Source organism: Dromaius novaehollandiae, chromosome 1 (genome assembly GCF_036370855.1).
Source record: "Dromaius novaehollandiae isolate bDroNov1 chromosome 1, bDroNov1.hap1, whole genome shotgun sequence".
Lineage (NCBI taxonomy): Eukaryota > Metazoa > Chordata > Aves > Casuariiformes > Dromaiidae > Dromaius > Dromaius novaehollandiae.
In genome coordinates, this window is record NC_088098.1 from 43,472,606 (window position 1) to 43,533,553 (window position 60,948).

Below are 60,948 nucleotides of genomic sequence, written 5' to 3' on the forward strand. Positions count from 1 at the left end.
ATTTGTATATGGAATAGGTAGGTTGTGTTAAGTGACTGAAGGCTAATGTCCATAAAAACTGAAGAGAAGAGGAACAAGGGCAGGTAGCAGAACCCCGGTAACTTCAGAGCACATGGAGCAGCCTGACCAGCTGCTCCCAGGGCCATCCCAGGAGGGTGACCAGACCCGCTGTCCAGGGGTGACACCTGTCATGCTGAATCAATGGGGGAGGCTCTCCCCGGATCCTCTTACAGACAGAGGGAGATTGCTGCCTACCGGGGTATGGGACTCATTATGGAAGAGCATTTTCGGATTTTGCAAGACTTATTTTGGGATATTTAGGAGAAAGGACAAAGTCAGGGGAAGTGAGGCATAAGGTGGACTGAGGAGGAACAAGCTTAGGAAAATGGATAAAGGAATAAAAGGGGCCAGACACCTGCAAATGGGTTGCTAGTCAGTATGCTGAGCTGGCCATGCGCTGATAACTGCAGTCTGTCCTGTCTTCTCATTAAACTCTACTTCTATTTTCTTGCGTAAGCTTTCTATTCTGTGTCCAAGTGTATATATGTAGGTCTAAGTTTCAGTAATTGGAGTCAGACCACAGGTCCTGTAGGCCTGAGCATCTGGGGTGCCAGCAACTGGAGAGACTAGAGTATGTGCATGTTGTGAGGGCATATTTGTCAGTGTGTAAGCACTAGGAAACATCAAGCTGGACTAGCTAGTGAGTAGGATAAGAAGCTTGAGAGCCAGGTATTAGTGGAGCCCTAAGTCTGGGTCAGATATTAGAAAGAGTAGAGTGATCTGAGAGTCGGCTACTGGAGGTGCTAGGGGGTCCAAACCTGCTACCGGAGAGACTGTGGGGTCTGAGGTCTGGCAACTGGGAAAGTGGGTCTGGACCAGCTACTGGAAAGACTGGTGTGTGTGTGTGTGTGTGTGTTTGTGTCTCTGTGTCTGTGTATGAGTCAAGTGAGAGACCAGGGCCAACCATTGTTTAGATACTTAATCAGCTACTGGACAGACGCATGTTGTATATAGTCATATATATGTATATATTTTCCACTAATGGGCTTGATTACCCTGGCTCAATCAGCCAGAAATGGGAACAGGATCAAGCTATTGTGGTGTTTGTGTTTGCATGAGGGCTCTCAATTTTTTGTATGCATTGCTCTGTGTGACCGGTTGTGTATGTATGTGTATATTTATTGTGTGTATATGTGCCTATTGGGAATACAGCAGCCTTGCTGCTGGCCAGACATGGGAGTGTGGAGCTGTGGCAGCCTTGTCTCTGGTAGGCAACTCCTAGAGGTTGTTAGAATCCAGATGACCTTCAGCAACAAGCTCTGAAGCATGGTGGGACATAAAGCCTAGATCCACGGTACAGTCATCAGGGATTCTCCTTTCAAAAAATGACTGAAAAAGACTAAGTTTGTGATGATCTTCTAAGAGATGGATATCCCAGAATGCTGCCAGCTGGTTAATTAGTTAGAAAACAACTGCCTAGCCTGCACTGGAGATTCATTAAGCGATGTCAAATGTGGTTTACAAACAGCAGATGGGAGTAACCACTTCATCTGGAAGAGAAGGCAGCTCTTGGAGAATGGGTTTTCCAGCCTTAATGAAGATCATCAGCAGCACTACAACTATGACAGCCTGCTGCTTGCCTACCCAAAACCAGCAAGTGAATGTTGATTTCAAAGGATATTTTGAAATCTTTTTGCACCAAGGATCAGTTTCCAAACATGAGTGAAGGTTGTAGGGGTTGAACAAAACCAGTTTGGCAAAGAGAACCTGTTTGTAACTGTTTGGCAAGAGAATATTATAACTTAATTATCAATTCGGTTTGAGAGACACAACCAATCTCCCTCCTGCCTCAGTGGATGGAACTAAACTTTGATCTGAAAACCTCTGGCACACTACAGTTGGACTAACAGTTACAAGACAGTGTTGATGTGTGCTTTTCACATGTGAAAGGAAGATACCCATACCTACAAAAGCACCTAGATGCCTTGAACCAAAGCAAGGTGTATAACTCTGACTGTGTATGCTCTGCATAGCATCTTCAAAGCTAATTATGATCATTTTATACAAGAGGATATCAAAAAATTGCTGACTTCAAGCCTACTCCATGCAGTCAGAAACTGCTAGAGTAAGAGCAGATGAAGCATGAAGAGGAGAGTTATTTTCTGGGTCCATACTTACCTTGCAAGGAGCAATGAGAAAATTTGTAATGGAAAAATAAAACTTTGTGCATAATTGCTGTATAATTCTTTCTGAAGCACTTTTATACTATCTCTTATGCAGTTATACCATTTTATTAATAAAAATTAAAATATGAAAGGCTAAAGACATATTATCGAAACCATTGAGGGCTGATAATTATATAATGCTTTTATATATGATGCAATTAAGGTATGTATTTTATCCATTAAAAAAGAAAAAAAAGACTATAATTCATTTCGTGTCTGCTACAAGATTAAGGCCGCAGTTTAATACAATGATTAATCTTGTATAGTACTAGCCTATATAACCTTTTCTATTGAAATATTCTAATAATTAATATCCAGATCAAAGAGAAGTATTTTTTAAAAGGTACATTTTTTTAATAAAAATCTGAACAGAAGAAATATCATTGCAATAAAAAACCTACAAGTGTTGTTAAATTGTCTATTTCAGCATCCTTTTAGCTGAGGCAAGTCTTGAAGAATTATTCTACTTGTAGTGGAAGAAAAGGAAATTTTCACTGACCAGGGCATGAACATAATGTATCAGGCAGTGTGATAAACTGGTTAGATGACTAAAGGAAGATGAGTCATGACAAGAGATGATGTCTTCTGTGTTTATGTTCTTGCCTTGCAGTGACTTGGCTGAGGAAGAAGGGCATGTCAGGCTGAGAAAGGGAAGCATAACATGTTCAGCTGTGGTGTACATATCTTTTGGTGGCAGCAAGCACTGCAAGTTCCCTCCGCTGAGGAAGCCCAGCAGCTGCACTGGGTCTCTCCTGCATCAGACACCTCCTGCCAGGAACAGCGGGTGGCCAGACCACGTTGATTTTGGATCTGTGGAAATGACACTCATGAACTACCTAAGAACAAGCGTAGGTACCCACACTTTTGCTGCCTCTACAGGGCACTGTGGATGGTTAAGGCTGGAGGTCACAATTTAGGAATGTTGTTTGCACCATTAAATTTCAAAATGAGAAGGTCATGTTAGGTACAAGCTATGCCTACATGCTATGCCTGTCTATCCGGGGATTGAGGTATAGATAAGGATGGGGTTTAATTAACACCTGCAACAAATCTCCAGGAACAAGATCCAACAGTGTCCTTTTTGATACTCTTTCCTAGTCCCAAGGATGACGTTATAACTGCTGTGTCCTTATAGCCCAGGAGTTTCCAAATTAGACTGTTTCTAAATTCAGGGCTAGCTCATTAGTCTTCTGCTTTACTTTCTCTGTGAGACAGTTTCTGGTTCTTACTTGGTTCTGGAGGGCATTAACAGCCTTTCTAATCTTTCACTGGTGATAGGAATTGCCGACAAAGCTAGACCTTCTTCCGTAAGGATTAAAAGTAAAATTTTTGTCCTAAAATCACTGTTGCAAGGTGGAAAGACTAGTTTGGCTTGCAAACAAATAGCATGTCCTGGGAGTTTCAATATGTATTTTTAGAAGAAACATATGCTAATCAAGATATGCCCTAGATAGTTGAAACAGCATGATTCACAAGGGAACTTCATTAGCCCCACTGCTGAGTAGTGTTACAGCTCTTGGGAAATCCAGTAAGATAGGTGATGACTTAAAAAAAAAGAAATAGCTTTCTCCTAGTTAACTCCTGTGGGCTTCTAGGCATTTTTTTTGGCTCCAGACTTTTCCTTAATTACTTTACTGTCACACAGAGGATCAGATTGCCATCTAGGAAAAGAGAAGCAGTACTCCTCACTCCACCTAGAATGGACCAGCAGATCATTAGTATTATGTATAGCAGCAAACTGAATGTGCCCTGTCTTCAGCAAAACAGCTTGTCATACAAAATGGGCTAAAGGGGTACAGTGATAAAATGCAGCTAAAACATAAACCCAAAGAACTTACTGGAATAAAATTAGTTGTAAGTTTGTAGGTAATATGAAATATCATGCTTAAAACTTGATAAAATAATGCCTGTCATCTCTGAACAATCATAAATAACTAATAAATCAGTGACAATGTAGAATATTAAGATTCATTTGGTTCCTTCCCCATTTTTAAAAGATGGATGACTGACAATGTATGCAATGCAACAGCTATTTATTCCTGCTTGCCCATGATGACAGTTATGACTGATATTTATAAATATAACTTTTCACATAGTTTTTTTTGTTGTTTTTTTTTTCTATTAAGAGGGTATTTTTGAAAATGAAAAAAAAAAAAAAGAAGGGAACAACATCCAGGAAAATGTTAGCATTGTGGCAGACTCTGTGAGTTTGGTCTTGAACTGAGGAGCCAAGGGGCCGGAGAGACAGCTGACATCTTACAGGACTCATTTAAACTCTAAATCAGCCTCGGTGACTGGAAAACTTCTAAGATACAGAACAAATTCACTCTTGGCAAAGTTTCAGAGAATAGCCTCAGGGCATTGGTGATGATTCATTCCTCTACCTGAACCGTGAATAAGGACATGTGAAAGCTATTTAGGAAAAGCTGGGAGCAGGACAAAGTCACCGTGTCTTCACTGTCAGGTTTGAAGCCAAACTGACTGACTATCCAGACTCCCTCCAGAGCTCACTAAGAACAGACTGAATAATATTTACAGCTCATTACATTTTCAAGCATATCCTGGGCCACAGCAGATAGGATTGGAGTTGAACGTGCAGACCAGGGTGAGAGGCAGGTGGAGCTGGGTCCCAGATGCTTGCTGGGTTTCAGGCCAGGCTCAGCTAGCTCAGGAATGCAAAAAATTATCATGTATCCATGGGCCATTAGTCTCATTAATCCAATTCTCTTTAGCACAGACTGAACAAATTCCTCTATTCTTAGGCAGTAAGGTAGCTTTTCTGTGCATGTATTAGGGAATTAGAAAGGCCTTTTCCTTTAAAATAATTAGTAAGACCTACCCAAAGTAATTTAAAAGTTTCCACATGACTGCCTCTTTCAATATATGTGGGCATTTTTCCATGAAAATAGTTCATGACTGGAACCCAAACCGAAATCAGTTTTCTAATGCTAGGCACTTTTTTTCTGTGGTCATTCTCCCAACGTTCTGTGCTCTGTATCTTTCAGCCTGAATCCAGCTTACATTATACTGCTATTTATTTTTGAAGAAACACACAACCAGGCTATTTCTTTTTTTGCAGTGATCAAAAGAGTGCAGAATAAAAGCTCTCTTGTTCCTTTTGCTTATTGAGTGTAGAATGTGATAGCCTATGCTTTCAATTGTTGTTCACCTGAGAATTATGTTACAGTTACACGTGTTTTCTTGTTCAACAACTCCAAACAAGTTCTCACCAACATTTATTTTGATCAGTATCCCAATTCATCAAGCTTTGACAAGTTGAGTTCTTATTAGATTTCATATTCGTCTGTGTTGTCAGCTCCTCTGTGCCATTTCTTAGTGGTGTGGACTTTGAAAGGGGTGTTTCAGTAACAACTATAAAGAATAAATATTACATGTTAGACACAATATTAGATGGATTTTGCAATAGTAAAATGTTATGAATACACTAAGCATGTTATCTACTTTTTATTCTACTTATTTATTTAATTTGGAGAACTTTTTATTCATTGCACTGTTGATAAAATGTCTTTTGAAAATATTTTTCACTAAATTATATTTCCCCATTCAAAATCATTTTAGGATATATTGAGAATGAAGGAGAAAGAATGACAAAATCATTCCACTTACCACTTACTAAAAGTGCAGGAGCAAGAAAGGATGCTTTCTAGTTCATATTGCACAGAAACTTGAAAAGGAATTTGGAAAGAAAACAATGCAACATGCAGGTAAAATGCAGCCTCATTACGCAGCATTAGAGCTCTATGGTTTGGTGAACCTTACCTAAGAATTTTGATGTGTAGAAGAGCTGTAGCTTGTACTGATAAGATACCTTAAATATCAAATACTTTTCCAAATGAAATTAATAAACACCAGCTAATTCACTGAGTATAATTTCTAACCATTCATGCTTGGTAGAGGTCAAAATAGTTATGAAACAGGGCAGAAATCATCATCTTTGTTAATTTCTTTCTGTTCAACATTGTACTTTTCTAGCAGTACCATTTTCCCTCTTTTGCTGCGTATTTATGTTTTAAAGATTTTGGTTTATGACAGTATTGAGAAGGAGTGAGCCTCACGCAGTGTAAATAGCAGCAAGCAGTGCCGTGTCTACGTGCGCCCTGAAATAAAGGATCGAGTTTCCTGCTGCAGATTATGTAAACTCCAGCCATTGTTAACCAAAGGAAACTCCTTTCCCTCCTATCTCAGCTTAGATCTGATCAAAATGTTTCAGGGAGCCATTAGGGCTTGACAGAGTTTTACTGACGGTCATTCCTTGGCAGATTTCCTTGGGGGCTTCTGGGAATGCTACTCCCCGATGCCTTGTGCCTGCAAGACGGCGCGGGGCTCAGGGCTGGGCACCCGTCCGCCTCCGGCTCCGGACCAGGCGGTTTGGCAGGTTCCCGGGGCCCCATCGGGCCCCTCATGCAGCCAGAAAGCCTCCGAGCACCCAGAGCCATGCTGCTGCCGCCCTTCCTCTGGTGAAAGCAGCCCAGTATGCCAACCGCGCCTCAACGAAATAATTGAATACAATAAACACAGCAGCATATAACTGCCTTTAGCTCTATTTACACTACCAGTTCTGGATGATGGCATATGGGCCACTGTTCTCCCATTTGCATCTCGCGACCCGGGATTAGGAAGCTGCATGTCCTGCTTCTCCCGCGGTTATATTAAAATGTTGCAGGAAAGATGAAGCACTGTCAGGGTGGTCTGAATATAGTCTGCTGACTTTCCAGGAATTCTTCCATTTAACACAGCCGAAAACATTTCCAAAGAATGTTTTTCTCTTTTTTTCCTTTCTCTTTTAGTTACTATAATCAGAAATAAAATTTGTAACACTGATAATTAAAAAAAAAAAAAAAAAAGACCAGACAACATGGCACTGGTTTTAAGTTGACTTTGCGTACTTTAGGGAAATACAAAACTTACTAATCTCAAAAAGGAAATATTATATACAAATAGCATAATTATTCACATCAGCTCCTACTGTTAAGCAAGAAATAATGAACTGTGAGGGTAATTTTAAGATATACATTAGGAAAAATAACAGTTAGTGTGAATTGCTTTGTGTAATGAAGTAGTTATTGAACCACTTAAAAGCATATTCCCATTTTCAGTTTTATTTTAAGTAATTTATCCAGAATTCATTTCATTTGGAACTTTTTTGTCCCAGTATACATTATTTTTACTATTATAAATTATTTCTACTTCAGTTGTTTTTCTTCTTTTTTGCAGCTCTCTTTTCTCTGTTAGTATACTTAAATTAATGACATTTCCATTTAATATATTCCTCTCCTTTTTAACTTCAGACACTGCATTATAACAACGGCATATAACACACAGGACTAGTGAAATATTATATATATTGATATACGAAGATGACTTAATCCTAACTGGCAGAATTTGATTACTGGCCAACATTTTATTTCATTAAACAAAAGGATTAGAGAATTTTTTTTTAATCTGACACCCCAATGTCTTGTTGAACATTAAAAAAAAACAGATTAAAAGAGCTGAAGAAAAGCTACAAGGGTAATATAAAGCATTACAAGGGATCAGCAGGAAGAAAAGAACTGAATTTCTGAGGGCAGCATATAACTGCAAACTCTTCACCTTTTCTTACTGAAGTATTTTCAACTAGCTTCTTTTTATCTTTGCCTTAGTTTTCTGCCCATAATGCCTCTTTAACTCTTACAATGTTTCTGGCTTTGTTATACATTTCTTTCTCAGTTTCTATCCCTTTTTATCCCTGACAGGTAATCGAGATGAACCAAACTGCCAAAAAGAATTTTGGGTCCTTTATGCATTGTGCAACACTTTCAGAGTTATGTCATTGCGACATTAGAAATTCACCTTTAGTATTTAAGCAGCTTCCCAATTTATTTATTTAAATTTAAACATTTGTTTTAAAGCTCAGATAACCGATGGAAATAGGGTTTGGGGTTTTTGTTTTGTTTTCTTTTCCTGTTTGTTTTTCACTACAAGTATCTCTAATTAGGAAAATGCCCAAGCAGGTATTAAATTTTAAGTGTATAGGAACTTCCCATAGAGGTCAAAGTGAAATAGTCACTAGAACAACAATTACATTAATGTTTTCAGTGCACCACCACCATCCTTCTAAAACTGGGAGCTTCCAAAGGAAGTAATCACTCTCAGCCTGCTCCTTATAGGGCTGCCTGTCTGACCAGCCTGCTTGTGCCTTATTATACATAGATGCTTATCAATTAGAAAACTGCTTGGAAATGGAGGATTTTTGTCTATAGGCCTCAATTCTTAAATGCACTTGCACATCTGTTGAATCTGAAGGTAGTTAGGCATATAAATACCTAGTAGTTAGCCTGAGATTTAGAATAGTACTTAGGGATCTAACTTCCGTTGTTTTAGGTTCCTATATATCTTTCAGAATCTTTGCCATAAATGCTTGGAAATTTTTTACACATTTAGCTTAAATTTTATTTTTCACTACAGCCTTGTATTTCCTGTTGCATGCCTTTCGCATGAGATATAAAATTCCCTCAATTTTCCTGTCCTCGCAAGCAATAACTTCTGTGTATTTTTAATAGGCTTTACCATGCGTAGCAATTTACTTGAAGATTTATATGGCATTAGTTGCTATCTTTTAAAAATTCTAATATTAAATATACTCTTTAACCTGTCTTTACCTGCCATGCTGGGCCTGCTTTTGCTTCTAGTGGGGCGAATTTCAGAACTCCCCTTGACTTCACTAGATGCTAGTACAGCCCAGTGGTGATGTTTATGTATATTAGGCCAAAGGAAAGATGTCTCTGCAGTATCTGTGACGGACCATGTACTATCTGCCTAAAGGCACTGCAACAAATGTCTTGCAAATTAGAAAAGCTAGCATGAGTGATAGATTCAGTTATGTTTGCGTGTACTAATGTTACTGTGTTTCAGTATTTCTGATGCTTCCTCATCACTATGTGATCAGCATATCATATAAATAAATATAATCCACAGGCCATTTCCATGAGAATGAATTGTTCAGCTTTATTTGTTACTTGGATAGGCTTTCCATAAAAAAGTGGAAGAAGCATTTATATTTCCTTTGTATTCTACCCTGCAGTGAAGCGCACTATCCGTTTCCACTATGAATCACTTAATCAGAAGGCAGTGCTAGCCCTGCAACATAAAAGCATAAGAAAGGCAGGCCTCTCGCTATGCAGAAAAGACACATTCATGATCCTGGCAATGTGAGAAGATCATGATGGCTGGGAAAAAGCTTCGGGGCAAGAGAATTAAGTGGAGAGAGGAGGCAGGAAACCGCGTGTGGATCAGCTTTTAGCAGCTAACTGGCATGGCTCTAGGTTTCTTTGAACCATTCCATTTAATTCTAGCACAGAAGCAAGTAATGACCGCAAAAAAACTTCCCCCAGAAAGATACTGCTATCTATCTCAACAGTGGCAGCACTGTTGAGAGGAATTTCAAAAGTAAGCACTTTTGAATTTCAATAGGGCCTTTCCACAGAGGAGAATTACAGTCCTGTACAGTCCTCTGTAATTTTGCACTAGATACCTTATGAGAGGAGCTGCTGCATAGCTAGGAAAATAATCTGAAGCCTATTATAGAACAAGAGAGCAACTGTTCGTGGGAACTTTGAAAGTGCTGGCAATGAAAAACAGAACAGAGAGGACAGTCCTTTAAGAAAACAACAAGGAAATTTGTGTATCCTAAAAATAAATATGTGAAAGCATTGGAAATCAACTGGTCAATCTACAGAAAGTAGGCAGTAATTCAATCTGTATTCTGATGGCTGAAAAACTGGAGCAAGAAAATTAATTTGCAATTTGTCTAACATAATTAGGTCAACATAACCTGGAAACAATTTTATTTGGCAGAATTCAACAAATATTGTATTGAGGAGAGCTCTGGAAGGGATTGTGTTATGATTCATGAGGAACTGAAATACTACAGCAAACAACAAAGGCTTTGGACCCCATTCTGAGATTAATTACACCACTATTAATAAGACTAACTTTGCTAATGGGTTTTCCAGTGCAAAAGTGAGACCAGAACCAAGTTATTCAAACTATGAGACCTACTTGGAAGAGGTCAAGAGTGAGTAGTAAAGAAAATGGCTTATTCTTCTTGTAAGTTATGATACCCAGAAGGGCCATTGAGAAATTTGGAATAAAAAATAAAGACAGTCTGTTATTCTGAAAGGGCATGAAAGAAACTGAGTTCAGTTATTTCCTATCAGAAAAAAAAGTTGTCAGATACTATTTTCACGCTTTCCGTGCCCACATAATTGATTTCACATAATGACCTTGAGTATGACGTGTTAAGTAACATATGTTAAAAATGATAGCACAGATAAATGTGACAGAAGCAAAATGATAACTTTTTTATTATTATTATTATTTAGTGGAAATTTCCAAAACAGCCTCAAGAGGTATATGGCTCACTGGATGATTTTCTAAGTGAATACAACACAAACTCCATAGATAGTACATCTGGAGATTTCATCACTGTATTAAAAAGGAGGGGGGGATTTTGCCTGTTATTTTCTATGGCTTCTGAGTTGCAGCTTGGGCAATAGGATGTGTACAGAGGATTGTAAGGCTTGGACGGCTTCGTCGTGCAATCCTCAAAAGGACACTCTCCCTCTACACAACTCTATCTGTGGTTTTTTGAACTCTAAACAGCCTCTGTGTGTTTAGCCCCTTACAGAATGTTGCCATACTATATTTTTTTCCAGCCTCATCAATTATTTTCTTCACATTTGTTATTTCTGTGAGGTCTTGCATCCTCGTCATATTGCTAAAGACTCCTAGACTATAACCTGCCCTCTGTGAGACTTTCAAAAGCATCACACTCCATAGAAAAAGCATGAAAGAGTCCTTTTTGTACTTTGGAATCACAAATGAAAACAAAGGTAAAAGATCATGTTCCTCTCTCCCATGCTACTTTGAACACACACTTAAAATGCTTACAGACTGGATGCTGCCACCCAGTACAGCCACAACAAAGAATAGTGCTTTTTAAGGTCTGGTGGAAAGCCATGTAGAGTGTTATATGCAGATATGACCCTTTAATAATTTTCTTCACTTTCCATTGTTCTAAGACCAGCACATGTGACCACTTTATTCAAAGAGAGATTTCAAAGAGAGATTTCTCAGATTTCATTGGATAAATTCATAAAATGGAAGTCAAAGTAGTAAATGCAAATATTCCACATTTATACTAACTAGAGATATATTCTCATTTTTAATTGCTGTCCAATTCACAAAAGCACTTTAAGCATGTGCTTACTTGCTTATTATATTACAAAGTTTTAGCATTAATGGCCTCACTGGGATTATTACTATTGACTTCAAAGGGAACCAGATTAGGATTTATACAGATTTGGCTGGTAGTACTGCTTATTATTAAAGACCTTCTTTTAAGTTGCATAAAACTTTGCCAGACTTCAACCATTTAGGCTGAAATTCCATATGCTTCATAGCTGCCTCAGGCTGAATTCTTCTGGAAAACTCCAAACAAAACAATTCAGTTCTTTTCAAGAGCTAGGACTGATTGGAGAAGAAGAGTGGGACAGAGAAACCAGGGAATGGAAGTGGGATTGGGAATGTCTGGAAAAGGAAACTTGGCCCGGGAGTGGCAGAAGCAATTTGGGACTACAGGGAAAAGCTAAGAGAGGGAATGAAGAGATATGTGGTAGAAATGACAAAGTAGTAGAGGGGACTAGCTGGGACTAAGATATTATGGATAGGAAAATATGGCTGGAACAAGAAATCATGAGAGGGAAAAAGGTAGAACTGGGAAATATGCATGAGTTAGAGAAGCTGGAACAGACAAGTGGGCTACAATGCTAGAACAGCTTGTGCTGTTGTGTCTTCTCTGAAGCTTGGAGCAGAGTCCTGAGCTCCATAATCTCAAATCTCACTGTTTTTCCCTCCTTTTGGCAAATATCCATAAATGCCAATGGCAAAATTTCTTCTGTTCCTCTATGGCTTGTCCATGCAGAGGATAAAAATCTGGTAATCCTTCTTTTCACTACGTTAATTTAGATAAGCTTAAATCCTCTCTTTTATTCCATTGGCTTAAATGAGGATTAAAAGTATTCCAACTCCAATGACCCATGCAGGCGTCAATATGAAACCACATTGCAGAACTTCATTTTTTTCCCTTTGTTCTTCAAAAAAAAAAAAAAAAAAAAAAAAAATCCTCACCTGCCTCTTTACTCCTCTGATAAAAGAGCATTATTTTATGTGGGAAATGTCAGATTTAGCGTCAGATCTAGGCAATTGTCCCCTTGCGCCCTTGAGGAATAGGAATTATGTAGTAAAGAGAGATATTTTGAATGAAATAGGAGACTTTAGTAAAAGACTGAAGCACTGAAATTTTGGATTATAACTCATCTTCTGCCTAAAATTTCCTACATGACCATGAAGAGAAATGCGTGTCTGACTCACTTGTTTCCAGCTTGCATTATGTTCCTTCAAACTGAGTGGAAGGGTCAGGTCAACTCTTCAGGAAGGTAAGAAACTGCTCCTTCCCTTGGGAAGGAGATCATAGACAAAGAAAAAAGTTTCCCAGAGACTGCAGAGCAGGGCAGAAGAATAAAGAAGGGGAATAACAGCAAGAAACTGGGAGTATGGATCACCACAGAGACCAGCGAATGCATGGGTATGCCTTTAAGGCAATGCAAAGAGAAAATTCCTAGGGACCAGTGGGGACTGTGTCATCTCTTGAAACACAGAAGCACTGAGCTGACTGAGACCAAGCCAGAATCTGACTGCAGGGACAAAGGGACAAAGAAAGGGTAGCTTTCAAGTCCTTTTTATGTCTATTCTGTTTTTTATTTCTATTCTCTATTTCTATTTCTATTTCTAATCTCTATTAAAAGAGATTTAAAAAGGCAAAAAGAAAGAACAAAAGCATTCTAATTTCTGATTCAACAATACCTAGAGATTTGGTGGGGGTGCTTTGGGTTGGTTGTTTTTGTTTGTTTGTTTGTTTGTTTTTACTTTAAAAGCCCTGGGTAGCTCACAATAAGCAAAAGGTCTAAGCAGAGTCACCCCAAACTCCTCTGATACGGGATGCTGACATCATGATGAACCAAACTTTTGAAGGACAATGACTGATTTGCATTCCTTGACTCCTAAACAGACACTGATTCCACAGGAAGAAGACAGATAAGGCTGTCCTCTCCCTGACAGATAGTATTGTCCCATCTAGTCCTTGTGCTATGCATCACATGCTGCAGCTGCATTGCTCTTCTCCCCCCTCCAGCAGCCCCTCTTCTTGCTCTGCAAACCCGAATCCTGATTTATAGGTGTTTTGAGGACTACAAAGCTGCAAATGAAACTGATGGAAGCCAGTACTTTGAACCTGTACCTCTTATTGAATGCTATATGCTAATGCTATAAGTCAAGTTCTAAACAACTCTCATTAAACACACAGTATTAATGGATATGCTTGACCATAAGCTCTTCGTGCTTCAGCCTTCCTTCTTCTGTGAGTGGTTTGTAACAATGAATTTGTGAGTCTTTGTGACTCTCTGGTGAATCTTTGATTCCAGTGGTGCTTCCCACGGAGAAATCCAGGAGGGATTTATTAAGCCTTCTTGATGTCTGAATAGAGTGCAATGCATAGAGCAGAAGGCCACACAGGGAACAAGAAGAAAATAATATACTGAACAGTGGCCCATTATGTGATAAGTACTTTTCCTGCACTGAACAAAGGAGGGTCCTGCTGAAAAAACAGCATATGCTAATGTGATTGATGCCTGCGTACTATAATATATGAAGCCAAAGGAAGTGCACTCATTCTGTGAAAGGAAGCTAACCCTGACATTTCTTGATACTGCAGTTAAATAATATGTTTTTAATGTAGTTTTTGTGGATGGTATACTTAAAAAACCCTCCGATTCTGCAATATCCATGCAGGCAAATGCCCTTTGCATGACTAACACAAATATGAAAAAATAGTAAGCTATTTATATACTCAAGATGTTAACGATTAAATAATGAATTCTGTTCTCCTAATGGAAATAACATTTAAAAAATTACAAATGTTTCCATATACAGTACCTGCACATCTACAGCAGAGAAAGGAAACACTCTGTATTTACTTTGTTTTTCATATAAATGTTATAAATTATCATTTAACATGTTTGTTGCTAAAAGAATGCACAAAACAATTTTACCATTAAAAATGAAACTTCTATATTAGAAATCTTGTTTTGTTTTGCTTTCCAAATGGCTCTATTTAATTTACATAATCCTGGAAATCCCAGAAAAGCTATTGTTATCCTGGTTGCTATTACCTGTGTTTCTGTGAGAAAATGGATTAACCGGAAAAAGTCTTCTGGAAAGAAGGCAGATTTTAAAAACCTCTAGTCCCAGCAATAACTATACTGTGGATTTTTTCATCCTTCTAAATGGGAATTGATGCAAAATAATGGACAGAGCACTATTCCAGGACTCCGTGATCTCATTAAAAAAAATCCCACCTCTGTCACTGACTGTCGGATCCTGGCCAACTCTGTTCTCTTCCTCTGCCTTGCTTTACCTTGGAAAGGGTGATACTAACACTGTTTCATAAGGTATTGTGAAATCTCACAATGAAAAGCATTAGAAGAGCAATCCTTTCCTAAAAGCTATTACTGAGACAGTTGGATACAATTAAATTGTTACTACGTGTTATATTAAAATGCAGACAATCTGTTTTTGACCATGTCTTCCTGTCCTTCCTTCCCAACAGGCACTTGCACATCTAAAAATGTGAATCCTATTTGCACATCAAGAGTCAAATGTCTTCCCCCTATGTATCTACAGAAGAACCCCTCTCTCTTAGTAGGTGCTCATACAACATAGCTTTTCAGTTCAGATGCCATATGAGAAGGAAAACTTTCAAAACATACCCCCTAGAGTCACTATTTAACAGAGTCAAGTCACTGAAAGCAGTGGCAATGATGCTAACAGTAGTAGATTTGGCTCTTGCTTTTGCTTTGAAACTGTTTCAAGACATGATCCTATGGTAATAACAAAAGCTGTAACATCTTATTATATTTTCTAGCAGACCCTATGTCATTCATTACCACAGCAGGAGACTCCTGAGTATGTCCCGTATGGTGTATCATAAACCAGAAAATTCAAAGTGAATCCTACACACTATTCTTAACTGATATGCACAGCATGTCTTTCTCAGTGTGAAACCAAGCAGTTCCACAAATGTAATAAAGAAGTTGTTGTACAACTTCCACAAACTTGGCAAAAATCCAGCTATTGTTTTTGGAAAATGACTGTTGGTAAACACTGAAGAACTTTGGGCAATGACTCCTTCGGCACAGGGAAACAATGATCTACTATAAAACCGACTGTTGTTTTATTGCATACTCAATGCAAATAGACTTATTCAAAACAGGCCATGATGCCTATCATACCACCAGCCAGTGATAAAGTTATGGAGAGTGCATGCAGCACAGCCTTCCTGGGGCCTGTGGTCAGCAGTGGCTGCAGATACCAGATTACAAGCATGGAGAAAGGCCAGCTTGAGGCCTGGAGGAGAAATTGGATAAGAGCAGGTCTTTTCTTCCTTTGAAGTAGGGACCAGCCGCATTATACAGTAGCTTCAAATCACTGAGTCCCAGGCTCTTGTAAGCTGAGTGAGCCCACTTCTGAGGAAATAAATCCATGTGCGGTATATTCATTCCCGCTTCCTCTTCCACACCCTCTTGATAGCAGCAAAGTGTGGAGGAAAATTTTATTATTGATGCCCTTTCCCTTGCCCCTCCTTCCCATTTCTTCCTCGCTCTTCAGAATTCACTTGCAACCGAAGAGCCCAACAGAGGCCTGCTCTGTTGGATGTCTGGATTATAACTGAACCAGATTTTGTCAATCGGTCCCAGTCAACTTTTACTTCTGTAAGGAGTAGTTCCATCCTTGCAAATCCCAAGGTATCTTAATTGGGAAATATTCCCAAAGAGGGTTTGAAGGTTTTTAGACATATGTGAGATGTAGATAAAGCAATACGCATTGCATTACATATACTCAACCAAGCAATCACTTTATTATTTTATTGTGTCATTCAGCCCTGGCTACAAGTCTAGTTGGCAATTTTGGCAATTTTGTTTATTTTATCACTCAAAATCACTACCAAGAATTGCAAAACTCTTAATATCAATATTGTATTATGATCTGAGCAAACAGTCTGTGGATAGTATGGACCAATCATTTGCCTACAGATGCTGGATTGCAAAATCTTAATTTACTAGAGAAATCAATAATTTGGCTAATATGAAATAATGAAACGAGCATAAATCTTTCTCTTCTGTAGTTTCACAGCCACAATAAGACTGTGAACATTCTGCTAGTGCAGCTTGTCATGTGTGAAGCAGGTATTAAGCAATAATTTGCTTTTTACAAGATCAGATGAGTATGTCTAAAGTCAGCAGCAACTGAAGAATTAAGACAAACTTTAAACAATGAGTGAATATTTTTCAATATCTTACTTACCATTTTTATTCCTTTCCCTTGTGAAACACCTTTTTTCTTAGAAATCTGCACTGCCATAACCAGTTTTGAGCCGTTATTCCTGAATCTGTTTTCTCTCTAGCACTTCCTCCCTTTGATGTATTTATAAAATACCTTATGTTCCTTAATTCTTTTGCCTACCAGTGTATAGCTGGTTTATGAATGACTTCAATGTCAATGTTCCTGCAAAATTTTACACTTCTAAGTCACATGCAAATTTTTGACATTTATTTTAAAAAGTCTATGCAAACACAGACAGCTCATTATTAAAAAAAAAAAAAAAAAAAAAGTTACTGAAGTTTTCCATTTGTAACATGAGATCCATAGCATAGACCTGCCAATAACACAACACTTTCATGTTCTGGACTACTAGCATCCTAAACTGAGACATCTTTGTGTTGAACACTGCACAAAGACATGATGCTTCCAAACAGCATAACTGAAAAACTGCTTGTGATGCTTGTAGCATCATATTGTATTCATCATCATGGTATTTGCTGTATCAGCCCGGAAATTGTTTTGGGATGTAGCATAAGCTTTCCTCAAGACGCAGCCCTGAACTGTGTGCACCAAATTCCCTGCCAATTAGGTAAAGTCAGACCACTGTTTCCACCTTCCCAACTCTTGAGAAACTCTTCTTATTTTTTAACGCTTCATGGCTTCATAGGCCTCGTGGTGAGATTGGATTTCCAAGTAGATCTAGGCTTCGAAAGACTATCAGAGCAGCAGTTGGAGCTCTTGTTTGTTAACTACTCATCTGTTCCCAAGAATATTGTATCATTTGCCAAGTTAGATAAGGCAAAATGTATTTAACTTGCTAGAGAGGAAAGTCACGCAACTCTGTGTGAAAGAGGCGTTCCTTTAAGGGATAAATTGAACCTAAATTGCAGATGTTCTTATGCTTTCACATGTAATTTGCTGCTCAGCATGGGTGTATATATTCAGAGATCAACACAATTTTTCAGGGAAGCGGGTTGTTTTCAAATAACTTTATTTAATAAAAGGCTATTTGAAACATTACTTTCCAGAGGTTGCTGTCAGAAAAGCATGACATTTACACCAATAGTCTCTCAACTTTGATGTATAGTAAATTATCCAGTTCCCATTTCAACAGATGGAGTGCAGCAATTAGGTGATGTCTCAGATAGGACCATCTGAATTTTATTAGCTGATGCCTTTGCTGAAACTTAAGCTGAAGAATGCACTGGAGCATTCCTATTTAGTTTGATCACATCTTAAATAAGATCTTTCATCTTATTTTTTCATTCAGGGTAAATATAATGTGATTATATTGAAAATTTCTTATAATGAACTGCCATTGTATTGAACTCTTCATGTGTTGGAACTTCAACAATACAGGACGAATTGTGGTTCAATGCACAGGCATAACAAAAGATGTACATCAGGAAGTATTTACTAAAACCTGACGTCCCAGTGAAGTTCAGCTGATAATTTAAAAGTGAGTAGAATTTGTTTAAGCCTGTTTCTTAATATTTTGCTGGAAAAGCTTTTGTTTTGTTTTGCTTTACTTTTACTGTTTTATCTAAAGGCTTTCTGCTTTCCATATGGGTATTACAAGCATTAGTAGAGAAAAATGAGAAAGTAAAAACAGGTATTGATAGTAAATGAGTTTCAGTTAAATACACTGGTGTTGAACTAAGTAGTTTTCATAAAGTTTTTTACAAAGCATGAATGAGAAATACCATGTAGGACAGATTATTTTTGTTTAAAATATTGAGATAGAGATTGATCCTTCTCAGTCTGTTCATTTAATTGACTAACTTGCATCAGCTGTAGCCCCACCAGGTCTTTTAAAGAAAGACTTTGAGGTGTTAAATTTCCATATTTCTGCGAAGGGAAATAATTACACACCACAGACCTCTCCTTCTCTACCACTTCTTCAAGTTTTTGACCAGCCTCTACCACCAGGTCGGATATTTTATTTATTAAGTGTTCTGATCTGCCACTTAACTTTTCTTACGAGGGATCAGTTTTCAGGCTTTATTCTTCTGACATTTACCTTAGATTCCTCTCCAGCCATGACCAGCTTGTGATGTACAGATAGCTACAGGGAAGGTAAGTTTAGATCAACAGAGCAAGAAATGAAGAGGGGATAGAGTAACTTTTTTCCTGTAGTGGGGTCATCTGAAGAGCCCCTTGTATGTAAACTTGTGGAAACACTCTGATTGAAAAAGATGAAAACACCCTTTTTCCTTGCTGACACAAGTTTTGTGTGTGCGTGTGTGTGCGTGTGCGTGTGTGTGTGTGTGTGTGTGCAAGCACCAGAGAATAAATCAATGGCTTGTGATTTAAAAGGGTGTATGTCAATATTCAGCCCTATGACATTGTGTTCTGATGTTTTTGACATCTGTTCTGAGTACATTTAATGTACCTCTTATTCTTCAACCTTTCGAACAACTTCTGAGACTTTACTAAGCTGTGTAACCAGCAGTGTAAGCCTCACATGATTGCAGGACTTCTGTTTGTATGCTTGATGATTTACAGTGAAGATATAAAGAAAAAAATGCAGAAGTCATCTTTGCAGCTATAGTTTTATAGCAATAGGTTAAAGAGACTTGAGTATGACTGCAGGACAGAAAGTTAAAAAAGCTTAAACCCACTCAAATTTTAACCCTAATAAAATAAGACCAAGACTGTCTTTTAAAATGCTACTTCATACGCTCACATACAGCAGGCCCAAGCCCAAAGTGAAATAGTGAATGGAACGTTTAACTTTAAGAACTAAAACTGAACATTAAGAATTAAAGTTGAAATAGTTTGTAAATTTATAATGCATTCTAAAAAAATGATGTGGCATGCAGCTAAAAGCTAAAACAGAAGACTGTCTCTGGTTTACGGTATTTCCTTTTTTCTTTTGCACAGGTAAAGAAAAATTAGGAGCTTACCTCATCTCTTTTATTTTATAAGGCAATTTATTTTCCCTTTCATTCATTCCGCCCATCTTCTTTCTTAACTCCCTTTGTCAGGTGTGGCACATGAAGTACTCCTACTCTTTTTAGCCCTGTAATAGTATCCTAATTTCAGCAGGAGGAAGTAGGAAAGATATACTGCAGGGCCAGGGCTTTGTCAGTCTAGTTCCTCAGTACCCTACCTTCCACTTCTCTTCTTGGGATAAAGTACTCCATTGTCTGAGGAGGAATGGCAGACTCTAGATGGGAAGGAAAGTCTTAGATTAGCAGCTTATTGTAGGTCCAAACCTAACTCTGCTTGTTCTCTGGCTCTGGAAAACATCACAATTTTGAATGACCCAGCCACTCCGTGCCTAGTTTCTCACTTGTAAAAAGATGATGTTTCCTACAGGCAGACGAACCTTTACGTGGTTTGACATCATGGTTGATGTACATTGTGGAGCAGTCAATACTTCTTTCAACTGCTAGAAAGGAAAGTAGGAAAAACATCCAATTTGACTTTTGTGTGTAAGAAGTTCTTGGTTAGGCTATGACTACAACCAAGCCTGTGAACATAACAATTCCAGAACAAGTAAATGTTCCAGTTCTGAAAAAATGGTTTGTTATAGCGAAAACATTTTATGCCAGTATTTCAGCCCTCCTCTTCCCTTTCATCATTTTTTGATAAGATTTTGTTTCTGAGCAGATGTAAATTTTAAGGGCAGATTTTAAGACCTAGGGATCATCTGGTTTGATCTTTGCCTAACACAGGCCATAAAATTTCACCAGCAATTTTTGTAGTGGAACATATCATCTTCCCTTACTATGTAAGTGAATACTGTCAAGACCAATAATTTGCAGTTTCCTAGAGCAAAAAAACATCCTGTCTCAATTTAAGGAATCCTGGTGATGATGAATTTCCTTCTTCCTTGGCAATGGATGATTATTATCACTGCAAAACAGTTGTTTCTAATTTTCATTTTGAACCAGAAACAAATATGGGGCTGCCATGGGATACTGGTGGTTATGGCCTGAAAGTATGCCACACCCCCAACAAGAGATAAAATATTCTGCTTTAGATCTATGCATACGTCCTTGCTCTGCTGGCTTTTTCTAACCACGAAAATTTGGGTCTTCTGTTTTGGTTGGGTCCCCCTCAACCCTTACTCTATTTTTCACCTATTTTATGTTAAAACACAGTTGAATTAATTACTCTCTCAGACCTCTCAAAACCCATCCCATACCACCGAAAAGAGAAGACAGGCATTATCTGATGTGTCGTGGGATGTAACAGACAGTGGATCATGTGATGACGGTGCTTCCAACTTATATAAGATTATGCATTAGACTATGGTACCACAGTTCAAATGTGAGACTCACGAGGATCTGCCAGACAGCATAAATTTGCCAATTTCTGCATAACTTTGCAGCCTCTCTCGCTCCAAGACCTCAACTACTAGATGCAACTGGTCGTATCTCAGCCTGGCTGACTGCATCAGGCACATGGGAACAGGGAGTGGGAGAGTGTCAGCATAGTGAATGCCTGGAATACTAGCGCTGTGGCAGGGAAAATTGAAAAGGGAGGAAGACAAATACAAATGCATGAGTCATAACAAGTCCATTCACAGTGTATTTCCATACCCTGTTAACTTAAAAAAGAAAAAAAACAAAATAAAACAAAAAACCCCACTCTTTTCCACAATGAAATCATGTAGATGGAGTTTCTTTATGCTCTTTATAACTTAGTGATTTTCCACTCTCACTGCCAATCTCTTCTGTAATCTGCAAAATCATGTATTTGTCTTATAACTGTATTTTTAAAGTATGGATAAAAAGTCTATCTCAATACTGTAGTGGCTACACTAACAAACCAGGGTAACCAAGGTACTGAGTCGAAACACTTCTTGGGGAGAGTCATGGTCTAAAAAGAAGGGAAAACAAGTCTTAATCCACAGAGTGTAGATACAGATGAGAAAAACATAAGAATATTACATAGCAACATAAAAGATAAGGCAATCCAATATTGTGTAAAGAAATAACCATCATTTTCCCAAAAAGATTTTTTAGGGAACTCACATAGAGAATGCTAAAAACCAGTGGAGGATTAACTGGGAAACAGCAGACTGCTGTGCTTCTATGTAAAAACAACAAGGATAATGATTTACTTTTAGAAAACAAATGCATATATTCATTCCTTCTGTTATTCCACTAAATTTACCTTAAGTGTAAATTTGAACAAGTATATTACTCACTTGAAATACAGAGGAATGTAAAATATTTCTGAAGAAAATCCAATACTTTTTGTATACTATTTAGGAGAGAGTCCAGTGATGGCATCAAAGCAATTTCTCTGATGCCAGATGTCAGGAAGCTATTCTGATGGACACATTTTTTACATACAGCTCTGTGGCTCTCTTGTGGTTCAGTAAATTTAGCTGGGAAGAATTTTTTGAGGACGCTCCATGACTTAAAAGTACAGCATTACCAATACAAGAATTAAAAGACATTAGCGAGATCTCCAGATCATGAATTTAGCTTAAAGATCATTTAAAAAATTGTTGTTTTTGAACTAGCTTCTTATGTTTGAGTAAAAACGATATGTGGATCGTTTTTCATGCAGTCTTCTGAAATGCTAGATCTGCAAGTTCACTTTCTCTCCACCAGTAAAAGCACAGAGTCCCATGTAGTCACAAAATTCAAGAAGTCAGCTTATCAGGAAATTGCAAGAGTTCATAACAGATTCTCTTGCCATCTTCACCAACATTCAGTTGTAGAAAAAACCCTAATGTTAACAGCAGATGCTGTGAAATGGCTTTGTTTTCCACTCTGTAGCCATATGTAAATGATCCATCTTTCCCGAGTCTCATGGAATTTTACAGCAATGAAACAGTTACTCAAGCACAGGACTTGGCCTTTCTCTAAATGCCTATGATTGCATAGTTCAAATATTGACTTAACTACAAACACTCTCAGTCTGTAATTTTAGACATCAAAACCAAATATAAGAAATATGTCTTGGAAAGCAATACAAAAAGCAGCAATATTATTGAAGTGACTAATCTTTATAGAAAGGAGTTGTATGCTTTGTCTTCAAAATGTTTGAGCTAAAATTTGTTTGTGTCATCTCAGCTTTGCTAAGAAGAGAAATGAAAAGCAACTAAAGACCTGCTTATTAATGCAAAGTCTTTCCCAAAGAAAGGAAAGGTTTAAAACTACAGAATAAAATTGTTTTCACAGGAAAACAATCATCCAGGTGGCAAAAAGTAAGCAACCCCTGAAGCGATCAAACTTTAGAAGGAAGCCTATGCCTCTTGGTGTCCTCACCAGTAACAGTTTCCTAACAACCATTTCAAGCGCTCACCTTTAAACATACCAGAACAGGTCAGTGAACATTAGCTAATCCATGTATTGCCAATCAGCTATTCTAAAAATGTGTGGCTGTGCAGTACAGCTCTAGGCTGATGATTGACCTGGCCCCTTTTGACACAAAATGGACAGAAGAGGAACAATACCAGTTCAGTATTTTGTTGTAGAACTCCTCGGCTGTCAGAATTCACTGCAACTATAAATAATGTTGGAAATACTTCAATCAACACATTCCTATGTTACATAAAAACATCTTCTGATGCACTCATATTTTTTCTTACATAAAGCAGAGTGAAGGTAAAAGCAATCTACCATAATCAAACTATTAAGAGGCAAATAGACTTGATCAGCTGAGATTTAAGCAGTAGACTCCTTCCCCAAGGCAGTACATACATCTATTTTACAAATATTCGAGTAAAATAAAATATAAAGCAGCAGCAATGCAGGTACTTAATTCGCATTTTAAAACAAATGCATACATTCAGAAATAAGAACCTGAAATACAGCAGATCTGAAGTAAAAGAGGAATGAACATAAAATAGAAGAGCAAGATATCTGATGATGGAAAGAATTCTAAAGAAAACCTGATCTAACTCCCGAAGAAGTCAAAAAAGTACAAGTAAGGACATGATGAATATTGTGTGGAGCTGCAAATGGATAAGATTGGTAGATATTTAAGTAAAGCACGACATAATATAAAGACACTGAAAATCTCATCATACTTGTTCTGAAATATGTTTATGCTGTCAGATGGAGCACTGAGAAAGATACTGAGCAGCAATTTATTTTCGGAAGTTATAAAATGCCAAATAATCTGGTCGTCCTTTAAATGATGCTGTAGTAACATATCCAGAAGGATAGACACCACCACCCTACAAAAAAAAAAAAAATATTATATGTGTAATCACTACATGTATGCTACTGCTGGAAGAAAATAGTCATTTGTTTTCAAGATAACTAAACTGGCAAGGCAGGAAGAGATGGTCTAATGCAAGCTAAGAAAAAAGTCCTTGGAATTAGAGACTTCTGTTTTTATGTGTGTGTTCCACTTACACTATTAATGCAAAATATTTATCATTTGGAAAGATATTTCATTACAAAAATAGTGTTTGATGAGATGTTTCATTTTAAAATGGAAAACAGTTTTTTAACAGAATGAACAGCACATTAAAAATTTAGCAAGGAATGCTCACATATCATTAAAGAAAATGAGATATGCATCACACATGAAATCATTCAAGTTACTATTTAGTTAAGGTTAGGGGCATCAGCACTTTGCTGAATTAGGTTCATAGATCTGGGCTTTTGTCCCTCCAATACCGTGAACACAATTAGGTAATGAGAAGTAGAAATAACATGATTTTGTTACAGTGATTCGTTACATTCCATCTGTTTATGTCTTTATATATCTGGAAATATGCAAAAGTTAACAAATGATGATTCTGGAAATGTAGTGAACGGTAAAGCCTATTTATCTTAGCAGCCTAAAGCTGCAAGTTAAAGCTCTCTTTTCTTTGAAGTTCAGTCTCTCAGTATCATATAATTAGATACAGAGTGCTAACACAAAGTATGTATGTATGGGGCAAAAGACAGCCATTAGAACAATCCCTGAATGCTGAATCTGAAGACAAAAATGTAAGTTTGAAGTGATAAAATTTCTTGAGGATTGCTTAATTTTGCAGAATAAAAAACCAGTAATTTTTAATTACACCGTAATTTTTAAGCACATAAATGGGTGGTAAATACTGTAAATTTCTATATAAGCAAAAGGTAATTATGTTCTTATATTTACCTTCCAAAGGAAAGAGTCATCAAGGACTGAAGCTGGTAATTAAATTGACTCATTTGCTTTCATCAAATTTGTAAAAACACATCATAAATCATGTAGAAACATGAAATTTGAGTATGCAGTATATTCCATGGAAATTGTCCGAGTTATATTGGTTGCAGATATGCCTGTAATGCTCTTTTGGTATGTGGGATCCAAGTCATCAAGCACTACATATTAGGCAAGTCCATCCATTTCAGTGACAGTCACCGAAGCTTTCTGCCTAGATTCATACCAGGAACTAAATTATCCCATCCCAAAACAGTCGTGACACCTACTCACTTTGTTATTCCTCTCACTCTGAAGAAATAACTGTCTTTCTGTCAAAACTCCCTTGTACAGATCAATACAATGGGCTGAATTTCCTTTTATTTCACGTTGACATATACATTTCCACTCCCTGTGTTGATTTTTTCTGTCCTCTTATGCAGGACTTTTCTGATCTTCCTCCTTGCCAGTAAGCATAACACATTCAGTGGAAATTTTTACAACATAAAACAAGAATGTGGAGATGGAAAGGAAAGGAGCTGAAGTGTTTGATTTTGTATTTTCTTATGGGAATAAAAAAATTCTAGAAAGTCAAGGCATGAGAAGAATGGTTAAGTAGAGAGCAGAAAGGTCTATAAATTATACTTTTAGCATCCTAAAACAAGGGTTAACAAGTATATGTAAAGTGTGGAGGCAGCTAAACAGCAAAGAGCACACAGTATTTAATCATCTTGCACATTCATCTAAATTCTCAAAGAACCAAGTTCGCTTGATATATAAGCTTCAAACCACTGTGGATTTTTTAATTTTTATTTTTTTTTAAGAAATACTGTCTCCCAGCCTATTCTTCCCATTTGCTTATTAAAACACAATAATACCCTTAAAGTCTACACATTGCAGGGAATGTACAGTCAAGCACATAGTATGGATGAAAATCACTTTGGAGAACAGTACAAATTCCTGTGGGTGAAAAACAACTGGTAGATGGTGAGTGGAAATTACTTCCCCCATAGGTTTTGTACTGGCCTGCACAGCAGTGAATATTATTCTCTTTGAATTCTATACTCCCAAGTTACTTCTATATGTATATATAAAAAAAAGACTCTTTAGAAATAACTGTTAACTAAATTCACAAGAACTCATAGAATACATTAGCCTACTCTCAACATTCAGAAATCTGTGCTTTCGACTTGTCAGAGTGATACCACAGAGTTCAAAAGATGCTGAGTTGCGTTAATAAATTATTACAAAGTTAAGATAGTATATTTGATACATGAGTTTCCATCAGGAACCAATGAGTCTAAATATGACATTATTATTGAAGTGTTCAAATAACATTGTACGATAAAAACATAACATAAAATATATTAAGGCAGCTAGCACACATTCCTGGAACAGAAACTCTCTTTAAAATATCCAGGATTCAAAAATCTTAAAAATACACAAAAATTGGCTTTTTAGAAAAGATTTTCTCCACGTCGAATATGTGCTAGTCAGCAGTCCTAGCAGTTTGGTCATTTTAGAAAACAGATAGTTGTCAGACATGTAAGGGAAGAAATACAGACATTACCAAAGTCCAAAATAGTCCAAAATATAGGAAATAAAAACAGTGTATCTGAAATTATTTTACATTTATACCATCTAGGTACTGTCTTTTCATTTACTCTGTGGGCTTTTAATTCCAGGACCTGTTTGAACTTTGCTGGAGCTAAACTTTGTTTAGGAGACATTGTTTCTTCATCTAATTAATTTAATCAGATTTTAGAATAAGTTTTCAAAAGTTAAAAAGATTGATCTGCAAAATATGAACATGGTAACCTTCAGTGCACAACCCAGAAATTATTCACATTCCCCTGTTAGCAGTCTCTAGTTCAGAGTTAGAAATCTCATTCAGTAACCGAGGAAACTTATACAGCTCAACTTGGGACTTTCAGAAACTAACTGGAGAAGGATTTGAGTTTAACTGCAACATCCTAGGTGACATCATTTGACTTAACCACATAGTCGTAAAATTCTCACCTTTTGTACATCATTTTCCATGCCCCAGTATTTAATTAGCTATATAAAGTGGATCAGTTTTAGCAGGAAAGATGAGATTTGCTGCATATCCTGAAGCCCTCACCGAGGAAGCAGGAAACACAGGTTCATGTCCGTATTCCAAATCAGTATGAAACAGGATTTGACAGTCTACCTCTTATTTGAAAACCTTAACAACCTGGACATTGGGAAACAGCATCCAGCCAGAGCCAAAACTGTCTCCTTCCTGCCCGTCTCTTGTGTTGTGCTTGATTTGGTAGTCGTGGTCGGAGGAGGTCTAAGAGACTGGATCTTGCCGGTGGGACAGGCAGAAGAACTCCTTGGTGAAAATGCCCCTGGGGCTTAGGTGTGAGCTAGGGATCTGAGTAGCTTGCAGAAACAGGCCATAGGTGGTTCTGACATGCTCACTGGCAGAAACTAGGTGGACTTAACCATCACTGGGGCAACTACAGGGTGACAGCAGATGAGTAGGGCTGTTAGGGATCTTAGTAGTGGCTGGATGCTTCTGAAAGAGAAGGGAAATTAAAAACCTATGTGTGTAAAGTCATTTTTTAAATGGGACTTAGGCGTTTTTGAACATGTCATCCTGATAACTCAAAACTAAGTTTAAAAATACAGCATAAAAGCAATTGCCTTTTTTTGTCCTAGTATCATAAAAACTAATTTTAAATAGATTATATGCTTGATTATACACACCTTTACAGCAGCTTTGTGCCAGGAAAACTCCAGCTGAATAAAGCTAATGTAACAGAGCAGAAAATCAAGCTGTCTAGTTAGAGCTATTCTCTAATTCACATTCCTAAAAAGTTACAGAGATGTAGAGGCGGACCCAAAGATTAGGGGATATCAAACCCAGACTTTTGGTCCAAGCCAATCAGAATGCTCCTGTTTCACGGAATATCAATTTTACAAGGTCTAAACACTGTTCTGATTCAGCAAAGTTAACAATCTTGCACCTACTAGCAGTTAACCCATGAGACTGCCCATGCATTTAAGCACAAGTATAATTTTAAGCACATAAATAGACACTGTTTGCGTTGCTAGTTTGGTGCCACAGTTCTAACACCTTAAAGGACTGAACTCTGAAGACAATAAGGTTACTAAGGCTTATAAATATCCTCCAAAAGATGACTTTTTTATAAATGTGTGACTGTTTTCAACTATGTCGATAACAGGACCATGTCCCCTGAAGTTATTTCAGAGTCCTGACTGTGGGTAGAGCTGATTCCGGTGTCAGAGTCTGTATCATTTATGTCCAAATTAGTCACTCTGTGAACAAAGTCAGGAACTGCAATGCTGGAGATGCCAGTGCCCTTGGATGGCTCTTCATTTGACGGAAGCTTGGCTTCCACGTTGTCTTTAACATGTAGTAAATTAAATTCTTCTGCAAGAAGTTCATATTCTTTTTCCTTCTTTTGAAGCAGTGAGTCCCTGTACGTAAGCTCTTTCTGAACGCAGCTCAAGTACGAACTGATTCTCAGACCATCTTTCATACTTTTTTCCAGCTCACATTTTACACTTTCCAAATCTGAGTTTTCCAGTTCAGCATTAGCAGCTCCTTCTGTGTGCACATCATCTCCATTTCTTTCTGTGCATATACCACGTACCTCTTCTTCAATTTCAGCACAAAGCTTTTCTATTAATTGTTTGTGATGTTTCAATCGCTCTTCAACCTGCAATATTCCCTCACTTTTATTCAAATACTCATGCATCTCTTTTTGATCATCTGGTCTATTCCCTTGCTGCTCAGCATCATTTGGATTGGCCATTAAATAAGAGTCCTGCACATAATTTTCTCCATCGTTGGCTACACGATCTAGATGGAATTTAGCTTCACATTTTTCAATTTCCATATCTAGTTCCTTCATTCTAAGGACTTGCTGATGAATCGTATGATCTTGAGAAATGATCAGATGAATCAATGTCTCCATATTATCTCTCTCTTGCTGAACGCTGTCCTGTTTAAGTTTGGCCAGTTTCCGGAAAGTCTTCCTGACAATTTTCTTTTGCTTGTCTATTGGCAACATCTTCATGTAATTTGCTGGACTGAGCTCCCACTGTTTTTCTACATTTTGTACTACCTTAGCTTCAGCTGTCTTCCACAGCGGAAATGAGAGGAAAGCATCGGACTTTACCAACACAAAGTGCAAATTAGGCTGCTCTTCTCCCCAGGCCTTCCAAAGTCTCAGGATCTTTGTCAGAGGAGGAAGGACTCGCTCGGAACCTCTCCATTTTTCTATAATACAGTAATCACTAGGTTTCCCAAAAAGGACCTTTTTCTCTCCAAATGTTGCTTGATGTTCCTCTAGTAGAGCTTGAATCACTTCGGCACAAGTTGTGCGCTTTGTCAGGCCACATACAATCTTCTCCTCCTGGCAAACCCAAACCACAATTTCTCTTTCATTTGAAGCCATATCCTTGCTGGGAGATCTGGAAAAAAAGAAGACACAAAATATAAATTACACTTCAATGACACAGACTATGTGAATAAAAATTATAATTCTGATATGACTACCACACTGAGAATTTTCCATATTCCTGTACATTTTTTTTTATAACATGAAGAAATTAAGTAACAGAAAAGCACACCCTTTTCAACTGCTGCTCTAATATTATTACTAGTCCAGATGAATGCAAATTTAACACAAGATGTCTTTACTCCCTTTTTTTGGCATACTTAACAAGTTTGTGTCAGCAATAAATGACAGAAGTCTGGCATTCTACATCACATGTCCAGACTCCACTGGAGTCACATAACTTTCAGGTCTGCATATCAGTTCTCATTACACAAACATCGCACAAACATTGATAGGCTGTTAATATCACCCAGGCTTTTGAAGGGAAAAATCATGTTTCCAAATGCACACTGAACATATGTGGACTTTGAAATACCACTGAAAATAAGAAAAGATGATAGAACAGCTTCTGAGTTAAAAAAAACATGATGGTAAGACAAAACTACAGCTTTTCTGCCACACATGCACACTCAAAAGCATAAACACCATTGCTTACCACTGTGATTTTCATTAACAAGTCTTGTGAAATTTGGTACTATTACTAAAGTACCAAACAGCCTGAATCCCAATGACTTATGAGAGAATACCTGCTTTGAGGATATATATATATATTTTCTAACCTTTGGAATGATATAGAAATGCTTCAGAATCTAACTTATATGAATTCCATAAAGTTTTAAAAGTTAAAATAACATATATTTTTTAATTTATGAATTCCAGTGAATATGGCATTAACCTAACATCACCAGCTGGTACCAGCTTACAGATTAAGATACTTAAATTCAGGTATCGAGGATCCCATTCTAGTTACTACAACTCTTTAATCAACACCTAATCACTGGAACCTAGAGAGTCATCCAGCTGACCAAATGTAGATGTTCACATTACAGTAAACTCTAAAGTTTGTCCCCGTCTGTCTAACCCTGGACTGCAAAGGATTACATCCAGTGATGTAAGACCACTCTGCCATTGCAGGAGATGTGGCTGAAAGTAATGGGATGTGTACTGAATATTCCAATCCTCTAGCCTCCACAGGCAGAATTTGCTGCTTGCCCAGACCCGGGGATTTGGCATCTTGCCTAGAATGATAAAACAATTAATTCTTGAGAAAGTTACATTATTTTGCATCTTCCGATATCACTTTCAGTTCATTTGAATGGATGAGACAGTCTCACAGGGAAAGGCTGAAAATGATAATGACAATTTGGACAATATCCTAAGGGCTTAATACCACGGTTGTACCTAACTACTTAGTCACAGTAGTTTTCTAGTCATTTGAGATGCAGCAGGAATGGAGTCTTATTTGACTTAATTAGGGTTATATCCTGTGATTATTGAAGCAACCCAACTTGCTTCTTTTTCTTAATTGTTATACAACTTGAAAGACAAGCGCAACCCAATAAATTGAACGAGGATTGACTCTGACTGGGAGGCAAGAATCCTCAAAAGACAGGAGACTGCAACTAAATAGTCACAAAATCTAGAACAGTGAGTTTTATTTGTATCATTGCACAGAAGAGCTCTGTCCAACAGCATTGTTTCATCTCTTGGAATGTTCCTCTTTAAAAATTTGTGTTTTGTTAGATTACTCTGATTTATGACATCATCTTCTCATTTCAATAGTTCCTTCTTACAGGCCAGCATTTTACAGTTATTATAATTTTAATTGGTATTCAGAAGACTAAGAAATATTTCCTAGACTATTAATACTATTTATGTATATAAAATATACATCAAAGGGATAGCAAATGGCAGAACAGCACAAAGAAGCAGAAATATGCAAGTTAAAAATGGGAGGGAGAGAGGAATGAAAGACAATACCAGACTAAACGACACTACTGTTAAATATGTCATACACTAAAAATTCAGTATTTATCATTTTTTGTAGGTTTACAGAATACAGAGTGCTACAGAAACATTTTTGTCCACTGATAGATTGGTAGTTAAATGAAATTTGCATAAATAGATAATTGTAACATAGGTCACCTGTGACTGTCAAATACCTCTCTTCATTTTACACTGTGGATATAAAAGGAAAAAAAAATCCAGCTGAATTACAGAGTTATATTAGATGTTAAGGACAAAACGATGCAAAATGAATTATCAAAAATACAGTGTCTTAATGTCAAGCATAACTGATCTAGAAGTATATTACCACTCAATGAATTTCAACTCAGAAATGTGCTGACAGAAAAATAAAAATAAAATAGGTGCATAAATATAAGAAATACTAGATTGGGACTCTGAGGCACTAAGTTCAGAAAGGCTCCTTCCTGTTGCTTTTTATAATCAGTAAACACATGTTAGAGAACGCATGTTATCTCAGCCTGTTAGCATTCTTTGGAGATTCTTATGCAATTTGCTTCCACATTGAAACTCTTCTTATTTTTTTCCCCTTCCTGTTTTCGGATGATTTCCGTATTCTCTCCCAACCAATATCTTCAGTGTGTATCAGACTACATGAATTAAGCAGATTATATGAGTTAAGCAGAAGTTTACTTTTCTCTTTTCTTCCTGGCTCCTTTAAAGCTTGCCTATGAAGATAACTTCTTGTCTGTGATGTTAGTAAATCATCAAATAAGTTTTAAATCACTATAGATACAGTATTAGTGTACTGATGAATTCTTATGCTGTATCTATTTTACATGGACCTCCCGTCGACTTCAGCAAGAGTTAAACATGCTTCTGATGAAAACAGAATTGCTTATTACAAAGTAATCCTAATATGATCTCTGCAAACAACGTAGAAAGTGATTAGAGCTTCTTGTGGAAAGATACTGTCAAGGATATAAAATAATATCTTTAGATCACTGTTTTCAATCATTTTCTAGCTGTTTATCACCTACTGTTATTTTTTTCAGGTAAAATGCACCTGTCTGCCCGCACTTTACATTGAGCTCTTTTGGGCAGGATATTTTCTTTACCTTGTTTTTACTGTATTTAGTATACTGAAGTCCATAACTAGTAGCAGCACTACAAGAATGGATAATATATGCACATGCCAATACACAAAGAACTCAAGTAGTTTGTATACACATATATATTTTTATATATGCATACATATATATGCATATGTGTGTGTGTATATGTATACATAAAACATACACCTTATAATTATATTGCCACCTTTTACAGAAAAGGAGAGAAGAAAAAAGTAAATTCTTAATTTTGCTATAATTTTTGAATCAGAACTGTGAAGTGCGATTTTTTTCATTATTTTTCTGTTTGTTGCTACTGCAATTTTTCCTCTGGCTTTTTAATTTAAAAAGAATTAATTAGTCATTTACAAACTCACAGGGCCATTGAATTCTAACATTTTTTAAAAAATCAAGTGTTCTTTATTATCTTCAAATATAAAATGGTAAATTGATGTGGCCTTCCATGGCCTTTTAAGTAAAAGTTATTGTATAGTTCTTTAATTATAGTTAATCCAGATAATGCTTAACAAAAAATGAAGTTTCTGCTTGTCAGTCATACCAAAACAATTACTGAAGACTTGCTTTCAGGATGAAAAAGATGCTAATACTAGGAGCTGTCTTTCATTATGCTATTCTCTCCTCACAGAAGGTACACAGCGGATTCTGAATACACCAGGTGAAATTCATCTCACTTAGCTATCCGGACATTAAGATTTAAGTATAAACTGATCATCAGAGCTCCTTATTGTCATGAGATGAGACGTGACCTCCAAGGGGAAAGTCATCACATCTTAAACCATCTATAATAGTTGGGATAAATCCTCAAATGAAATTTCTGTCTTTCAATGACTACAAGAGACCTATTTGATCACCTTCAACTAGCTACCTCATTTTCCAATAGCTAAATATAGGTGAGAATAATCCAACCAGATTCTGATTTAGTATCTTGGAGGAATATAACAGGAAAAGTTTAGATAGCAGTAGACTTACTAAAGATAACTAAACATGGGACCTGTACGTTACAACGTCATAGCTTAATAGACATTAACTTAAAAACCACTGCTTGGTTTGTTACTATCATACACAAGAAAATCTATAAAGTAATTTCAATACTAATGAAGGTATAATCCAGTTTGTCACTCCTCATCTTGAATAAATGTTGGTCTTAGACACATTTTGTTTTGAGAGAGAGATGCAGTATTAAAATGGTAACATTCAGCAACAAGTTCTGCTTTTAGAAAGTCATTTTAATAAAGAAGTGAGCTTCTCATGTTTAATAATTCCTTGGCCTTCACATCTCTGAGTTTTATAAAGAAAGCAAAAGAATGGTCATTTTTGAGTAACCTATCAATTGAGTCTGTGATGGCTAAAATGTGTTTTCAGTTTAAATTTTGGGCTTTCTTCAAAAACAGTTCCAAGAGCAGCTGCTTCGATATTATCTAGGCGACTTCTTCATTTTTTTAATGGTTTATTGCTGTAGCTATAGACATCCTGAAAAGCTTACAGTTCTGCCTTGAATTCTGTTTCTTTGACTAGATCACTGAAATATTCTCTCTCTCTCTCTAGCTAGCTACCCATTTATGATTGAAAAGCCTTGATAATAATGACAATGTGCAAACAAACCTTCTCTTGTAAAGTTATTTGTTGCTTAGGAACAGATAAGAATTTAAGCTTAAGAATGGTCAAAAGTACATTTCCTTTTCTTTATTTTTGATTTCTAGTTTCGTCCTTCTATTCTTTGCTTCTCTTGTTACCCAAAAGAAAATCTAATCATGTTATAGACCTCACACAAAGCCTTGATTGTGTCAGAAGCAGCTGATTGTTGAGTGCTAGATATACACTACATGAATTTATTATTCAGGCCTAGGGGAAAAAAGGTTGTACATTTCGACAGTGCATAGGCAAAACAGAAACATGCATGCATGCATGTTGCACAAAGTCAAAACATGAGATAATTTAAATGCTGGAAGCAGCACTTTTGATATTCCCAAAATTTAAGGGATGTTCTCCACAAAGAATGTACATATCAAATACATGATTTTATAAGCACTTTGCTAGCACTACTGTTCAATGCTTTATCAACTTTAAGTCAATATGACCAACTTCCAAAAACAATTTTTGTATATTAATAGAGTGCTTCAAAACCTGAGACCATGTTCATGATCAAAAATGTGATTAGTTGTGTCCCCCAATGATTAAAATCATTAATAAAGAACTAAAAAATCTGCAAGTGAAAACAGACAACACACAAAGCAGTACATTGATCTTTTGATGGAGGATGTATAAAACTGCTAACGATTTACAAATTTACCATCACAGAGCTCATGCTGAAAAGCCATTTGTGTGAAATAGCTTAGTCTTATTTTTTCACCAACTTACTGGTGAAATCCACTTTCATAATTTTGATTTTCAGAGACTGAAGAGCTTTTACCTATTATGTATGAATTTAATTACTGATAATCAGACGCCATAAAGCTGTACCTGTTCAAGAGCACAAAATGTTTGTGGACTGGAATATTCTTGTACCTCTTAGTGTAATGTCACCTTTTTTTTTTTTAATTCATCATTGCAGCTGCAAGTGGCACATCATCTGTAATTAATTACGCTTTTTGTCAGAAGGATTCCTTCCAGCATTTTGCTAGTAGATGATATAACTGATTCAGCCCATTTTAGTGTAGAAAAAGAATTTAACTTCATACTTTTGAGATCTTTTCTTCTCTTCAGCTATTTTTTCTTTTAAAGCTCTGCTTGCTTAAATGCATTTCATCGTGCATGAGCCCCAGGAAGCTGCACAACACAACAACCATTTGCAATGCAGAAAAGCACACGGTAACACAACAGTCATTTATAAACAGCCTCCTATCGGCAGTATAAACCCTAGCGATGGTGTGACTGAATGGACAGTCTGACCTGCAGCAAATCAGATGATAACCGGGGTGTATCGTCAACTGGCCACCGCAAATCTGCCCAACTGGATTTTGGCAAGCAGGTATTTGTGCTGTGGTCATCTCTTCATTCTGCAGCCTTCAGTGTTTCTTCCGTTTGCAGGGACACAGAGGGCACACGCCTTCTTTTGGCACCCCGCCATGAATCTTGTTATCTCCTTTTATATCTGCGCCTCAGATCTTGGCCATACTTGCCTTCCACAGAAATCTGATAGCTTTCAGTTGTATTTACTTGTTGGGAATAAGGAGAGGCCAAAACTGCAGGGACACCTATTTGATACGAACAACCTGTAGATGTCCCATGGGCACACGCTACACAGACAGCTGCCATTTGACAGCTTCTCTGATACCAGTGACATTTACAAGTCAACGTATATAAGGGCTAATGATTTCATCAGTCACCACATTCCACTTAGAAATGATAATATCACTGCTTTTATTATTTATTTTTCAAAATCTCAGTGTGTTACCATATATATACGAGCATATATGAAACAACAGAATATAATTCTGAAAAAAGGGTCTAAACATATTTTGGCTCTGTGGAATCTGTAAAAAGTAAAGCTACTGGTGCCATGTGTTGCAGTCCTTGCTTGAATGAAACTAACTTAATTTGATCCAGTGGGATTTTTGACAAAGTAAGTTCAAGCACTGAAGATAAAAAGAACACACGTCCCATACGAAAGTTCAGGTCAAAAGCCTCTCAACCTTTCAGGCACAAATGGATCACATTAAAAGTTCACACTAAGTTTATTCAGACCATCTACATCTAATCCACTTTTTTACTCGACTTTCTATCACCTTCTGGATAGTCATTCAGAAAGCAATAAAGGCCAAATCCTACACACAGCATACCTCCTGCCTAACTACATTACATGCTTGAGTTTCCTAAGGGCAGCAAGGAACAAGTATCTATTTTCTCACCACCCAGTGAAGTTGGAATTACTCCAAAGCCTTAGGGATTCTAGAGAGCCTATTAACTATCTCCATACCCATTCCCCTTCACCTATCCTTAAAAAAAAAGTTTACGGAGGTACAATTAATGTCCATGTCATATGGGGGACATAAATTCCATACATGATATGCCAATATCTTGGTCTTTCTTCCCTTCTGCACCACACTAAAGTCAGGGCAATGCCTAGCTAAAAACTGTCAAGGCAAGGCAGGACTGGTACTATAACAATAATAATCAAAAAAGCTCAACGCAGATATCAGAGCAAACCTGGTAAGGCAGTAAGACTTGGAAAGAACAACACAGAACTTGGGAAAGGAAAATAACTCCTTCAAAAGAAATAACCTAAATTTCTCTCTACCATCTGTTTTTGTACCTATATAGTGATGTTCAATTATACAGTTTTTTTCCTTTACAAAAATACATCTACATATTTATTAAAAAACGGAAGAGAGTATTACGTATCTAGGTATTGATGTGACATTTATCAAACACAAATGCACACACACAGTAGTTTAGATGTTCAAATTGAAATATTCTGGGTACTTGAAATAATAGAGTAAGTTAAACAGGGGCTATTTTAGCCAGCTGTGTACAGCACATTCCTCTTAGTATCATTTTAGCAACAATTTGTAATTCCTTTTTAAATGCACAATTTTTTAACTCAGCAAGAATCTCATACCGTCAGTAAGCCTTTATGAAACATTTAAATTAGCAACAGCTCTTGAGAGTTATGTTCCATATCAATAAGCATTTTTGCACTTAAAACTGTAGCTAGTTCTATATTCCTTCTGTAGAGGGATACCATCATCTTAGTTTGCTGCTGCACAGAATTGCATATATTACAATTCAACAGTGATATAATGTAGAAATTTCTGTTCATCCAATCATTTTACACAATCCTAGTGCTCTTTGACAATTTTCACTTAAATAACTTGTGACTAGATATGGAATAATATTATTGTGTCATAACATAAGTAACATGAAAAGGCAGACTGATAAATAAAAGTTATGTAAAATAAACATTTTATTACAAATAAGTCATTCACACCAGAATTCTTGCTGACTTGAAATGTCAAACTCCAGCTAAAAAAAAACATGGGCAATTGTGTGCCTCATTCTAAAATCTAACACTTGGACACTGGTGACTGAAAAAGGACCCATATTTAAGCAAAAATAAAAAGGAAGGAAAATTGATACTACTTACAACAGATATAAGAGAAACAAAAGCAATAAACAGGAAAAGGGGACACTAATAGTTGCATCATCTGATAAGCAGACAGCAGAGTTTACACACAGAAAAAATGAAAGCAAAGAAATTGTACTAACTCAGTATTTTACACGAATAGAAAGAAATATATAAAAGACATTGTAAGAGGAATTATCCAAGCTGCTTGCTAGATAAGAAAGATACTTATGGAAAATCGTCCTGAAAAAAGATTGTTTAGTAGTGACACAATAACTCTCTGTCATTGCTCCAGTGGTGGCTACTGTTTTGCAGAATCTTCTTTGCTAAGTTCAAGTGCAGGTTTTCAGCCGAGATGACTGAATGGCTACTATGTCCTCCCCTTCACTCATGAGCTCTGCCCTATGCCACGTTTATGCTCCCAACCACTTAACCTACAGTCAAGTGCAAAAGCTGCAGTCTCTCTTCAGAGGAAGACTGCATCTGCTCCGGTCCTTTTCTCCTGCCTTAGCTCTGAAATTACTTCTCTCCCCCTCAGGGTACACATTCTCTATAAATTACATACACTTTAAATCTGCCTTCCTGTCAGACAAATCATCATTTTTCCATTATATATTCAAAGGCATAAGTTTGGTAAGTGGGTATTAGTCAAAAAATGTTTGGATTGCAGTGAGTAACATTAGCAAGTTTGCTAAGTACACACAATGCTGTGACAGGTAACTTGCTCGTTGTATCAGGTCTGTAGTTGTGACGGTCTGCCAAAGTGAAGGTTTGAGAACACAGGAGACCTAGCTGTCCACCAAAATATTTTCAAGGTGAGTAACAATAACATTAACAATTCACCGGGAAAACATGCTTTGACGTGCCTATTGCAACTGCTACTGAGGAAGCAGATGTGATACTGGAATGGCAGATCCATTAAAAGCTCCAGAGCCAAAACAAACACTGATGTATCCAGTAGTAGTAATTCTCTGGACCATGACAGGGTGAATGGGAAGGTGGGCATTTTCAAATTCTCCACTGCTAGTAAGCAACGTGCAGTTTAGGAATATCAGTATAGCAAATGCCACATTTTGATTTTGGGCAGTGGTCAGTTCCCACAGCTCACAAATGAGGATACCACTGAATTTTAGCTCCCACAATCATATTGCAAAAATAAAATTCTTTGTAGCACTCCTCTGTTTATTTAAGTGCCTATGCATACTTAAGCATCAGCTAAACTGTACCATTGCTATTGTGCTCCTAATTCTCTACCAATACCTTCAGTACACAGAGGAAGTAGAAACATTTATAGCTCATTTAGAAGACAGACTTCTAAACTACAAAGTTAGAACTGTTGTTGTTAGCCAGCTAATAGAAATTTAGTTTATCTTATTTTTCACATTAGATTTTTTTACAGTTATCTTAGCAGCACCTTTGTTGATTACGAGCTTTTGGCGTTAAAGAAGTGAGGGGAACTCCATGGCTTCAAATCACTATTTCATTGTTGTTCGATTAAATTCTGTTCAGCCTTTCTTGAAGAGCAAACATATACTCTTTCCCTCCCCAGCTTTGTTGACGTCTTGCTCAGTGAATAAATAAACACAGAACATTCTGAGGTTGGGTTGGGTTTGTACTGCCAAAACATAAACAAAGTACACTATACGTAGAGCGGTCATACTGATGTAAGTTGAATGAAGGAACAGGATACAGAGAAGGAAAACACAGGATTTCACGTCACCTTTCTGATAGCCCTTGGGACGAAAGACGACCGGGATCTTCTTATGAACCCTTAGAAATAGAGCATGGCTTGAACAATTTATCACCACTTCTCTACTGCTGGTGGCACCATATGAGACAGCTGCTTCCATAATTCACAATGAAAGAAAAGAAAGTCCTGACAGATTTGGTTTCTTTCCACCAATTCCTCAAACGTAACTGAGGCTCAGCAAAGCACCTTTTCTTTTCCTTACAGCCTTTTCCTTACAACTACCTACTGTAATTACCTCTGTAGCTACTCAAGCAACAACCGGCGGTGAACTTCAGAGCTTGGATGCTGTAGTCCATGATTCTGAGAAGGATCACAGGAATCAGTATTTTTATCTTGTCTTTAAAAAAAAAACAACAACGCTACCAAAACCCAACCCCAAAATATATATATAAAATTGTTAATAAAATAACTACCTTAGGCAAATGATTATCCTAAATACTATTTTTACTGCAAAATACAGTTTTATAGGCTATCGACTGTGTGACTTAAAGTTTCATCAAGTGGTTTAGGTAATTTGATGGGGAACTGCCACTCCCACCTCAGGGTTCTCAGCTTGCTAAACTGGCAGAAAGCTTACCCCTATATGTATATTCACATATTGTGTGTGTGCGTGCGTGTGGCCAAGAGCCTGGTAGGGGGTTATGGCTGCCCTTTCAGCAAAAGCAGTCCTTTAGATCCGCACAGTCATCTGTGCATCCCATACTATTTCAAATCTGTCCTATCATGCATTACAAAATTAAGGTACTCCATACTGTTTTTTTGAAAAGTGCCAAAGGATGGTCACATGGGCACCAAAAATCTGGCATTCCTACCTTTACTTCCTTGACTTTTTCCATCTCTCATGTTCTTTCAGAATAGCCCTTTCATATACCATTAAACCTAGTTCAAGCAGCAATTCAGTTTGCCAGAAGTGAGAATGGCAGGATGAGCTTAAGTTTTCTTCTGTATTTCACTATTGTAATAAATTCTACAGACAGTCAACCATCTCACTTTGAAATTATACTGTATAATCTTCTCTGTTTCATTTGCTTTCATTAAAGTATATTGAAGATGTCACCTCAAAAGGGGTTCTATCACGACCTCATTTACAATTAAATTCTTTTTGGCTTTTTCAAATTTCTCCCTTGAACTTTCTGAAAGATAATTCAATGACAAATGTGTTCCATTACTTACAAAATTTGAAGAGCTGAAAGGAAAGAAAAAAAAGATGCGATGATGAGGCGGACTCTCATATAACTCTTCACTCTGAAGAGCTAAATTGAGTACTAGATACGTAATTATATTAACAAGAAAAGTGGACATAAATTTTAAAAAAGAAACCTGAAGCATTTTAGTGTCCACTGACAGTGTGAGAGATCTACGTGCAGCTTATGCATTCTGGTAATTTTCTAAAATTGCTTATCAATGAATGCTTCAATATGTACTTACTTAGTCACAGGTTGATAGGGTCTCTGAACTATCACCACATCCTCTCTGAAGAAGCTTCTGAGCAAACAAAATAAATTGTTAACCTTACTGACCAGACTCTTCCCTAGCAATGGATATGCTAAAGAGGGCACAGGAGCTTGCAAAGCTAGTTCTATCCAGTTGAGAGATAGAGATGGGGAAGGCAAGGAGGGAGGAACTGCTGTCTGAAAGCAAGGTTCATGCTGGATCATAAAGATCAAGAGAACTGGGAGATTCACTGGATTCCTATAAAGAAGAGAGTATAGGCCAGAGACAGAGATGCACAGAACGGTGTCTTGTAGCACACACACATGCATCGTTTTTAGCTGTGAGAAGATGAAGGAAGCTGAGGGCAGAGGAAAAGACATTCCATGATGCAGATAAAAATCGTTAGAATCCTAAAATGTGACTGATCACAACTTAATCCCAAAGCTGGTCTAGAACTATGATGAAACTGTTATAATGAGTAAAAGCCTATTTTTCCCTCTTCTAGCTGAAGTTAGGAAGGGCTTGATTTTGAATCCTCACAGCCTGTTTACAGTTTAGCTTTATTATTAAGTTTACTTGGGGAACTGGCCTCTACATTCAGGGTATCCACAAGATAGAAGCTCTTAGAAAAATCTGCAATGCAGAGTCTGGAGCCAATAATAAAACTGGCCCATGAGGTGCCATTTCTAATGAAAGAATAGTAGACAAAAAGCTGGTGCACAGCAAGTGTGTGAGGAAGGCTAAGGGAAAGTGATATAGTGCTTCTTAGAAGTCAAGAAATATCCCCCTCTGTTTCCAGCTGGGGCCACATGAAGAGCTTCACAGTCACATCAGTTGTCCATCACAACCCTCCCACTGCAGCTGACTCTCTCCTAGATACGCCATGCTGCTTATCTGACTCTTCTCCAAACCACAAGAGTCCAGATGAGTTAGACCATGAAGATAAAGGCCTCTTGTTAAACTGTCTACAATAAGCCTCCTGAATGTGACTGAAGAAATCATACAAAAATTTCAGGCAGCTAAACTGAAGAGATGGTAACCCCTAGCAAAAGATTTGTGAGGAGCAGGTGGGGGCCAAAGAAACTCTGCAGTCAGGACAGCTGAAGCTGGAAGAAGACATGTGTCTGTGGCCATAGAATAAGAGAGTCCCAAGAAATCATGGGTCTAGTTTTGTGAGACACCATCTATGGCAGGATAGTGATTATCCCAAGAGGGCTGTGACACCAGAAAGATACTGCAAACTACTTGTCTTTAGTTCACAGAAAGTCAGACTGAGTCAGCATTCAAATTAATCTAATGTTTAATTATTTCACATAAATTAATCTAATGTTTAATTATTTCACATAACCAAATGTCTTTGCAGCTGGGGATCCTTTCAACATATGAGCAATGCAGATGACTTTATATCTCAGGGAGGATAAAAAGACTTCTGAGAAGACATTTCATAAACTGAATGGATACAGCAGTGACAGCTAAATGAAGGCACTCTTCCTTTTGCCATGCAAATAACTGTGATGTTTGGAGAAATACAGGTATTTAGAATTCTTCTGTAGCATGTTCACATTCTACTTGTCACCTCTGACTTTTAAAGAACCCTTGTATGTACCCAGTTTTATAACGTTAAATGCATATGTATGCAATTTACAGAAATGCCTATTTCTGTATTTTATGTATGATAATCTGGTTTTTGTAATATATTTTCTTGTATACTAGATGTAGATAACATTCATTTAATAGAGGTTAGATCTATAATAAGATATATGACAGTATACCTTACGTGCTATATGTATGAATAAAGTATGTGATCGCATATGACACAAACTGTCTCATATACGCAGTTATATTCTAAATATATGCCTACCACACACACTTTACTAAAAAGAAATATGCGTAAGTTGCAAAGTCACACACACACAAATTTTAGGCACTAGTGTTTCCTATGCTTCTTAGTTCAATAAAAATGAATTCAATTCAGTTTGTTCATAGTGAGATGAATCCTTACTCTTACATCCTGAACTCTGCCTCACTGAATGTGTACGATAGACAATACTCATGGTAGAGTTCCAGAAAGTATTGAGGCTTTGCAAATACTGGGTGTTACAACTTCTAGGTGCCTTGCCCACTGCTGCAATTTATAATTGCTTCTTTCTACAAAAAGGGCCACAGAAGAGCTAGACCCCTAACAATGGGATTTGTTGACACCAGCAGGCTTAGCAGGAACTGATCTAAAATAGTCAGAAAAGCAAACAAAAGGGTAGGACTTAAGCATTTACTGTTAGACCACATTCAGGTGTTCCAGCTGCACAAAACATTACAGCGTTAATTAGAACTAGAACCAAAAGCCTGAATCCCTTCCCCTAGTGAAGCCTCCAGTATGAATCTTTGTCTTTCTCCTAGTTACTGTAATTAACTTATACAAGTTAGCACAAATCGAACAGCTTCAACAGGAAACACAGAGAATTCCAGTTGATTTAAGGACTTTCCTGACAAATAGATGCTAAGGATCCAACTTCAAGTATCTCACAAGGTGTTCGGACCACAGGGACACTTGGCTGCACTTTATATATCATTGGACATGCTCTGAATAGGGCTATTAGGTAAGACCTCATGGATGGAAAAGGCGAAAACCTGCCTTTCTTTTCATTTTGGTAGGGTATGAGTGAGATGCATAGCTGCAGAGTTTTCAGGACCTGTGTGAGACTAGCAATGGTAATATATGAATCTGGTGAATGCTGCCAGCCAAAAGTTACTACCACAGGTTTTAATGACAATTTTGGGAACATTAGAAGTTTCTAATGCTTGGCTTAGGTGACTGCAATGGTGTTTAAGTACCAAAGTCTCCTTTGTAAATCTAGACCTTATTACTTACTTTCATTCAGTACGTGCCCATCCTATGTTCTCCTGTGCACAATACTACCCTTGATAAAAGACACAATTATTCATTTCACTATGTCTTTTACCTGATGTATTATGTGCTTTTTAATCACTAGATATACAATTGCTTCAACAACATTACTGAATTTATCTTCATACCCTCTTCTAGGGAGTAAAGAAGTATGCTACCTTCCTTTTACAAATCCAAAGCTCAAAGAGAGTTAGGCCAAAGAGATCTACTCATTCCCTGTCTGGATGACTGAACTGGTATCTGTAACAAAGTATGTCTGAATTAGGACATCTATAAACTTCCTTTGCCCCTATGAGTGCTTAGCCCTTGTGCAAAACAGATTACAGGACACCAAATTAGAAAATGAGGAACATGCAGTGAGTAACCACGTTTGTAAACCATGGTTTATGTGACTTGTCCAGCATCACATGGGAATTTTGTGGCAGGAGCAGGGAATATCATCCAGGTTATTAGGATGGTTCTCCCTTAATCATACATTAGCCACCTGTAATTCACTGCTCCATTCACTATTTGCTTTTTAATTTCTAAAATGAACAGTACAAAAGATGGTATATGTTCAGTACAGTGTTAATTAGGTCCTCTACAAAGTGTGAGCATGCTCCGTGAAGACAGGATATTCAGAGATGTTAACCTCCCCTTTGAAAGTGATTTGGGTGGAGCTCATCTCATCTATTTAAAATGTAGATGTGTAGTCAAAGATAACTCTCTGAGTTTCCTCTGTAATCAGCATCATAAGATAGGTACCTCCGAATGGGTGACTAGTAGATGTCTAAGGCAGAATGAATTGCCCTCTGGAGGTGTTTAGCTGTATTCATTAACTACAAAGAGTACCAAGATGACTAGATACCTACATTTCCAATGACTAAAGTTGGGTAAGATGCAGCTCGCCATTTGTGCTCTACTGTCTTCCTGATTCTTATGAAAAGCCAGACCATCAATAAAAGTAAATATTCTAACCATCCACAACTACACTTCTAAAAATAACTCATATCTTTTTCTGACTCTTCTAATGGTCTTTATGAGTAAACAATATGAGTAGTTCCCTACCTAGAGCTTAAAGTACCAGAACTACAAATCTGAGAAAGTACAATAAAGTCAATACCAATCCCAAACTTCTGTTAGGAAGCTGGGTTTGCACAGAGCTTTTTGGTAAAACAAGATACCAATAACAAAGTGGCGCTGAGACATATAGGCAATAATTAAGTTAAACAAGTATAGCTGGTAGCTTAGCAATCAGTACAGAGGAAGTCTGACAACAGGCACCGTCCAAGTGAAACAACAGTTCAGCATATCAGTTTACAAATCATAAAGCCAACAGAAACAAGATCAAATGAATATCAGCATATGAACCTGCATTTATAAATATCACTAACCCACTCTTTGATCAGTAGGAAGAATCTGATAAATTCCTGTGACAAAGGAGGCATAAAATATATCGTCAAAATACTGCCTCAACTGCTGTTCTGAATATCTTTTAAGTCTAAACTGCTTTCACAGTGGAAATGACCCTCAGTAGAAATAATATGTTGAATTTGAAGGAGGTTGGGGAAAACCATGTTCCACATGGGTGAGGGAATCTATTAACAAAGAACAAATTGTAGGTTCAAGACCAAGGGCAGACTCTCTTAAAAATTAGTAGTCCTCACTCTATTACACAACTCCACTGAGGTCAGGCATGCTTACAAGTTAAATTAATGTAAACATACTTACCCCTGACAAAAACAACACTTGATCTACATTATTATTACAGTATTATTACATTTCTTAAAAAATGATTTTATCCCTGAACAAGAGAATGTTATGCTTTTCCATATTTAATTTAAACCTTGTTAGTTTCATATTATCAAAAGGAGGGCAAAAGAAATATATCTTGTGCTTGTCAAGAGGGCTGATTATATTTTCCATTATGATGGCAAATTCATAACTCAGAAATCTTTACATTAATGAATGAGAACAGATAGGGGTGGAGAGTAAAGAAAGCAAAGTAATCAGATTGACAGTTTTGACCCCCAAAGTAGACAATTCAGATTTATGCATCTCATTCAAAGCAAATTTCATACCTCTGTGTAAATATATTTTCCTCCTGTTATTACTCCTAGTAATGTAGCTGATTAATGAATATAAAAAAAACACACAAACAAACAGGAAAACAAAGGTTTATATCACATCCAAGATAACAATACAAAAAAATAAACCAGTGGCCTGGCTTCTTACCTATAATCCTAAAGTTTCAAACTATGTCTAGTAACCACCTATGACTTGATATAAAATGATTCAAATTGACACATGCAAACGTACCCAGGTGGACAACTTAATATTCAGTGAAAGAGAAACAAATCTTTATTTAAAGTGCATTTGAGAAGTATGCCAAACTTATTGTGGAAAATGGTCTTTCAAGTCTGGTGTCTTTTCTTCCTTTCCATATGGTATCAGGATTTTAGTTTTATAACATTAAAAATAAAAGTACAAGACAACTTTGTTATCATTACTAATGAAGACCTTGCATTCTGATTTTTTACTTCAAAAGTCATCTTCCTCTCCTTCTGTTTACCTCACAAAACCATTTTGCAATCTGTTAAGAAACACATGACAGTTTTATTTACTGCCTTTGCCTTTTCTGTGATTTTGTAGTCCTCCCCATGAGCAGTTTTATCATTAGAAGAAACTTTAAACTGTTGGTAATTTCTCTGTAAAGCATGCAAAATCAAAACAAAACAATGTGTGGTGTATTCTCATTTCTCTGTGTGGCAGCCAGCTCTAGTGGACTGTATACAGGATTAGAAACAAGGAACTCCCAGATTTTAGTCATACCCCTCCTACTAACTTGCTTTCACACTGTGGACTTCCATAGAATTTACACTGTCTAGTCATGTCCTACTTATTCTCCTCAGGCATGTAAACATTATCACCCAAATTACAGCTAAGGAAAACCAAGTATGCTTATTGGTCGTCTGAAATCACAAAGCAAGTTGGTATCATTATCACTATTACAACACGTGCTCCTTGAATATATTTCTGGATAGGCCAAGGCAGGAAAAAGCAACTAGTGGGCAGTTCTGGTGTCCAACTGAGCCAAGTTCCAGAAAGGTGCTCAACGATTTCCAGAAATCTGCAGCTTCCAAAATCACTAATTATCTCTTGGCCTTTATATTTATGTTTAATACATATAAATGAGAAATGATTTATGAAAATTATTCTTTCTTGTTGCAAGAATTCTGTAGTTCTGTGGAAGATTTACAACCCTGGAAAGAAAAATTCCATCACCAAAATTTGCGTGACAAATATACTGCAGTCAATTCTACGTAACTTTTGTGAAAGGGAGACATAGGCGTGGAATAGATGATAAATAAGTCCAGGTACAAAGTGACAAACTGATTTGCCAGAAACTTTCAGAGACGTCTGTATGACATTTGTCTATAATACAGTATCACATGTACCTGAGGATTACACTGAACTACATATTTTTTAATACCTACACTCTGTAGAGGATTGTTCTGGCCTTTGTTAGACAAATAATGTAGCCATCTATTTTTTGCTCTTTTTGGTCACTTTTTCTTTCTGTTCATCATCTAGAACCCCTTTGACTTTTTATCTGTAGTGTCCAGTCTGATACTTCTGGACTTATTAGCACAATGACACTGCAAGAGATGGCAGAGAGTCACCGTCTTGAAAGCATCATGAGAGAAACCATAGAAGTGACAACAATAGCTCAGCTATCTATGCACAGGACTGGCTACCAGCATGTCCAACAGTCAGTTCTAGACTTAACTTAGTGTGTGGTCTCACGCAAAAAGTTTACCTTGCATCATCCTTTTTGTCACCATCAATAAGCATTTACCCACACAGCAAAAAAAGAAGTTGGAGGAACTAATTAATGTTTGTACAGCATTTGTGATGTTAACGCTTGCAAATAATAATGTTTAAGATCATAATTTTAAGTTATTATTATTCTCTGTATAAAACCAAACAAAAATTTAGATTTTATGAGCATAAGGGTATACCTCTGCAGGACATTCAAGAGGTTCTAGCCCGTGATTATCACTGATGCTTATGAAAGTTATGAGAGTTAAAAATAAAAATCCCCATCTCTAAAAGTGTTCATCTCTCTATTGACATCATTATTCATGTAGCAACATCTGATCCTTTTCCCTGAATGTAAAATATTACTTTTTCATTAGTAAAATAGGAAATCACCATTAACCAGTAAAATTTTTCTTTGGTTACTAAAAACATTTTTCTTTGTTTGAAGTGTGTTTTCTCAGCTTGACTGTACATTATACTAGTGCTTCAGATTAGCTTCAACTTAACCTAAGTACTGCTCTTTCTTTAGATGGTGTAGTATTACACACACCTATTAGTCATTTTATTTACTCCACTGGAATGAAATTGCTGTCTGCCCTCCTGCAATAGTAGATAATTAACTCTTTAGAAATACGATTAGTGTTTTGCTAGACGAAAAGCTCTTCCTGAAAGTGAAGTGAACAAATGTGTACAGAGATTACTAGAAAATGCATGCAACCATTTTGACCCCTGAGACAAAGCTGACAAGCCATATCAGTAAATAAATTAGAATGTATGAATTCTGGCTCAGAAACGAATCTCTTCTTTGATAGTTCAGTAACACAACTCACACTCAGGGAAAATAATGAGAATATGTTCCACCATAACTGAAGCATACCAAACAAAAATCATCTTTTCATTTCAAAAATTTAATGCAGATTACACCATTGATTATAAACAAGCTTTTATCCACCCCCTCCAACATACATACCAAATTCCAGGTAGTCTTGGAACAAAAAGCACCTTTATAACTTCATATAGACCTCTCTCAGGGTATGCCCATCCGAGAAGAGAAGTATTAGACATTTCACATGATCTCATTAGACTTACAGTATAGTTCACATGCAGTTCATTCAGATAAGCAGCTGATCTCCAAGAGCTTTTCTAGTCCGAACCCAAATGCTGAGCATTTTCAGTTTTGCTTCACCAAGGCTTAAAATGTACCCAAGTGCACGCAACTGTAAAGCAGTAGAGGTGTTCAGAGTAATATTCAAGTCACCGAGCTAACTAGGTACACCGAGAAACTACTGGGGGCAGGGAGGAGGGGAGGGAACATGATAATGTTCGGTCAGTATCACATAAATGAAGCCTCTAATCTAATTCATTACCCTGCACTGTAATATAAATCCTGAGAGAATAATTGAATGTTACTTGCATTGGGGAAGGGCCTCTGACTCTCAGGACAGGAAAAACTCCCTCTATGTGTATCCTAATGAATGGATATGCATGGTCTTTGTTTCTTTCTCTGAACCAGAGTTGAGGAGATGATTAAGGAGAGGCAGACAAAAAGACGTGGCAAAGTAAATGATTGCCTCCTATACAGAAACACTATGCTAACTGCTGTGGGGCTGAGATTTTGAGGGTAAAACGTAGAAAAAAATCAGGAAGGAAGAGCAAAAGCAACAAATACATTTAAATAATAACAGATTTGCAACACGACTGTTTCATCATCAAACAGTACTGTGGGTTCAAATGTGTTGTATGTCAACAGAGCATACAAATGGTTGTGGTAAACTTAGGACCAGCATGAGTTACACTGGCAAAAATATTTCTCTAGCTATTTGTGCTTAACAGCATAGCCCTAGAGCTTCAAGGACAAGTATGTGAAGAAGACAGATTCTCTACAGAGTGTCCTTTTTGGCTTGCTTTTTCCCTGGTCTACAACCGCACATTTGCATGGAACACTAGAGCTCTGATGAGTTTGGTTAAGCTTTAGATGAAAAACCCAAGGACGTGGCTTCAATGAGAGAAACAGCAATGAGAGAAACAGCAATGGAATCAACTTGCTTGGAGCGAGATCACTGGGAAGATAACATGATCACAAGACAGTGATATACCCAGATATCCTTGAGGTGATGAGTAACATTTTAAGTGATTAAATGACAAAAGAACCTAAAGACCCATTCTCAGGGGTGATCAAATCTAGCACCCAAGAGCAGAGTAGTCTTAATCTTAGAAAATCAATGGGGCATAGATTCCTGTGTTGCTTAGCAACCAGGAAATTTTATACAGTGTGAAACCATAAAACATATACACTGTAAATACATATGCTTTGTTTTTGTTGCTCATACTTGAATAGGGAGCTGTTTTGTCTCTGTGAAGTGTAATACACTAGATCCATACTAGACATATCTACAGAGAACCCTTTTTCATACTCCATATGATTCAATCTTTGGCTGAGCATTTCCTCACATCACGTATTTCCAAAGAGTAGCATCTTTAAGAGGTTTACCCAAAAATAAATCCTTTCAGGTTCAGTCATGTCACTGAGGCTGAGTCCTGCAGGAAAATGTCCTTTTTTCCTTTATTTATTGCCTTGTAAGGTGCAGCCTGTCCCCATGGATCATATTTGAATTTGTAGATGGGTGGGGCCTTGCTATCTTTTGGGTGTGTTGTTCCCCAGGGGACACATTAACAAGTATACACACGCTCTGGGAACTATAATTATTTCTGGATGCCACAGGAGGTTGGAGAATAGTATAAAACACTCCTCACAAATCTTGAAAAAGATATCACTCATGCTCTTTCTGGCCAAGAAAAATACGTCAGGGACCAATTGCTAGCTGGTGCTCCTCTGAAATCAAACCAGGGCTTACAATGACCTACCTAATGGTTACCTACATCTTGTGTCATCTCTCTGCATGAGCTAGATTTTAGCAGCCCAAGAGAGTAATACAGGCCAGAGATCTCTCAAGCACAAGAAGCAGCTCAGCACAGGTTTGGTCTTCCTGAGGTTTAATCACAGTTTCTTTCTCTAGAGGCTTCTGGCACCACAACCAACATCCCCCGCTTCCTGTTCACATAGCTCACACACAGAGTTACAGTTAAATTAAACTCTTTGTTTAAACTCTAAGATCTTTGGGGTAGAGGCTGACATTTTATGACCTGGGTGTGAAGAGTCTACTACAAAACAGGGCCCTGATCCTTTATTGGGACCTCTAGGCAATGCTGCAAGAGAAGCACTAATTACAGTGGTGTCATCTTGTTATCTGAGCAAATCACCAACTCCTTCATTTTCCTTCTGGCTCTTGCTCCAAAAAACTTTCATTGCCTTGACTAAGCCATTTAACTTAGTTTTATGCCCTCCTCCTGTAAACATATATTTTACTCCTCCAATGTAGTTAATGGTCATTACTCCTAGTGAAAATGCAAAGTGGGAAGGGGGGGAAGGATAGTGCTTGTTCCCTTTGTACTCCCCCTTCGCTTAATATTTCTTTTCTTACAGAGTTTCTCAGAGATAGGCAAGCACTAGACCTAAAAAATAAGAAGCAGATTAAATTACACATACATACATACACAAAAGGACACGTGTGTCCTTTTACGGTCCCTCTTTATAGATAGGCAAACTAAGGCGAGGTAGACAAATGAACCACAAGTCCTGACTTCGCATCTACTGCTCTAAACACAGCTAAGGATTTTAATGTCACTTGACTTCCTCTTCAAGATTTCAAATGAGTTGGCAAAGATACAATCATAACAAAAACCGAATTATTTCACAGTTCTATTGTACTACAAAACCCATTTACTAAGTCTATAAACAGTTTGAAATCTCAGTCAAATTTCACTATTGAAAGTGAACTTGAGATACAGAGAAATTTACATATTTGAATAGGTAATAACAAAATCCTTAAAATAATTACGTATTTTGCTTAGTTCTTGGGTTTTTTCCCCTCATTTTTATAGTCATAAGATTTTCATCCACTTCTTACCCCTATTGCGCTGGCAACACCTCTCCACCCGTAAAGGCATTAATTTTGGGGGGAATCAAATGAAAAGAAAATGCTAAATGTTCCCTGTAACGTTGCTTTCAATATTTCAACTTTTATTTGCCATTTAAAGCTTTGGATTATGACTTTTTCCCGAGGAACACAATGTCACATCAGTGAATGTAATAAGACTGATGCAATTAGTATAAAGGCATTTTAAATGTCCAAAGAGAAGCAGATGCACAGGAATGGAGTGGAACAGTGCTTTGCGATTTAACACAGCTATTCAGATAATTGATCGCAATAGCAAAACTTGTATTTTAATAGGAATAATCATTCAGCTTTATGTAAAATCAATTTGATAAAAAAGATCACGTACACCTTTCTACATGTGCTGAACACAGACTAGCCATATAAGGAATATTTGTGTTTCCAAACTCATTAGCAAAATATGCTTATGTAAGCAGTAACCTACAGTATTAATGTTTCTAAAATAGTACCATATTTTAAAACCTTGACTAATGTAGTTGTTCTATTTTATATTTCATACAATGTATTAAGTTAATCATTTCACAGAGTCTCAACAACAGTCACACCTCCAGAACAACTCTCAGTGTATCAAACGAGAGGGAAAAAAATCTCAAAGCCAAACCCTGCACTTGGATCAAGATCAGGACATTTTTACACGTCCTTTTAGGGCCCAATGCTATTCCTTCCGAAAAAACATCGTCCCTGGGGTTCCTTTAAATATGAACTAAATTTCACTGGAGAACAAAGTGGGGAAGAGATTACAACTGATCTGTGAGCTTACCACTGAGCTGAAATGTCAGTGATATGTTTCTGGAAGTCTTAGCTAGACGGGTTGAGCCACTGCATATTCCACAGAAACCAAAGTAGAATGTTCACGCCAAGAAAATTTACACCTTAAAACTTTACTGCCCTCCTAGCGCTTAAAATGATTATATACTTCCACACGAGGCATTTTTCGCTCTTTTTACAATTCCTGCGGATGGCATGTGGAAGCACGCACAAAGTGAGGGGCAAAGTCCTCGTAAAGAAACTTCGGAAGAAGCTAACCTGAGCAGCACAGCTGTCAAGCGGAACATTTTTCCTGGGCAAAAAGAAAGGCACCGAAGCTCAGCTCAGGGTTACAGGTAACCCAAAAGCGACCCCCCCCCGCGCGGTGCGCACACACCGTCCTGCTGCCTCCTAGACTTACGGCCAGAAGACGAGTTAAGGGCTGAGTCCTCGCAGCTGCAGCCTGGGAAAACCGGGGCAAGCAGAGCGCGGAGGAGTGCGGAGGGGCGCGGAGGCCGAGCGCGGCCGGCGCGGCTCAGCGCCCCCGTGAGAAGCTTCGCCGAGTTTTTCGGCAGAGCGGGCGCAGGGCCGCGGCCACTGAGCGCCCCACAAGCTCTTCTCCGCAGCCCCGCTGTAGTCCCAGCTCGTTAAAACGAGGGACTGCAGATGCTGGCGTTGCCTCGGACGGGGGAGGTTCAAAGTTGGGAAGAGCAATGTCCTCCCCGCTGAAAGTTTTGCCTCGGACTTAAAGGGGCCGGAGCGCGGAGGGGAGAGGCGCCCGACGCGGCTCGCACGCGCAGGTGAGCCCCCAGGTTGCAGCTCGCCGGAGCTGCGCTGCTCCGAAGCAACACGTCCTTCCCCAGAACCGAAAAAAAGTATGAAAGAAATCCATCCCGTCCTCCCCCCTCCCTCTTCCTCCGCGTACGCACAGACTTTACCTGGTTTTATGCCGGGTTTTTAATAAATTCCTTCCAAAGGGAGCCATGATCCCAGCGGCAGAAGCATAACATCAGCGATCCCCAAGCAATTCGAGGGTGTTCCCTTCTCCCCTCTTTTTTCCCTGAGCGCCTTCCAACTTGTTAATAGTCACCGAGCGTAGCGATGAGCTGGAAGTTGTGTAATTTACTGCTAACTTTGAACTCCGGCTTGCTGCTGCTGCTGCACCTTTGGAGTCCTGCCCAGCTGCAATCTTGAAGGAGGCGTTTAGGAGCAGGAAAAAGAAAGCGGGGAAGGAGCGGGGGGGGGGGGGGGAGAGGGGGCACTAACCCGACACTTGCTCCTGTGATGTGAAGTTATGTACAGAACTTGCAAAGCTTTCAGCCTCGTCACCCTCAGGGCACCAGCCAACAAATGGGAAAGAAGGGGCTTTGCTCCGGTGGGGAACTCTGCAAAAACACGCAACAAAAGGACTGAAAACTTTCCCCGGGAGGTTCCAGCTACTCCAGGTCAAGTCGCTCAGCTAAACAGCAACGTTAATGAAGGGCGAGCAACAGTTGCCACACCAGTTCTTTGTACATAATAACCTTTCAGATCCAGGAGCAATACGGCTTTACAAGGTGTTGGACAAGTAATGGGAAGATGAAGGGACAAACTCAGACTGCTGTGGTCCCTTTGCCCTCCCTGGATTTTTTAGTAAACGTGCTATTTGCAGTAGAGACCTTTGCAGACCTTGGTGTGAGCCATTGTGACTAAAAGCACTTCTGAAAACCTTTTAAATGTGGCCTAGCAGAGAACAAGTGAGGCAGCAACCAGGGGCTCAGTTTGTACTAGGATGTTGCAGGACCTTTTTTATTGTTATTTTAAGCTGGCTTTGCCAACAGGGAAATGAATGCACATTAAAGTTCCTGTTTGCTGGAAACCCCTGGGAATGAGAGATTCATAATAAAGCTTCAGAAGGGAAAACTTTCTTTTTTTCTTCTTTCCCCTTACTGAGCCCAGCGGCTTTGGAGCGGAGCGAGGGAAGGCGGACCCACTGCACTGCAAAGGCTGACGCCAGTGGGTGAGGGTCCCAGGACGGGCAGGCAGAAAACCCCGAGCACAGCTCACCCTAGCCCTCTGCTTTGTGCACTTATTTTAACAGATTTACATCTAATTAGATGTGTGTAAATCGCTCCGGTTTTTTTTTTCTTTTGTTTCTCACCTTTTACGGGGTAAATTCTGTATGCAGCTGCCCAGAGGTGCAGCACAATGGGGAACTGTTTTATTAAACAGGAGAGATGACTGGATAGGACTCTATCAGACTAAGGGCTTATCTGAGGGAGGCTTTTTCTTCTTCTAAAATTCCCTGTTCCTCCCCTCAGTCAAGACAGTCACAGCAGCCTAAAGAAAACAAAGTGAGGGCCTATTCCATGGGTTACCTATTACTGGCAGCTCTGGGAATACCCCACATATTTTCAGTTCAGTCCCACGCCGCTAAATTCCCTGAGCTGTGACTACAAAGCGAGGGACTGGAGCCGTGTTTGGGTAATCATCCAAATAACAGAGAAGCAGAGAAGCTAAAACAAAACAACTTTCCTGCTGTGAGGGGAGATTTTAAGAAGCAATCTGCTTTTGGCATTATGAACATGATCCCAAACCCACTAAGTTCATAGAAGTCTTTCCTTTGACTTTGAATCAAAGTCATATCTGCCACAAAGAGGGGATTTTCTCATATCTAGAGAGCAAAAATTTTGCAGTCCCTAAGACATGTTCAAGTCATATTTGGTACAAAATTCTGATCAGTGTAAAATTTCCTAGAGAAAAAATAATATTCAAGTAACTATTTTTATTGGCAGAGGCAAAATTAAATAGCTTTATCTGCAGAACAATATTAATTTTTCTCCTTATTAAAAGAATAAATGGGAACCTGGAAATATCTGTAGCTGTTCTTACACTCCTGGATAGTCATCTCACAATTTTAATTTATTGAAATATTAAAATGCCATGGAAATTGTTCCTCTTTTACTATCAAATGCAAAATAATTTTAAACCAAAGATATTTAATGTGGGAACTGGGTACCTCTATACATGTAAATCACAATGCTTCTACGTTCAGTGTAGCTATGCAATGAGTTGTAGGAAAGACTCCAGCATTAATATTCAGACATTTTTCCCCAGAGCTGGGGCAGAAAAGTGAGCTTTCAGACTATGCACTTTCACAATTAGGCTAACCAAAAACAGGAAGAAAGTAAGTGGGAGTATGATAAAGCCTTACAAAATAATAAAGGAGAGAATCCTGAGGAACGAGAATTATTGCTCTTTACCTGAAACAAGAAAAGGGACATTCGGCAACCAAAAAGAATTGAATACATGCTGTTTCACACTGTATTCAATTAATTTACAGAACTCAATCAAAAATATAGAGGGCAAAAATGCTTGTGAGTTTATATAAATATATGCATAAAAACAAGATATAAATGGGTATTTCTCCTAGTAACAAAAGGGACATGAAACTTTCATTCCTCAGCACATAAACCAGTCTCTGAATATTGGGAATTAGTAGAAAAAGATTTCAGAGGGACAGCTTAATTTTGTAGGCAGTGTTGACACAACAGCTTAGTGAGCTTACCCTTAAACTTCCAAAGCACCTCAAACTACATGAATCTGTATGTACATGTCTTTAGCTTTCTTTAAACTGGAGCTCTGATCTTCCAGGAATACTGGGCCAACATTCCAGATGAGGGCCCTGGCACTTCCCAGTGTACCATGTGGACATAAAAAGCAGCCAAGACTCAAGTCGAGCAGGATCACCTCCTAATCACGGTTGTGCATGTCAAAGTCAAAAAGGCAAACGGCTGGTAATGTTCCATTTTTCACTCGGTGGGAGGCTTAGCCAAATCATTCTCCTGCACAGTTTCTTCTCCCGAGTAGGAGAAGCGATGAAAGAAGGGCAGATAGTTCTGTTTGCAGGACTCATTTTTTGAAAACACTGCATAAAATTTGCACATACTGAGCTTGAGATCATCAGAAAGATTTGTCAACAATTTACTGCGGTATCTAAAGGGGAAAGGAAGTGAATTGTAAACACCTGAGTAGTACCTGCCATCTGGGCAGGCTTGATGAACAATAAACCTGGATGCATATCTTTGGTGCTTAATCAGAAAGTTTAAGGTTTAAACTGAAATATTTCCCCTTGCTGTCTCCCAAAGCAGCTCACACTGAGCATTGTGTGTGCAAAAATACTGCAGCACAGATATGGGCAATCTAGCTTTACACTGCAGTAGTCCAAAAGTATAGTGTCAGAGGACACAAAGAGTCAAACGAACTTCTTATGCACAACAAAAGGTGTGTTCCTGCCCTCCCCTTCCATATCTTCCCTCCTAACCAGCACATGGTTCCAGTTCTCATCTTATACAGTCTCTGGGATCTCATCTAATCCCATCGTCAACTGACGTAACTCACTCAAATTCCAACCCAGCAACAAAAGTTTGTTCCTTCTCTGTTTTGGACAGATTGCTGAGGTGAATTGCCCTACCCTGGGATCAGACAAGATCAGTCAGACAGTGTGATCTCCAGAGCTGGTGCACGGGAGGAGCTGAACCAAAAGCAGAGCTGAAAGAATGAAAGAGAGGAAGCAAAGTGAAAAAAGGAACAGAGAAAGAGAGAGAAGGAGCAAGGCCTCCTCCTTTGGCTGTGTGGTAGGGCAGCAGAGAAGCCCCATGAAACCATACCCTAAGAGTGGATTTACATGAAATGACTTCAGCTGGTCTGGGGCAGCTTTCCTTAAAAGCACAGAGGTCCCAATCCTCTCCCAGCAACTACAGGCTCCCCCTGCTTTCCTTGTGCCAGGCCTGGTTCTCACCAGGCATTGTGCTGATATCATTCAACTTATTAAACTGACCTGACACAGGAAAGTGGATAAATATCATTTTTGCTGGGCTAACTAGTTAAATTGGCGTGCTTAGGTGTCAGACAAGTGGCAGGACTGGCACGAGACAGGACCGTGCGGGCAGACAGATGTGGGAGAAGGACCTCTCATTTGAGCAAGTGGCCCATTGCTCTAGACCACTGCACCTCAGCTACTTCTGGTTCCTTAACTGTCTCATTTTAAACCATCAGAAATATTTCTATCTGCATTAGGTGCAGACAAGCCTATAAGACACTAGACTAAATGGTTCAATAGGATAAGAGGGAAAGGTAAATGCCCGGATTATAGCTGGTTAACCAGCAAGAAACTGTGTGACCCCTCCTCAGAGAGACTGGAGTTTACCCCAGAGAGCTCTGGAGGATTTGTGCTGCTGAACTGACTTGCCTGAGAAGATTTGCAGAAGGGACTCAAGACTGGTGACTGATGATAAAATGGTAGGTGAAGGTCATGTTGATAAGTGCAGAGTAATACACTCAGAAGAAAATCTAAAGAAACCCTTAATTTATCTGTCATGTCTCAGGAAGATAATTCATTTGGTGTAGTTGACTCAAAGCCCCAGGTCAATGCCCTATAGTAGAAAAAGGGGGGGGAGAAAAGGAACAAATTAACAGTTATTCAGAAGAGAGAACAAATCAGAAAACCTTGTTATGCCACTGTAAACAGTTATTAAGAACCCACTTCCTGAACATCACATGTACCCCATCTGAAAAAGGATATTGTAGAAAGAGAAAAAAAAGACAAAAACCCCCCAGCAAATGGCAAGGAGAAAGAGGGATTTAATATACAGAATAGCTTAATATATGAGGAGAGATTAAGTAGCAGAGATAAGGCTCTTCAATCTGAAACAGCTGAATATCTGATTATTATAAGAGAGGCCTATAATCACATATATCATGGAGAAAAGAAACAGGAAACTATTATTTTTTCTCCCAATGTAAGCGCCTACTGAATGAAATAATCAGAAAGGTTAAAATAAAATAAATAATTCTGTAGTTGCAATTAAATTGCAGAACTGCCCTCTGACTGCAAAATGTCACAGAGAGCAAAAGTATGAGTGAATTCAAAGTGAGGTTAGACAAAACCATGGAGGATATGGCCACTAGAGGTCATTAAATATCACTGGGTTATTGGATCCTTGTTGCCTTGGTTCAGCCATCTCCCAAACCTCTTTTTGTTCTCTTTTTTCCTCCTCTACCACTCACTAGTCTCTGGCATAGCCCCAAGTACAGTAAGCCTGAACAGCTACTTTCGACTTGCAGACTGGGCCCAGGTGTAACATCACCTCAGCTACTGTGACCACCACAGAGCAGTCCTTGCATGTAAGGATTTCCCCTGTACTTGAATACAGAAGGAAACAAAACAGGCAAGTCAGCTTGTCCCCATGTAAGGAGGTTTTTATTCAGTCTTGCAGGTACAAGGAGCATTTTTAGATTCCGCAAGCCTCAGGTATTCCTCAGCATACCTCACACTCGGTCTCAAGGCAGGGAGCAGGTCCCCAGATTCGTGGTCTCCCATGACTCTCCCAGTCCGCACTTTCTTCAGCTAGCCCCCAAATCTTCTTCTCTTCTTGCTCTCATTAAGTAAGGAGACAATATCCTGTGACTGTATTTGCCATTTCCTCCACTTCCAAAACTCTGCTCCCTTATGTGTTCCCACTCATTCTGTAATGGTGACTGGCAAGTCTGCATTAGAGAGACTAAAGCAAATTAAGTGAACATCAAAGTATGAGAGAACACCTTTCTATCTATTGCAGGGACTATTAAATATAATAGTCCAAATAAACCTTCAGCTCTGAAAATCCTTGAATTGCTGATCACTCAATGCTGTCAGTAAAAAGACCACCTCATACTTGCCTTGCTTTTATACTCTTCCCTAAACATCTGCTACTGCCCACTGTCAGAGGCAGAATATGATGCCAACAAGGCATTTGGTCTGACACAACAGAGCAGTTCTTCCATTAATGATTGGATGTAACATGACAATTACTCCATTCCCTGTGTCTTTCTCCAGCTCCCTAGTAGATCTTTTTTCTGCACTCTGCAATTTTGATTAAAATGTGTTAAGAGACATGAATTAAATTCTCAATTCCTCCAGAATTGCACAGTTATCGTGGAAACATCAGACAAGTTTAAATGAACTACCTAATACCCTCCTTTTTCTTTTTTTAATCCCCATATGAAAAGTATTTTATAATTAGTTTTCACAGCAGTTCATGTTGCATACTGCAGTAGTGGTTTGGGGTTACATTCAGCCTCTTTAGTTTAAGTGCCTGACTTAGTAGCTTCTGTGGCATCTAACTCAAAGAGAGCAGTTTGGATGAACTGCTGTATCCCAAGCTGCCATACCTGGATAACTGGTGTAGGGGATTTATCACAAAACATAAGACTGATCTGAGTGCACCTCTAGGAGCCCTAGCTAAAATTGCATCCATTGTGAAAGGTACATTGTAAATACACCAGGAACACCAAAGAGATTTCCTGTTCTTGGAAGGGAAGAGAAACCAAAGGAAATCAGTTACTTTAGTTAAAAATATGTCAGCAATACTTTTTGATACAAATATATTATAGGGTTCTAAATATATTTAATGGAACTTTGTCTATATAGCAATTTTCCCTTTCAAAAGACAGATACTATTTTTTCTGATACACTGTAGCCTACTTACATGTTCTGAATATGTTGCTTATGTTTATGCTGCCTACATCCAAGGATAAGCAATGGCAGTCCTTCCAGCACTAAGTGAGAAAAGATGAACATGTTATGCATATAAACAATTGATAATATTATTTTCAATTATATGAACACATACAAAGCAAAGAAAAATAGGGAAAATATATGGAGATGATTCTCAGGACAATCCCCCTGACTTTAAACCTCCAGTAGTGATGATATGCTTGTACTTCACTATGTGAAAAATAAATGGAATGTTAATCATGTACCTTTTGGCCTGCAATGATATGTATAATTCATTTCATATTCCATGGCTTTATGAAGTTTAAATTTAGAGTTAGGACCCTCCCAAGATCTCGGCTCAAACAGAAGGAGAATAAATGGTTTCAAACCACAAACTGGAGAACAACGTTGTTCTCCCTCCTCTGCCTACACTGGTTTTAATCATGTAAGTAATTAAGAAGGACAGCGAGTGTAAATCCACCAGACAGCCTCAGAGGCAATGCATCCTCATGCTCTGATTGTCTGTAGAGTTTAATTCTTTTTTGAATGTTGTGTTTAAAATTGCTTCTTAATAGAGTGCTATGTTCTCACTGGGATAAAAGGTAAACTGTTGATATGCTCACAGTCAGGCTTGCTTCCTCAAATATACACATTAATAGAACATACGGAGGTAATATTTATTTTTCTTGTGGTTGCATTTCAAAAGGCTTTAGCTCAACTGAGCCCAGATTTGGATCATTATTTAGCTTTAGGTCGTTATTTAATACTTGAAGAGAGCAATTCATTTTCAGGTAATTTAAGTAGATTTTACAGTATTTAGAAGAACTGACCTTTTCAACTGAAAGTGACTTTCAGAAAGAAATGTGATCTGTTCCTCTGAGTGTGCTATTGTCCACTGAGTGGGAACATCTTTTAGAAATGAACATCTGAAACAAATGCCCTGAGAGGTATGTGCTATACCAGTCATTACAGAAGTAGTTTTCATGTTCTTCTTTAATGCCAGTCTCTGAGGTCTTGTCAGTACCTGCACCCATTAAGCCTATCTATCACTTTTGAACTTTACACCAAAATCACTGATGTTGTGTTCTTGATGTACGCTGCCAGCGTGTCTGTTCTCGGCTTCCTGCACAGAGAGAAAGACCTTCTCCAGATGCTGGCTCACCTGTGAGCCAGGCATACATTAAGATATAAGCCCTCTCCCCTTGCCAAATCCCATCCCATGCACAGGAGATACTCAGATTGTACATAATTGACAAAATACCTCAATCCCTGAAGTCCATTTTTGTGTGCAGGGCAGAAATAAAGATTTACTCCCCCCAGATCCCATCTCATATAGGGGAACATGGAAAGTGTCACAGATAATTCCACAGTTGCAGAAGGGTGTTGTTTCATAGTCCTTTACTGGTATGC

At 38.0% G+C, this 60,948-nt stretch overlaps 1 protein-coding gene across 3 annotated transcripts; it reads right to left on the bottom strand.

The window, feature by feature from the left end:
• Positions 1 to 25,609: 25,609 nt before the first annotated feature.
• RASSF9 (Ras association domain family member 9) lies at positions 25,610 to 53,271 on the bottom strand. 3 transcript variants are annotated; one of them, XR_010388617.1, is made up of 3 exons: positions 52,961 to 53,271; positions 27,549 to 29,282; positions 25,610 to 27,357 (listed from the first exon to the last, which is right to left on the bottom strand). XR_010388617.1 is itself a non-coding variant. In XM_026097119.2 (2 exons), the coding sequence occupies exons 1-2, from the start codon at positions 53,005 to 53,007 to the stop codon at positions 28,013 to 28,015; spliced, it is 1,317 nt and encodes a 438-aa protein (XP_025952904.1). In that variant the 5' UTR covers positions 53,008 to 53,271; the 3' UTR covers positions 25,610 to 28,012. The 3 variants fall into 3 exon arrangements, 2 of the variants coding, with proteins under 2 accessions (XP_025952904.1, XP_025952905.1); XM_026097119.2 differs by having other exon boundaries at positions 25,610 to 29,282; XM_026097120.2 differs by lacking the exon at positions 52,961 to 53,271 and adding an exon at positions 52,444 to 52,796 and having other exon boundaries at positions 25,610 to 29,282.
• Positions 53,272 to 60,948: the final 7,677 nt, after the last annotated feature.

Bases quoted from the DNA above. Each gene is read 5' to 3' on its own strand.
- RASSF9 (XM_026097119.2), bottom strand. From the start codon at position 53,007: ATGGCTCCCTTTGGAAGGAATTTATTAAAAACCCGGCATAAAACCAG. The intron at 29,283-52,960 runs GTAAAGTCTGTG...CTTTTTTTCCAG, and splicing joins AAAACCCGGCATAAAACCAG to ATCTCCCAGCAAGGATATGG.